Source organism: Megalops cyprinoides, chromosome 1 (assembly GCF_013368585.1).
Source record: "Megalops cyprinoides isolate fMegCyp1 chromosome 1, fMegCyp1.pri, whole genome shotgun sequence".
Lineage (NCBI taxonomy): Eukaryota > Metazoa > Chordata > Actinopteri > Elopiformes > Megalopidae > Megalops > Megalops cyprinoides.
Window position 1 is genome coordinate 48,735,308 of NC_050583.1, and position 70,493 is coordinate 48,805,800.

At 46.8% G+C, this 70,493-nt stretch overlaps 5 protein-coding genes across 5 annotated transcripts in view; 3 read left to right on the forward strand and 2 right to left on the reverse strand.

Moving 5' to 3' along the window:
- Positions 1-2,678: 2,678 nt before the first annotated feature.
- si:ch73-127m5.1 (neurotrypsin) lies at positions 2,679-25,814 on the reverse strand. The gene is made up of 14 exons (XM_036545804.1): positions 25,259-25,814; positions 22,037-22,079; positions 16,134-16,376; positions 15,279-15,417; positions 14,939-15,117; positions 13,775-13,922; positions 12,361-12,539; positions 11,992-12,133; positions 11,094-11,308; positions 10,649-10,790; positions 8,839-9,117; positions 7,917-8,039; positions 7,057-7,337; positions 2,679-5,925 (listed from the first exon to the last, which is right to left on the reverse strand). The coding sequence occupies exons 1-14, from the start codon at positions 25,328-25,330 to the stop codon at positions 5,603-5,605; spliced, it is 2,508 nt and encodes an 835-aa protein (XP_036401697.1). The 5' UTR covers positions 25,331-25,814; the 3' UTR covers positions 2,679-5,602.
- Positions 25,815-42,392: 16,578 nt separating this feature from the next.
- si:ch73-127m5.2 (uncharacterized protein LOC561202 homolog) lies at positions 42,393-46,331 on the forward strand. Its single transcript, XM_036549311.1, has 4 exons — positions 42,393-42,466; positions 43,825-44,523; positions 45,071-45,200; positions 45,826-46,331. Exons 2-4 carry the CDS (start codon positions 44,025-44,027, stop codon positions 46,244-46,246), a joined length of 1,050 nt encoding a protein of 349 aa, XP_036405204.1. The 5' UTR covers positions 42,393-42,466; positions 43,825-44,024; the 3' UTR covers positions 46,247-46,331.
- Positions 46,332-49,126: 2,795 nt separating this feature from the next.
- On the forward strand, positions 49,127-54,836 carry si:dkey-21e13.3 (uncharacterized protein LOC100150043 homolog). The gene is made up of 5 exons (XM_036546353.1): positions 49,127-49,154; positions 50,098-50,202; positions 52,501-52,623; positions 53,722-53,847; positions 54,364-54,836. Exons 1-5 carry the CDS (start codon positions 49,127-49,129, stop codon positions 54,834-54,836), a joined length of 855 nt encoding a protein of 284 aa, XP_036402246.1.
- Positions 54,837-56,081: 1,245 nt separating this feature from the next.
- syt15 (synaptotagmin XV) lies at positions 56,082-61,249 on the reverse strand. Its single transcript, XM_036546485.1, has 7 exons — positions 61,020-61,249; positions 59,904-60,025; positions 59,003-59,295; positions 58,363-58,533; positions 57,886-57,997; positions 56,958-57,140; positions 56,082-56,215 (listed from the first exon to the last, which is right to left on the reverse strand). Exons 1-7 carry the CDS (start codon positions 61,247-61,249, stop codon positions 56,082-56,084), a joined length of 1,245 nt encoding a protein of 414 aa, XP_036402378.1.
- Positions 61,250-68,921: 7,672 nt separating this feature from the next.
- LOC118790241 (GRIN2-like protein) overlaps positions 68,922-70,493 on the forward strand; it is a 5,454-nt gene continuing 3,882 nt past the window's right edge. Inside the window, exon 1 of the mRNA XM_036547148.1 lies at positions 68,922-69,086. The gene's annotated coding sequence lies outside the window, so the exon portion shown is untranslated. The remainder of the gene's footprint in view (positions 69,087-70,493) is intronic.

Below are 70,493 nucleotides of genomic sequence, written 5' to 3' on the forward strand. Positions count from 1 at the left end.
AGTGAATAATAACCAAACAGATCACGTTTTTGTATCGAGAATAGTTGTCAGTCGTAACTAACAGCAAATATCACCATCCTAATTGGTTTCGGAAATGTGGTCAACACCAGCATTGGAATATTCCCTCTGTAGGTGGCAATTACTCGGCTGCAATATACGTTTCATTAAACTTAATCTCTAGCGACCCCTGGTGGCATAGATAAAATTCACGGTTCATTGTCTTAAATCGTTTCTCAACGGAGCCATAGACTACATTTGCTTTATATAGGCGTAATAAACTTTAAGATTCTTTTGGGTGAAGTTAAAGTTAATAATGCCTGTTAGAATTTGAGATTTTGGGGGTAAATGAATCCGGGGGTTTTATTTTGAATCACACTATCGTAATTTAAGGTTCAATTTGGTCCATGGTTAGAACTGCTGGATAGCACTAAGCCAGCCACCCACTCTTCACATCGTGATATTTTCTCATTGACTGGATGTCCTTTTAATGCCTCTTGCAAACGTGCATCTGTTCTGCAGCTCAAACATTGCATGTGAACCGTGATTTTCACAGAATGATTCAAGCGGACTCATTCCAGATAGAAACAGAGGTAAACCCTTCAGGCGTGAGAAGATCGTGAAATATTCACTTTACTTTTTATTTCAATTTACCTTTTCCCACCCCCTTTCCGTTCCGGCTCCACTGTAGTAGTGAGTCGCCGGCACTGATTAGGTCTGAAGTCTCTTGTGTAGACGTAAAACCCACCTCCTCAGACCATCAGCGCTATCACCACATCCAAACCTATAGTCCTAGCACTTTATACTAAATTATTACTGCAGTATGTGTAGTAACCTTCCCTCGTGTTAGCTGAACAGTGAACCTCTATTGTGTTGTGCTGTGTTGTGTGGACTGTTTTGCTGCCCATGGTTATCCGTCGTTATCGACAGTTAGTTAATTTTGTGCTTTAAAACACAATGAATATCAAAACATATTTTGTGCCTTGGTCAATTTTTGTCCGCAACATCACAGTCTGCAGTGAGCTTTCAGAATGGTTGGTAGGGAAGACTAAAGCCACCTGTAAGTGGGCGGTGTGTGTGTGTGTGTGTGTGCGCGCGCGCGCAGTTTTTACATGTTATCGTTATCCATTTATACAGCTGGATACTTAATGAGGCAATTCTGGGTTAATGGTAGGCCTACAGCAGCAGTGCCCCAGTGGAGAATCGAACCAGCATCCTTTCAATTGTGAGCCCTGCTCCTCAGCTAATATTGAATGCACTGCCAGAGGGAGGGACAGAGAGAGTGACTCCACAGAGAGGCAGCGCTCTGTGACAAATACAAGTATGCGCAATACATTCATAAATGTGCTACACCCACGGCAGTGCCAACGAGAACTAATTCTGAATCTGGAATATCATACAAACATTCTTCATAATAATATGGTACAAAATAAAAGAGAGAATTTTCTGTGATATTTTAAAATGAGAAATTAATTCAATTTACCTATTTTGTGTATCGTAGACTCTGGGGTGTAACATGGCATGTACATAATATCTGCACCACACAACACACATTTTGAAATGTGGAATAATATCAGATATGCGTTCAGAATTATTGTTATTCCAGGAACGCTGGGCCTTGCAGCAACTGATAAGTGACTCACTGGCAGTCCAGGCAGATCTGCCTTTGAATAAAAGCCTGGATATCGCATGTGATCAGCTGCTTTCTGTCAGAGCGCGGAGGCACTTACGCGCATACGGCGTGTGTGTGTGCGCGCATCAGCGTGTGAGCCTGGCATCGCACATTGCACACGCTACGCGTGAGTGTCTTGCTCCAGCTCTGATCCCGGATCAGTGAGATGAATTAGAAGCGTATCCAGCTGGGGGATGTGCATTTGTTAGCTTTCTCCACTTGTCCTACTGCAGACTGCGAACTGCCATTGGCTTGAAGGAGCTCCGCCATCACAGACGTTTCTAAACCAGCGACACTGACTATACGCCCTTAAGGACTATACATAACACTCTTATCATGTCTTCATATTTTATATGCTCGTGCGCGCGCGCACACAGACATGCGCACATACATACACACTGAAAGCACAGACGTTGCCTCACCAATCCATATTCTTAAACTTAAGCATTTTTCTGAATCTACAGTCTTATGGGGTGCGAGTTTGTGACTGTTCATTCGCTGATCCCTAAACTGTTGTTCGAGCTTCCTGAACAGCAGAACTCAAGTACATCAGCAGCGACCACACCTCCAAGACCCAGCTGGGAACGAAAGCCAAGTTTATAACGCTCCTGGTGCATGGCCTCTAGCTAGCTGGACATATTTCTAGACTTTAAAAATCCCCCCAACACCAACACCTTGTTTACATCATTTTAAAATGATAAAAAAATCATGCATTCTCCAGACCTTCCTGATCACAAGCAAGGGTAAAGTTGCAAAGGCCACTAAGACAGTGTGTGTGTTGTATGTGTAAGAGAGAGTGAGAGAGTGTGAGTGTGTGTGCGTGTGAGAGAGTGTGTATGTTGTCCTTTAGAAGCGTCTGTTGTACAGTGTTTGCAGGTAAGCTGAATCTGGTAATCGATCCTTGATCCGAAATCTGTGTTTCAGGTAGACTAAGTGCGAGTGACCGCGCGCACGTCGCGGCAGCGCGGTGACGGCGAGCAGCCACAGCCAGGAGACGCGGGGACGAGCAGACTCCCTTTATTAGCGCGCTCGCTCACGTAGAAAGCCCCGTACACAGCGAGCGAAGTCAGAAACACGGTATACGAGTTGCTATGAAAAAACATTTTCACATAACTAGCTAGTAATGTTTCAACACCCGCACCAGCACCCCCCCCCCCCGTAAGCACTGACAGTAGCACTTCACAAAAACACGTTACACATATTCCTATAAAGAGGATGGAAAAGAAACGGTGTGCACAAAACATGTAACTCAACGTACAAAAGTATTCCAGAGAGTGGGTTATCAGAATGACTGGCATTTCGCTCAAAAATTCAGAAACTGCATTGTAAACGTCCTTCTCCGTACGTTTTGGATTACATCATTACATGACATGTTTGCTTAGTATAGTGGTGATATATACAACGGGTTCGAAAATAAAAGCATTATCACATCCCAGAGAAGACGGGAAATTTCCAGCACACGGCAAAGAGTCAATGTAAGTTCAAAAATACGATATTGCCACCTGCTGGACATATGTACACTTAGCACTTCATCTATGTACAATGGGATGAACAACAGGGATCGAAAAAGGATTCATTGGTTCTAGAATCGTTTTGCCTAGTTAACTAGATTACGTATGCACGTTACAAGAAAACTAATAAAAAGAGCTTTCAGATGAAGAAAAATATGTTTTGTCCATTGCCGTCCATTTTTTTTTTCCAGACACTTGATTTTTAATAAATATGTCACATTGTGAAGGCCCAAATGAGCTGCTCCTTCATAGACAGGCCCTGAACATACATTTTTGTACCTACAGTCAATGACAGCACTGCAACCACAACAAAACATGATGGCACTGTAATATTCACCACATCTGAATAGAAACCGGAGGGTAGGTCTATGTGATAAACACACTCACAGACACACACCCAAATGTAAGCGCACATGCATGCACCCACACACGGAAACACACACACACACACACACACACATATGCAAGCGCACATGCTTGCACCCCCGCACACGCACATACACACATGGGGGTGTCATAGTGGTCATATCTATCTATATTGCTCAAGAACAGCCAGATCTGAACCACCAGACTTGGGGTGCTTGTTTTCAAACATCTGCAACTGAAGATCATAGTTATTAGCTGTTATTAATGTTACATATTATTATTATTATAATTATTATTATTATTACTACTACTACAGGAACACACCTGCAATTTGAAAGCTTCCCCCAGTTGTACTTGCTCAGCTCTGTCATTCTTTCTTGTTCTCCTCAAGAATGAACAAGTCCTTGGTGAATGACTTGTACTCTACAGCTGTACTCTACTACTTCCCAGCTGTTGTCTTAAAGAAAAAAAAAAGAAAAAATCTATTATGACTCAACAGTGGGTGGGGCCTCACCCAGCTCATACAGCCCATGATGACACTTTTGATGCAGTTCTTTCACATGGTACCTAGACTAACACCCCCCCCCCCAACACACACACACACACACACACACACACACATACACATACACACACCAGAGGAGATCCTGTGACACCTGCCTGATGCAAAAAAACCCCCATCAATCCACTTCACTGAAACAAATCTGCACCTCCGGAAACTGTCTGAGCCTCATGCTGTAGACATGCAGGAAATGAAGCAGGAGCCTCAGCAGGAAGTACAGGCGAAAGGGACAGAGCAGGAGGGTTAAAGTCATCTCCCCAGTTCTCAGCAAACCAGGCCCAGTAACAGAAGTGGTGTGAGTGACGGGCTTGTGTCCAAAACGGCCATCAATGAGCCAGGACAATTCACCCCAAGGCCAGCAAGAGCTGATGAGGTCTGATGATGTCTCCACTTTCTGTGTCCTCCTTGCAGACACTTAGCTGAGCTCTTGTGGGGCATGTCCAGAGGATATCTGCAACACACTCTTCATAGTGTAACCCAGAAAGGCCCTCTGACTATAGCAGTTTCCATGACGATCTTAGAACGCTGTGCACCAATGCTGCGGGAACCTGCTGAACCCTTTGACAAAGGATTCTCCATGCACGACTATGTGCACCTCCATTTGTGAGTGTTAAAGGAAAGAAAAAAAGAAAAAACCTAGCTGAGCGTGATGTAATCCATGTGAAGTTATTACTGACATGTGCACAAATTTTGCACTGTTTGCCACTGAAGGCGCGGGGGGTGTTAACAGGAACAGATGATGTGGTCAGAGGTCACAGTGCAGACAAACAAATTTCATTTGTTTGCTCCACACTTGAGTCCCGCTGGCCAAGAAAACAGTATAAACTCTGAGTTGGCTGGACCCACGTCTGTGCTGAGGAGAACTCACAGAACCCAGATGCAGAGAGGTGCTGAGTTTTAGGCCTCCCCATCATGACTCCGTCACACCAGACGCCACATTGACAAAACATCCAACCACAAGTCCTTCAGTTCCGAGCTCTCTCAGCGTTAAGAGCCATATGCATTTTGTTAAACAGGAAAGGACAGACTAAAAGAGACTTAGAAAGCATGCACACGAGGAATGCTTGTGAGACGAAACAAACTTGCACAATCTGCTCTGTGCTTGTCCCTTGAGAAACACGGTTTGTCCAAAGAGAGTCAGTTGTCTGGTACTGTCCATTGCCGCAGTGCTAGACGTGGTCTCATGACTGCACCAAAACCATGCTGAGGCATTATAAAAAAATTCCTGAATTCATCTAGAAGCAGAATGATTTTGTAACATGAGAGGAACTGAACTAAATGACAGAGCTGTGCTGAAAAGCCTGCAATTGTTATACAGAAGGCAATAAGAAAATGAGATTTTTTTTAGAAATGTAGTGGGGGCAGAATTTCAAAGATCCAGGCCGTCCTGTGTGGTTTAGGTGCAGTGCATGAGGTCATGCCCAGGACAGCCCTGAAAGCTCCTCCCTCACCACTGGGGAGGTCACATGACAAACGGCCTCGGCCAATGGCGCGTCAGATCTGGGCAGGGCCGTGCGTGACCTGTTGGATCCAGTGCAGGAACCTGCTGACGCGGGTGTACACCCCTGGGAGGGAGGGGTCGCCGCAGCTCTGGCCCTGGGAGGCAACCCCGGCAAGGGCCCAGCGCCCGTCTTCCTCCTGACACAGCAGTGGACCTGCGCTGTTGCCGCGGCAGCTGCCCGGGCGGCGATGGCGCTCGGACAGGCCGCCCGCACACAGCATGTGGGCGCTGAATCGCTCGCCGTAGCGCTTCTTACACGTCACTGAGGGCAGCAGCGGGACCCAGGCCTGCAGCAAAGCGTGGGAGCGCTCCGAGTCTGAGAGACAGCGAGAGAGAGGGACACGGTTGCTGTCAGACAGGAGAGCCAGACACACACATGTACTTCCTCCTACACTGTGGAAAATATTCAAAAACAAGAAACTGTTATTTTAAAAAAGCTCCCAAATTATCAATAATTTAAATCTGATAAGAAATAATGAAAAGCTGAATCCTGCTAGGGGAAGGACTGACCGCCCCAATAGCAGCACAGTAACTCTCTGCCTGCCACAGCCTGAGGGGCAGTGAGTAACCACCACCGACATTAACATTACTGTCATTTAACAGACGCTCTCATCCAGAGTGACTTACACAGGTTACAATTTTTACATGTTACACATTTATACAGCTGGATATTTACTGAGGCAGTTTTGGGTTGGGTACCTTGCACAAGAGTGCAGCAGCAGGGAATCGAGCCAGCAACCTTTCGGTTAATGAGCCCTGCTTCTTAGCAATATGCCCCACTGCCACCTACCACCAGTCATTATTAAATCATTTATAAACAGTTTAATGATTATATGTTCATTGGTCAGATCTGTAGCCTTTATTTGTTTACACTTCTTTCCCTTCCTCTCCTCTTGTTTCATGTATTGTTTGTGTATATATGCATATTATATCCTTTGGCAATATTTACACAATGTTTTTCATGCCATTAAAGCAAATTTGAACTGAACTGAGGGGGAGAAGGAGCAAGAGAGCAGGAGAGAGAAGGAGGAAGAAGGAGAGAGAAAGAAAGAGAGAAGGAGAGAGAGGGGAGGGTGGGAGGACGATCCTGATCCTTTGTTAATGTTTTGATGATGATAATGACAACAATGATAATAATGATAATGATGATGATGATGATGATTACTATTATTATTATGAAACATTTATATTAATGAACTATTAACCATGCATTTTTTTGCAGTCATTTTGCCTTAAGCACTCAAATATTCATAGAAATACATAGAAATGCTTCACTCTTTCTGTAGACTTATTACATTTTTAACACATAGTGGACCTTGCAGGTGGGTTGGAAAACTTTAGATACCAGCTGACCCAACATTCCCACACTGGTCCCGTGACATCACACCTCTCTGAGTGTGGTTTGGTTTGGTTTTGGCTGGGGGGCGTAACGGGAGGGGGAGCTCACCCGTGAAGGCCAGGCCCATTACAAGACAGGTGGCTGGCTTCTTGCCCCACTTGCTGCCCGCATCGGGCAGGCAGGCAGCGTTGGTGTGGGGGTTAAAGGTCACGCAGCTGCCCTCCTCCCCACGGAGCCGCACCAGAGCGATGTCGTGCTCCCAGCTCTGGCTCTCATACTTCCTGTGGACCACGATGCGCTCGGCCGGGAAGCTGTGACCCAAGGTGTCCTGATCCAAGGGGCGGGGCTCACCAAGATGCACAATGTAGTGAGAGGGATCACTGCCAAACCTGAGAGAGAGAGAGAGAGAGAGAGAGGCAGAAAGAGGAAGGGTGAGAGAGAGGCAGAGAAAGGAAGGGTGAGAGAGAGGGGGGAGGGAGAGAGGGAAGGGAGAGAGAGAGGAGGGTGAGAATGGAAAGAGAGGAGGGAGGGAGACAGGAAAGAGAGAAAGGTAGGGAGAGAGGGAAGGGAGGGAGAGAGGGGAAGCGAGGGTGAGGGAGAGAGAGAGGCGAAGAGTGGGAGAGGGAGAGAGGGAAGAGACAGAGAAATATAAACAAGATGAGTTATCAAATTGAGGGACATCTGGGGTGACAACAATGGGGAGAAATAATACCAACATAGAGACCTTCGTCCTTCACGTGCCAGAACATATATTTTAAAATCAGAGGACCCTGAGATACAACAGGGATGACTCTAAGACGAGGAGTCCAAAGGGCAGAGGGGGGAAGGAGCGCAGAATGGGCAGAAAGACCCACATTATGGGGGAGTTATTGCAAATAAAAACTGTGAAAGATACCGTGCCATACGCTCAGGTCTTCTGGCAGAAAAGCTGTGTAATTCCACCCATCACCACCAGATGTCTCCCTCACCTATAGAAGCAGTGAGCGGCAGTCAGGACCCAGCAGGAGTTGATAAGCGTCGCTCCACACAGCGGATGGCTCCCTTTGGAGTGAGAATTGAGCCACAGAGAGGCCTGCCAGGGCCAGTCACCCCTGAGGAAAGGAACACAGATGGAGAAGAATGGCCACATTGTCAGAGAGAGGAAGGTCACCCTGCAAATGTCAGCTGCCAGCAGAATGAATGGAAAATCTGTACATGAGAGAGATGATGACTGAGATAAAGAATGAAACACTCTCATACATGGGCTGTGTGTTTGAGTGAGAAGAAAGAGACTGTATATGTGTGTGTCCCTCTGTAGGTGTGTGTGTATTCGTATTTGTGTGTGTGTGTGGGGGGTCTGTGTGTGTGAGGGAGAAGAGAAAGACTAGATACGTGCATGTGTACGGGTGTGTTTGTGCTCATATTTGTGCGTGTGTATGTGTGTGTATGTGAAAGAGCATGTGTATGTTTCTAAGAATGCAGAGAAACAGTATATGTGTGTACATGTGTGCGTGTACATGCATGAGTGTCTGCATATTTGTGGTGGTTATGTGTATGTGTATGACAGAGAGAGAGATTGTGTATATGCGTTTGTGTCTGTGTGAATATAGAGGGAGTGTGTGCGTGTGTGTGTGTGTGTGTGAGAGAGAGAGAGAGAGAGGGAGAGAGAGCGAAAGAGAGAGAGATTTTGTACATGCATATGGGTCTATGTGAGTATAGAGAGAGAATATATGTGTATGTGAGTGTGTATCATAGAAAGATTGTATGTATATATATACATCTGAGAAAAGAGAGTAACTACATATGTGTGTCTGTGTGCATGTGCATATATGTGTGTTTGTGTCTGTGTGTGGGAGAGTGTGTATGTTATAGAATGCTCATGGTTTAACAGCTATGACCTCAGGGGCTCACCTGAATGCTCTGTCTCCTACAATGTCCTTCTTTTTGTGATAGTGCGCATCTGGCCTCAGGCCGCAGGTGCGTTCGTCCGTGCCGGCACCCCCTGGCTTCTCGGGGGTGTAGTCGCAGGTGACCCCGGCATCCTCACTGTGCCGGCAGTCGTGGGCGTCCTGTCCATCGGCCAGACACGCCCCCAAAGACCCCTCCTTCCCCGTGCACCTCACGTTGTCCAGGTGGACCGGGCCACGACCCTCACCAAAGTAGGCCATGGAGCGGGCCTTAGACACCCCACTTACGCACAGGAAAAAGAGAGAGAGAGAGAGAGAGTGAGAAAGAGGAAAAGAGAGGGAGAAAGAGACAGAGAAAGACAGACAAAAAGTGAAAAGAGAGAGAGAAAGAGACATAGAGAGAGAGTGAGAGAGAGGGAGAGAGAGAGGGAGATGGGGCACAGTCAGCATTTATGTGGTCCAAAAGATTTGGATGCCTCACAACGTTCTCTGTCACACCCATCCTGTGTTTTCGATTGCCCCCATTCCGAAGATGAACACTTGCTATGGGAGATGCCACAGAGACAGCCGAACACCGATCTACTAGGTGGAAGTAATATGGAGTGGTAAGGTGCAGGAGTCTTAGCCTAAGGGTTGCCAGGTTGCATCCCAAGTCGGGGGATGCTGAATAAACATTCAGCTGGATAAGAGGATAGCACGCAGAAATTGTGACCTACATACGTTGCTATGGATAAGAGTATCTGCCAAATGAATTTAATGTAAGTGTAATGATCTACACTCTGTGTCTCTTATTCGTTATCTGTCCGAAGGTCCATAATGCCATCGGAGCCTTATTGGATTAGTGTTTGTGCTGCTTAAAGGACACAGACACACTGCTCTCCTGATACAGAGGGCTGGCGGGTCCACAGGGTCACAGGGAGGTGAGAATGAGTCCTCCTCCCCCCCGACACCTGCTGTTCTCCCTACAGTGGCCACAGCCCTCTTCTCTCAAGTCTCACAGCGACACACAGCAGCCAGCTGATCTCAGGTCAGTCACTAAACAGGGTGCACCGATAAAACGCAACTGATGCAAGGCCAAACTGGCAAATATGTTATTAACATCTTTCCAGCCATAAATCTACAGTCCATTTATGGCTGCTATACATTCCAATGCACATTTGAGATATTTTTGAAAGTGAGTTAATTTTTTATTGTAGCGAAGGGCGAGAGCAGTCGCCCTACCCGGCCTTGAACTCGGGTCTATAGGGTACCAACTATGCAACTTTGACGCGGTCAAAGTCGCATGGTTGGTACCCCATAGACCTGGGTTCAAGGCCGGGTGGGGTGACTGCTCTCGCCCTTCGCTACAAATGGTGTCAGAAGTGGGATGGCTGGCTGCGAGGCCATCGGAAGCGTGCCTGGTGTGTGAGCTGTATGAGGGACCCCCAGGTTAGGTTGACCCCGGTGTGAAGGACCCTAGAGATGGGTGAAGCACGGTGTGAGGGACCCCAGAGACGGGTGAAGCACTGGTGAGTGGGGCACCCTGGGATGGGAGAAATACGGGAAGAGAATGCGTGAGGGACGCCATGGTGCGTGAAGCGCATGGGCGCGCTTCCCGAAGGGGAGGGCAGTGTGACGGAGTGCCGTCACTACGGTTGAGTATGTGCTCTGACTGCCATACCAACGAGCCTGGCTCTTTGGCGTCGCGGTAGACCCGGGTTCAAGGCCGGGCGGGGTGACTGCTCTCGCCCTTCGCTACATTATTGAGCAAAAATGGATGGCTTCACTCACCTGCAGCCCAGGTGTAGGAGGAGACAGAGCGGACAGACTCTCACCTGAATCCCAGCTGCCTGCAGACCACGGCAGCATTGAGGTCGTTCCAGCCATCGTCACAAACGCTGCCCCACTGGCCGTTTAGGAACACCTCCACACGGCCTTCCTTCCTGCTGCTTCCTGCCACCAGCCGCACCGGCGGCCCTGCAACACAGCGCACACAGGAACGCGTATAAACACCCACCACACGTATGAACACACTGTACACACACGAACGTACTGTACATGCACAAACACACATTAAGACACAGCACACACATGAGCACACAGTACATGTATGAACATACAGCACACGCATGGCCACACAGCGTGTACATGAAAACACAGCACGTCCATACAAACACACTGCACTCACATGAACATACCACACACACAGAAACATACCACACACACAGCACATGCATGAACACAGCACACGTACGAACAGACAGCACATGTATAACACACCCGTGGCGGGCGCAGCCGCTGGGACGGCGTTGGTGTCTCCGCGCCTCTCGCAGCGGACGGCCACGTCCTGGCTGTGGGAGCAGTCGTGCCGCCCCCACTCGCTGTGCGCGCAGTCCAGCAGGGAGTGCTCCGTCCCCACACACCGCACATCGTCCAGCAGAATCAGCCCACTGCCCTCACCGTACGCCCCGTCTGCCGCCACCTCCGCCCGCCCCCTGCAGGACAAGCACAGCGTTGCGGGGTGGGAGGAACGCTGGGAGGCCAGCTCAGCCTGCTGCACTTCCTCCCGTGAACAGCAGGAAGTGACTCAGCAACTGACCAACTCAGACTCAGTGACTGACCTAACCAAATCAGTGAATAACCTGACCCACTCAGACTCAGTGACTGACCTAACTAACTCAGTGAGTGACCTGACCAACACAGACTCAATGACTGACCAACTCAGCCTCAGCCACTTAGTGAACCAACTGGTGAGGGACCAATTCCAATCCAGTGACTCACTATACCAACTGACCTACTGATTCCACAGCTTTCAACTGCAGGGAGATATGGAAGGATTCAAACCAGCCGAAAGGCGACTTTTTGGACTGATAATCAGACTATTGATGGTGCTGATTTAGCTTTAGTGGGGTTTGCTGGGTGTGTAGAAGTGGGAGATAATCTGAGGAAAAATGTATTTTACAAGTCATAATTGAAGCCATTTCTCAGTTTGTCATGTGGATCTGTGTAACCATAATCCTGCTCCTGGTCTATGAAAGAATCTGGTCTCAGTATCAATGCTGGTAATAGCAGAATATTTGCAGGAGTCAACAGCAGTTCCACAATAAACCTCCAGCCTGGAGGAGGGAGAGCCCACAGAGTGCCAGGGGTGAAGGGTTAAAGGTGAAAGGTTCCTGACCTGAAGCCCAGCTGCCGACACACGACCCGGGCGTGGAGCTCAGTCCAGTTGTCACTGCATACAGTCCCCCAGTCGCCGTTATGATACACCTCCAGCCGCCCCTCCCAGGGGATATCAGCCCCCACGAGCCGCACTACCCCATCTGAAACACACACACACACACACACACACGCGCACACACACACACACACACGCATACACACACACACACACACACACACACAGACACGCATACACACACACACACACACACACACACACACAATACAGACACACACACACAGGAGAGAAGTGCCTCAGTTGTAACACAGACACACATAAGGCTTGTGACATGGCACACAGAGCAGCAGCAGAGTGGGCGGGGCTCACCGGTGTAGGGGCTGCAGGACACGCCCGCGTCCTCCATGTGGTCGCAGTTGTGCTGCTCCCAGCCCCCGTGGGGGCACTCGTCCAGAGAGAGCTCATTCCCTGTGCACTGCACCGCGTCCAGCAGGATGGGCCCTGTGCCCTGCCCAAAGTGCGCCCACGACCAGGCCTTTGGGACGCCCCTATAGACACACACACACACACACATGGACACACACATACACACAGACACACACAAAGAAACACACACGCACACACACACACACACACACACAATGGTGTTTAGCTCTCTCCTCTCCAATGCCTGCATCACTCCCTGTATGAGCACACCTCACTGCCTGATTAATAAATCATCAGAGGGAAAAACAGACCCAGCTAACGCACAGCACCCCCTCCCTGTGCCATGGGCAGTGGGCATCAGCATGCTGTTACAGCCCTGGCTGTAGGCAGACACTCTCCCCTCTCACAGTGATCAGAATGAGACTTTAACCTCTAAGGTAATCACTCCTCTTGCCCCGCCCCACAGTAGCCCAGATACAATGGCCAGCGGTCAGACGCACACAGCAGGGACAGAAAGCACACTTTCATCCAGTACTCATCCTGAATCGACTGGCATGATTAAAAAGCAGGCCAGCTTAATTAAGGAGCACTCGTTAGCAGCTGATTGGATCTGATATGCCTTTGTGTTTTACTGACGTGAAATGATTTTGGTTTAAGAAAAAAAACCCCCAGCTAATTACCACTCGCTGTATTTAACTAGCATCATATTAACTCAGCCTGATGTGTGTCCTTATTAAAGCAATTCAATATCAAGTGCACAAAGGCAGTGCTGACGCTTTAGACACAGTTCTGTAAGAAGGAATCAGCTGCTGATGGATGAATCCTTACTGAAACTGGCTTCACTTTCAAAGTTAAGCTCTCTGCTTCCCCAGCAGGCTGACTGATAATCACTGTACACATGTGTATAGGTGTATGTGTGTCTGCGTGTATGTATGTGTGTGAATATGTGTGTGTGTATGTGTGTGTGTGTGTGTGTGTGTGTGTGTCTGCACATGAGAGTTTCTGCATATATGTGTGTTTGTATATGCATGTGTGCGTGCTTCTTGTCTGTGTGTGGATGTTTGTATGTATTTGCTTTTAAATGTGCTTGTGGAGTGGAATCTGAAGAGTTCATCTCATCTCTGAAGCTGAAATTTCTGTAGTGTGAAGCTTATTGACCTACAGCTATGACGTCTGAAATCGGCTGCTTCCTGTCCCGACGGAGCCACCAGCACGAAACACCACCGATCGTTAATTAGTCATCACTGCCTTTCATCCCCGACATAAAACACAGAGGCGCAGTGTGTAAATGCCAGCGAGTCCCATCAGAAAGGCGCGCTAAGTCAGAGCCACGCTTGAGTCGGCGCCGCCCTCTTACCCGAACCCCAGCTGCCGGCACACCACCTCCGCATCCACGTCGTCCCACTGGTCATCGCAGATGGAGCCCCACCTGCCGTTGTGGTACACCTCCACACGCCCCTCAAACTCCTCCAGGCCATCCACCAGCCTCAGGGGGGTGCCGTTCCCTGAGGGAGAACGAGCCAAAGAGCGAACCTAGAGTCACTTCACGACTCCACGATGGCTACAGTTACTCCTCCACCCCTGGACCTCAGAAACAGGAGAGTATTAGCCACACTTTTTCCTAGCCTAAAACATTTGGGACACAATCAGAAACCGGAGAGGGTGGATTATTACCAATTTATGATGTACTTGGCAGCTGTTATGATTTTCCGTGCTGGGTGGCAGTGTAGCACAGTGGTTAAGGAGCAGGACTCATAACAGAAAGGTTGCCTGATCAATTCCCCGCTGGGACACTGCTGCTATACCCTTGTTGTACCCTGCTGTACTTAACCCACAATTGCCTCAGTAAATATCCAGCTGTATAAATGGATAACATTGTAAAGAAAAATAAAACTGTAACCTGTGTCAGTCACTCTGGATAAGACAGTAAGGTAATGTAAGGTAATTGGAAAATGAAGAGTGTGCTGAAATCTGAGCCGATTAAGATACCTGATGCAGGTGTAATAGCCTGGGGCTTGTGTAGGGTGTCCCGGCAGAGTCACGTGGGGGGGGTGGATAGCCCAGCGAGACCCTCTCTTGACTGTCTGAGAGCTCCCTCTCTTACTGCTCATGCTACTGAGTGAATTATTCAGGGCCGTGCTAAAAATAAAGGGCTTCCACTGAGAGGAGTCCTTCCCTCACACACACTGTTCCCTACCCCCGAGCTAAAGCTACTTTATCACTGCTTTAGCGGTTGGCGCTGAACGGGATCACGAAGTTCATTGCATCTCCACTAAGGGCTTTCCTCATTGTCTGTGTGTATGTGTGTGTGTGTGTGTGTGTGTGTGTGTGTCAGAGTGTGAAACTGCAGCCACACTGACCCCTGCCCGAGGGTGTGAGACCGCACAGGCTGTGGACGTGCTCGGTGCTGAGGATTTGGCATGGTGAGGATGGTTTGAGGAAGCAGCATGTGGAGAGCAGATTGTCCCCCTGCTGGCCCTGTTGCAGGTGAAACCGGCCCCCGACCTCGCCGCGTTCTCACCTTCAGGCGGTGTGCAGGTCACCCCAGCCTCGTTCCCGTGGTTACAGTCGCTAGTGACGAACCTCCTGCTCTGGCACTGCAGGAGGGAGGCCTCGTTGCCACGGCAGCCCAGCCGCTCATAGTGGAAGAGTCCAGAGCCGGGACCAAAATAGGAGTGCTGGAGAGCCGTGCCCACGTCACTGAGAAGGCAGAGAGAGCATCTGTACTACGGTCTCCGTGGAAATGGACAGCTTACTGCGTCTCCCCACACTCTCACACACACACATACATACATACACATAAAACAAACATACTGTGTCTCTGTCATGAGAGGAGTGGGAAAACAGACACGCCCTCGTACCCGAGTCCTAGCTGTCTGCAGATCACGCTAGCGTCACGGTCTGTCCAGTGAGTGTCACACACTGCCCCCCACTGGCCGTTCAGGTACACCTCCACACGGCCGCTCTTCGAGGAGGAGCCACCCACCAACCTAGCTGCACCTGAGCCAGGTAAAACACAAGCAGGACAGTGGTGTTAAGTATGATGGGGGAGACAGTGGTGTTAGGTATGATGGGGACAGTGGTTTTGCTTAACTCTTGTAGAAAGATACAGGCGTATCCTCTCACAATAAACTTAAATATAAATCACACATCATGCTTGGACAATGGCATAAATGGATTATATAATCACACACTGTACACAGACATGCCATGGTCAGACATGGTCAAGAAAAGGTCTGAAAGCCCAAACAGAACTAGACAGATAATGATAAAGAACAGAAATTGTATCAAAAACGTCAGCCCCTGGATGTCGCCTTTGGCATTAAGCACAAAAACAACAGCAACAGCCTGATGCAAAAATAGCCCGACAAGTTACAGTCTCAGCAGATAGGTAGACAGAGATCCAAAGACTGTAACAGAAACAAATACATGCATTAGAAAATCACTGATGCAAAGAGAAAGGTGGGCAGACAGACAGTCAGATAGACAGACAGACAAAAAGATAGAAAGACGGACAGACAGGCATATGTGTACAAACAGACAGGTGGACAAACATTGGACTGACATAAACAGACAGACACACTGAGACAACCAGATGGATGGAGAAACAGACAGACTTATACAGATAGGCTGGCATAAACAGCCAACTTAAACAGATGGACAGACAGACTGACAGGTGTATGGGCAGACAGACAGGCAGACAGAGAGACACTCACCCTGGTGGCAGTCGCAATAGGCCCAACCGATGGCGCCGGAGCTCTGGCGGAAAAAGCACCAGGGGTTGGACTCGCGGTCCGGGTTGCGGCAGTAGTTGTGGTCGCCCAGCCCGCGACCTGGGTACTGCTGCACATAGTCAGGGAACTCGGTCCACCTCAGGCAGGGGGAACCCGAGTCTGTCTGCGACACGGTGCCGTTGTAGTACCCCAGCTCAGTGAAACCCTCTGAGCAGGACAGGGGGACTGGGGGAGAAACACACACACAGAGAAGTGGTTAGGTGTCAGGACCTCCACCTGAGGTCCTTCTGTTCTGTGTGTTTTTCCCTACCTGTCTGTGTGGGTGTGTCTTTTGTGTTTGTTTACAGGTTCTTGTGTTTTCTTGTCCCGCCTGCCTCCCCACCCTCCTGTTACTCGGCCACGCCCATCACCTGAAGCCTGTTCCACACACCTGTGTCTCGTCCCCTCATCCTCTCCCTGCCTGCTTATGCCCTGCTGCTTTCTTCGCTCTTTGCCAGATCGTCTCAGTATCTTGCTGTTTCGTTCCTGCTGTTTGTTTGTTGGCCTGCTCTGTCTCTGCCTGTTACCGACTCTGCCTGTCCCAGATTTCTCTTTTGCCTGTCGTTTTTGGATTTTGCCTGTTTTCCATTGGATTTTTGGTTATTGACTTGGACTGTGTTTCTGACTTCGATTTTGGTTGACGTTTTTGGATTGTCATTAAAGAACTGCCTTTTCGTACTGCCTGCATTGTCTGCGCCTGGGTCCTTTCCCTGCAAACCCTGACAGTTAGGGTTAGGTACAGGTTCAAGGCCTGGCTGAGACACAGCTGTTAACTTTGAGCAAAGTAGTTCAGTTTTTATCCAGCTGTATGAATGGTCATTCAGCGCAATGAAGTCTTAAATGCAGATTTAAATTTCTGTGCACACTGACATCCTCTAAGCAATGTGTGATGACATGCTGTAATCCATTAATAAAGCATTACTGACTTACAGGCAGTTTAAAATTATGACTTTCTATGATTAAAAAAACTTCTGGCTTATAAATAATGCTACCCCATCTTTTCCTCTGACAAAGACGGAGGGCAGAAAAGAACGGGTGACTGCCTATTTGCACCCTTGAAGGGCAATATGCAGTGTCGAAGGATTGACAGCATATCAGGACCAAATATCCTGCTCCCAGGTCAGTAAGAAACCACGTCTGAGCCAGCTGATGCACATAGTCATAGAGCTTATCCTGATTTCAGTGGCGTGAGGTGGCTTAATTCACAAACCCTGCTTCTGGAAAGTATGCCTGTCTACAGCAGAGCTATTACCCACAATCCACCTCTCTTTTTTATGCCAAGTGCCAAAAAGGGAGTCAGTGGGTCGCAGTTTTAGAGTCTTTGTTCTGACTCAGCCAGAGATTAAACCCCAGACTTGTCAGGTCATGGGGGACGCTCCAAGTCCAGAGCCACTGAAGAAGCTCTGCCCAGGTAAGATTCTGCCCAAATCCTCCCAATGCTCTGGACACGAGCCCACCTCCACTGACCCGACCCACTTTCAGCCCACAGGATCAAAGCTGGATGAACAGAAGGTCAGAGGATTGAAGAATTTGACAAGACACAGAATCCTCCTGTTCTGTCTGCAAGAGCTTGCACGCTACCTTTAGGAATGACAACTTTCCCTTTCCTCTCTCTCCTTCTCTGTCTAAATCCCCCCTTTGTTTCTCCCCCTCTCACATCGCTCTCTCCACCTCTCTCTCCATCTATCACTCTCCCCCTTTCTCTCCCCATCTGTCTTTTTTTCAGTTTTTTTCATCCATCTTCTCTTCTGCAGTTTCCTTGACGCCCACCAGCTTTCATCTCATTCCATTCCATCTGCTTGGCCAATCCTGACAGGGCGTCCGTGCCCGTGAGTTGCGGCGAGTGTTGGGAAATGTGCTTAAACAATGCGATGGCATGCGGAGCGCCTGTCAGGGTGCGTGCTCCACTCGCTTGTCTCGGCTGCACTCCGGTTTAATCATCGCAGCTGCCGATCTGATGCACTGTAATGTGCCCATAAAGGAAAGGCAAGAACCTCCTGCAGACTCGCGAGTCTTTGTGTGGAAAATGGGGCAGAGGAAAGCGTGCCCACACACACACACACACACACGCACACACACACACACACAGACACACACACACACACATGCACGCGCGCACACACACACACACACACACACACACACACACACACACACACACACACACACACACATACACACACACACACAAATTTGGGGCTTTGCCTCTCCAGCGAGCGCAATCAAAGCTCTTCACGCTCTTCGGCAGCAGCTCAGAGCCGTATCTAAAGCTGTGAGCTGTATGTGAGGTATTAAAAAACCCATCTCACTGAGTAATTGTCTGGACTCTGTGGGAACCCAGGGGAGCCATTTTCTGCGTGTGCGCCTAATTGCATTTACGAAACACGCGCAGGAAATGCTGGGGCAGGTCCTCGCTCCGCAAGCAGCAAAACCCCAAAAGGGGCGCAGAGCCTCATTATGTCTGTTCCAAAGGAATGCAGCATCCTGAAGCACTGACCGAAAACGGAGCGAGGTGCGTGATTTTTACAAGATGAGAGAAAGAGAAAAGATGCACAGATTCACGCATTAGGGATAAGGAGAGAGAGAGAGAGAGAGAGAGAGAGACAGAGAAAGAGGGAGAGGGAGAGAGAGACAGAGAGAGAGAGAGAGAGAGAGAGAGAGAGACAGAGAAAGAGGGAGAGGGAGAGAGAGAGAGAGAGAGAGAGAGAGAGAGAGGGAGAGACAGACAGAGATCAAAGGAGAGACAGAAAAATAGAAAAACAAACACAAAGAGACTGACACCAAAGCACTTCACTCAACGCTGAAATATTTCAGTCCTCCTTCAAGTGTCTTTTTTTTAAAAGAGGTATTGCACTTAAATGTTTCTTTCTTCAGTTGTTGCTGTTTATCCTGAATGTATCCTGCTGTTTCACCTGAATCTGAAGAGCTGAAGAGTTAAATCAGAAAGACACTCCCTCAGCACTTACTGCGGGAGGGATGGCGGCGGACACATGAACATCATGTGGACATCATACAGATTCCCACTCAATGGTGTGTTCTTACTCCGCACTCCAACTCCTGAATGTCCTGTACCAGTGTATCATGGGAACTGTAGTCTTTTAGGCTGCCATCAGGAATCCAAGTCTGCCCAGAAACTGGGTCTGACTGGTTTTTGCCTTTGCTTTTTGAGCTCTTGTAACCCAGGTTGTCCCAGTCAAGGGTCGAAACCACAGGATAGCGAGAGGAAGTGCAAGACCCCACCGGGATTGGACGGTTCAGTGACATATCAGTCGCCGGGCCTGATGGGACATCCAGCTGTCAGAGCGGAGGTGCCGGAGGTTCCCGTGGAGATGAGAGACCACCAAAGCCTGCATGTCCGCTGCTGTTCACTTCAACCAGAGCAGAGCTTTCAGGTCTCATCAACATGACGGACATTTACCCAGCCCAAAAAAACATCCCTCCCTCTGATCGCTGCAGCAAAACGTAAGCTCTGACACCACCTTTCTTCTGTAGCAGGGTGTGTCCTCGTGAAAATGAATGCTTTATGTTAAAGTGTTGCATTAATTTTTATATATATACATTTTTATATACAAGTACATGTATATAATTAAGATTACATATCAGAAAGATAATAATTACACTTAAATTAAATTGTACAAAAAAGAGCATAAAAGAGTACAAAGTAAAACACTTTTGAAACACAGAGTACTCTGAACCAGAGCTTTAATTTCAATATGGGTGTTAAATATGAGTGTTGTGGTACTTCGGTCCTCACACAGTGGAGGAAATGAGGAGAGGTTTCTCCGTGTGGTTCGCTCTGAGGCTGTGCATCTACAGCATCCAGAAACAGTCCCTCCCCAGCCACCGGCCACTCCAGTAATTATTTTCCTCTGCAGCAGAAACACAGTGCAGCCTCCCTCTGCTGCCATAATCCATTTCCCTGCCTGCCGTTGTCCTCACAATGAATATTTGATACGGCTCACACACACAAAAGAGCACTGTGCGTGCTGCCCTGTGAGGCTGGCACGGGAAGTGCGCTGTGTGGGGCAGCACTGAGAGGACTACCCCTGTGTGTGTGTGCGTGTGTGTGTGTGTGTGTGTGTGTGTGTGCGTGTGTGTGTGCGTGTGTGTGCGTGTGTGTGTGTGTGTGTGTGTGTGTGTGCGTGTGTGTGTGCGTGTGTGTGCGTGTGTGTGCGTGTGTGTGTGTGTGTGTGTGTGTGTGTGCGTGTGTGTGCGTGTGCGTGTGTGTGTGTGTGTGTGTGCGTGTGTGTGCGTGCGTGCGTGTGCGTGTGTGCGTGCGCGTGTGTGTGTGCGTGTGTGTGTGTGTGTGTGTGTGTGTGCGTGTGTGTGTGTGTGTGTGTGTGTGTGTGCGTGTGTGTGTGTGCGTGTGTGTGTGTGTGTGTGTGTGTGTGCGTGTGTGGATCTTTGCGTTTCCTGTCCAGCAGCAGCAGGCTCGCACAAGCTCCACCTGAGAGACCCCTGGGTGGGACTGTACCGACCCCCCAGTCACAGATAAGCAGATTTACAGCTTCAGAGGCTGAGTCTGCACCCTCCGCCCCCCAAATCCCACCCCACCCCACCCCTGTGCGACCCCCAAATGAGCTTAGCTTGCATGCTGGTACCAAGCGAGCAGAAACAGCCAACAAACAAAGCTACACTGTACACCACAGTGCAGTCATAAGGTACACACACTTCATCAAAGCCACGTGACATAGGCCAGTCCTGCCAGCAGTCAGAGGTGGAGAGGGGGGCGTATGGGAGCGAGGCTGTCAGGAGCATTACATTAGCAGCTATCTCTGAGAGCAGACCTGGCTCATTCACACGCAGCAAAGAACGCTGGGGATGAATCCATTCTGTAACACCGCTGTCCTTTTCCAGAGCGTAGCTGCTAAATGCAGGGAGTGGGGATGGTGAAGGGGTGGATTTCCTGGTGATTGGGGTTGGGTGGGGTGGGGAGGGGGTGGGCTAATATAAATTCGGAGCACCCGTCCAGCCATCACACACTAAACCCGGGTGTTGGCCTCTATTTTACAAATAACTAACGATATTAATATCAATAATAAAATCAGTGGCATGGACCATCACAAGAACACCACAAGACCCCTGATTGGATCAGTGCTGCAGGCAGGTGTTTATAACCTGTGACATCCAAGTTACTGCAGTAATAACCATTAATCTGTAATCAATTCATTGGGTTCATTTGGAATGTGGAATGAAATCTCCTGGTCCAGCTGACGCAACAAAGGAGTCCTGACACCCCCCAACACCAGCGGACCCCACCCCCCATGGCCCTCAATCATTCACACACTGAGTGCTGTGCATGATTTACAGGTGTAATATCATTAAAGACTGCTACTGACAGAGAGAGAGAGAGAGAGAGAGAGAATGCTGGCTGGAGAGAGAGGGAGAGAGGGGGGGGGGAGAGAGAGAGGAAGAGAGAGAGGGGGAGAGAGAGTGGGGGAGCGGGAGAGAGAGAGAGCAAGAGGGGGAGAGAGAGAAGAGGGGAGAGAAGGAGAGAAAGAGAGAGAGAGAGGGTATATCTATGTATATCTTTATTGTTGCTATTATTTTTCTTATTTATGTTGCATTTCTTGTTTTTCTTTTTCCCCTCTAATTACCACACTGCTTCTCTCCCAGAATGCTGAGTATTTTGTTTATCTTATATTTCCCATGTGAGACCCTCCTTTGGCAAAGCTGCAGATTGTGAAGCTGTGCCAATGAAGTACCCTTTTGATCTTGAATCTTAGAAGAGAGATACGTGTGTGTGTATGTGTTTGTGTGAGCGCGCGCATGTATTTGTGTGTGTGTGTGCGTGTGTGTGTGTGTGTGTGTGTGTGTGTGTGTGTGGGGTACATGAACAGGCCTACCTGCATTCTGCACTGTGTTTAGGTAGCTGTCATCATCGATGACCTGTGGAGACAGCAAAGCAGAGAGTATCAGACACCCGTTACTAAAGCCTTCATGACAGAGATACGCTTCAGGACAAAGTATGTCCCACTGGACCACTGTACACCTGTTCCCTTCAATAATGCATCTGCACCTGTTTATACTACAGAGAAGTGATCTGATCCAGTGTTGAACAAATAGATTTCCTCCTAAGCCTTCTCATGCTGAGTGCCCTATTCAGGCACCCCCCCGCCCCCCTCCACCTGTGAGGACTCAGATCACTGGCCTTCACCAAGAACCCTGTGGTGTCACCAGACTGACTGTCTGCTCTAAACCCCATCACCATGGAAACAGTTTACTGAAGGTAAACAGGGGTATTCTAACAGAAACACCCAACAGACTGGCATGTTTAAGCAAAGGATTGTTGCTGTGGGAAATTATTGCACTGCAGTGTTCACACACCGAAATCTAGGTCCAACAAACACGGACCTAAAATCCTGAAGGCTCTTATATGTTAGCAGAAAAGATTTCACAGGCACTGCGGAGGGTTCTCTGACATCGAGAGGAAGCAGGTGTTGGGCCAATAGCCACCCGTTAGCCCAGGCAGCGGGGGAAATGTCACAGAGTCCCTTAATTAATAAGACATGAATTACTCTCAGGAAATCATGATGCTAATTCTATTACACATAAATAACGACCTTAAACAGAGACCCTGTTTACCGGAGCTGAAACCGCCAGCGGCCCCGGCACACGGCGGTCAGCAGATTCTCTAATTGCGGCTGTCAATCTTGCTCCGCGGCACCAGCTGCAGCCAGCGGCCGAGGGGCCCGGAGCCCAGCTGTCTGAAACAGGAACCTGACATCTGGGTGGGCCCAGCCAGAACGCTGCTGTTTCTACCACGCGGAGCAATCTGCATTTCCTTGTAGGAAGCTGGTGGTTTGCATCACAACACCTGAGCCTCTGACCGTCTCCAAACAGTTTGCTGAAGACGCTCTGGAGACACGTCGCCACTGGATTGCCACAAACAATAACTCAGAGTCATGCTTACTGTTCTCTGCTTATAATCTTGCATGGCCCATTACAGAAACATGTATTATTTTTTATCTGCATGGCAGAATTGCATGGAATGCACATTGCTTTTTTCGGACAGGACCTGAATTAACACTCCGCTGTTGCATTTGGTTGCGTCTTTGCATTTTTGCATGAAAGCTGACCATCACTTTTCAAAAGCATCAGACTGATTTTTTTTCCTCCGGAGTGTTTTGTGTTGTAGTGCACACAGGACCGACACCACAAAACGCCTCCTGCTTTTTCCTCAGCTGAATAAAGTTGGCCACTGCACAGCCTGACCCAGCCCGCTCACAGAGGGATCGAGTGCTGAGCATGGGGAAAAATCTGGAGCAAGTTTAGCTCACAGCAGAGCGGAAATGGGTGTCTGTGAAATGGACGGCTAGCTTCTCTTGATGAGAAACATTCTATTCTATCCTCCAAAGCGCTGAAACTGAAAACATTGATTCTCAATAGATTTGAGAAAACACTGCGACAATAAAAAGGTAACAATGTAAAAATAAATAAAACATAACAAATCTGCTATATCATCTTTATAAAAATCATACTTACCGTCCATCTCTATCTGTCTATCTATAATCCGTTATATATAACAACAAATAAATCATACGTAACTCATAGTAACGTGTTAATCTAACAGTCATGAAATTTAAAAAGCAGCTTAAAGGAAGCCGTTAGGTTGTTTTTCCGTAACAATAAAAGGCACATTGATACAGACACGATACGTGGAGCTGTCTGTAGGTCTGGTTGCTGTTGCCATTGTTACCAGGAAATGCAGCTTCCGTGCAATATCTCTGCACGCGCTGGCCGCGAGAGCAGTGCGATAATTTACACGATCGCGAGCGGAGATTCATCGTAAGTGAACGGTGACAGTGGCGCGCGAGCGCCTTATTAATTTCTTCTCGTGGCGTCGCCGCCTCGCCAGATGTTCACGCGCAGAGGATGTGTTTGATGGGAGTGAGGCATGGGGAGCAATTAAGAAATATGAACACCTTACTGCCTAATGTCAGGATCGTGTTTTAAATTCTGTCACACTGCTCTGTCACTCCACTGATCGATGGAAATCGTTGAATTTCTTAGTTGATTTATAATGGTATAACATGTCGAATTTTAAAGGAGCGCAACGAAATGCTGATTTTTTCCATAATATGAAAGACAATTAAGCTCCCTGTGAACAAGGGGTTAGGTTCACAACACAATGTAAGAAAAAGAACCCTTACGTTAAAATCAATAATTCTTTCAAGTGCATGTATTATACTGATGTAATATACACAGTGTCCAGTGTGATAGTAAACTAATAAAAAATATCTGAAATATTTATCATGCTTGCGTTTAAGAAGTCAAAACAAATTACAGCAAGCACGTTTCATAATATTTATAGTCTACTGAATCCCGAAATATCACTCAAGCTTTTTGAAACAATTCGCAATTGGGTGTTCAAAAATTACAGCTCCAGAGATAAGCGGAATGAAAGGAAAATGCTTAGTATTGTCCTCTTCATCACCTTCATCACCCCCTCCATCAAAGCCATGAGCTCCGAAGAAAGGAAATTTGGGGTGGGCTTCTCTTATCCACCCAATTTTCCCGTTCTCCGTTTTCGCTGCAGGCCTTTAAAAACGCTTATCGTCGTTACACGATTAAAATACACCTAACATAGTTACACATGAGTTCAGCTGCATAATAAACTTCATATTATCGCGGTGGTGGTATCTGCACCGGCTACTGGCTGACATGTTCCTGCATTTATTGCTTTACTGCAAGGTGTCACGCGAGCCGATTATTCCCTTGTGAAAGGTGTGTGCTCGAATCCATTTCACCCTTCGGGTCTCTGCCTGTGTTTTTCCGCGTGTGCGCTCAATCAAACAATGCCGCCCAGCTAATAAAATAATGCGGCAGAACGAATTAGGTTTGATGGAATAACGCTCACACTAATTTATCGGGTATAATGCAAGCAAGTAAAAAAAAAAAAAAACACGCAGATCAAAAGCATTGGTCCAAATCATTTGCGAGGGTTGACATCTTTAGCGTATGTCTGAAAGGATGATCTATAAATAACATGCACCGATTTATAGAATATGTGGAAATTCCACACACCTTTCCAGCGCTGTATCAACAAATGAAGCATCATGACATACCTCTGCAAGAGCATGTAGCCAGCAGCAACATGCAATAATGAAAGTCAGTATTTCTTTCACTGATAAATCCATCCTGTTGTACAGTATCTGTCATTGCCCGGGTTTCCAGCAGTGGAGCAAGCAGACTTCACCCATCGCTCTGCAAACTCCGCGTGAGGATCTGCCCGGGAGCGTTGGAGTGCAGATGATCGGAGAAACGCAAACGGCTGGTACCAAGGACAGCGCCCGCTCCCCCCCTCCGGCTTTCCGCGTCCAGGGCGGATGCGAACAATACCGAGACGCGTCTGTGTTCCGTTCTTTAAATCGGGTGATATGCAAGACTCCAATATGTCATTTAAAGAAACGGTCCACCCTTCAGCTCTGCCGCACGTCTAAATGCGATCCGCTTATTTGTGGGGAAGTGTCACAGAAGCAGCACGCCCCTTTTTAACGGCCGACGCGTCGCAGTTTGTTTGCCTTGACACCGCACATGCGAGGAACACTCCCGGAGCAAACGTCAATCCAACGGCACTGCACCAGGCGACAGTACCACCGTATCCACGGTACAAAGAGCCGTGAGAACCCGGGGAACGGGATGGTGTTAAATCACAACTCAATTATTTATTAAATGCGCGAGAGTAATTAGTCCAACCGCGTATTGCAGGCAATGAAAAAGATTGGGTTATATTTTTTCTTACACATTCGTACCCGTCAGTAGGCACAGAGAGCATAGTAATGAACCATTTTAGGGTTATGCGCTCGTTGTCCCACCCCTGCTATTGGAACATGAATCACAGACGAGCGCGCGTATGAATGGTGTAGGCATGTGGTTCACCTGCGCATCTCATCGAGAAGAGAGATTTGACCTGTTTTTACGCTATATGTGACATCTGCTGTCAACAATGAATGTGGGACACATTTAAACTTAAATAGGTCTACCACTTCCCCCCATAAGTGAGGCACACCACGTTAATGTTTCTTCAAAAAAAAAAATTGATTTTGGGAGGTTTTTGAAGTCTGTGTTTCTGATTAGAGTGTGAGCATCTTCTTTGTTGTAATCTTTTCTTGGCATCACAATTCAGGCAAGGTGCAGATTCATGTCTTGTTTTTTATTTCAGGGAAGTTGTGAACTGTGATTTCTGCTCATGCAGGTTGATGATAAGATTCAGGACTGCCTTGCCCATCCTGCTAAGGAGAACATTGTGATGTTGTTTTTAAACTCGGACGGGTCGGCGTGGAAAAACTCTGGATTTTGTCTGTAAAGACAGCAAGACACACTGTCAGTAAACAGAACCTTTCAAACCCACACCCTCATGTACGTAGAGGAGAGGAGTCATCAGTGTTTTCTGGTCTTTGTGTATAGCCGTTAGCCTTACCAATGAGGCCATGTATGCGGTACTACTAAAAATACTTACCTTAATCAGCTTGGGAGGTCAGGGATATGCTGGACTCCTTTCCTGTTTGGAATTACGGCTGATGATTTGTCTATCTTTCTAATAGGTAATTAGGTAATCATTGGTGAGTTTTTTGGGGTGGGGGAGGGGGTATTTTTAATGTTGTATGAAAGTAGAGTACAGTCAAAGTATATTGGGCTGAGTAATTCTCATGGACCCAGTAATAAGGAAATTGCATGCCACAGAAGCTTGCAGATATTTTTCAAAACTCAGATATTTAAAAATCAAAGTAAGGAATGCAATTTGTGACATTCCTTTTTGAACCACATCTTTGCTCAGTAAATGAAAACTGGAAATGCAACATAACATTTTCATGTCGAGCTGTCAGCTGTTGAGCATCTTGGAGTGTTTGCAGTTGTTATGTGTGTAGAAAGTGTCCTTGTTTAAAAATCAATTTTAGAATTAAGCTAAACCTTGGGAAGACTGATGAGGACAAATGCTTTTATACTTTCACGGTTATTCTAGATTTTCTGGTAGACCTGTTGACCTTTAAGATTCAACACAATACAATACAAATCAGATTTATGTAGCACCTTTAGACCCTGTTGTATTGCAGGTGACTTTACAAATAGAGTACACATGTACACAGAATCTGCATCTCTGACTGACTTTGGCAAGGAGTTCCACCTGAATGAGATCCACAAAATGATAGATCCATTACCCATGGTCTCCTGGTGGATTCTGGGGAGGCTAAACAGACCAGTGTCCTGTGTCCTCTGGTTATGAGCTGAGGTGTGATGCATGACTACAGACAGATAGGATGGGACTAGGCCATGAATGGCTTCAAATAATGCAAAAAGAGTCTTTAAATCAATTCAGCTGGTGTTACATGGGGAAGAAAAACTATAGCTTGCTTAAAGAAGGTTTAGACAGACCTCCAAGCATCGAGTTACAAAGATCAAGAATTGAGAAAAGAAAAGCTTGGATGAGAGAGGTGAGGGAGCTCTTATTAAGCCAGGTTCTTATTTTTAAAAGGTTTTCTGAGAGGGCACAAAGTGTATTTTCAGTACATTCAGAGCTGCAACACTGTAAGATCCAGCACTACAAAAGCCAGGCACACAAGAGCATCAGGTCATGTCTGCATGTGAAGATGCCAGCTGTACATGTGGGCGACCTGAGAAAAATCAAACAGCAGGAGAAAACGCAGGGTGCCTTGGAAACGACCTTTTACACCGCTGAAGGGCAGACATAACACAAATATCGCCCCCACGCAGGAAAACTTACTGTCGGTTTGTTTCATGAGTTGCACCTCGCCAGACTGAATATCAACTAGTTTCTGCAGAGTATAAATCTTATTCTATCCGAAGAGATCCTCAAAACATACACCATTGTTCCAAAGACAGGGGTTTATTACTTAAATTAACTGGGGAACTGCGGAAACCTTAAAGATTCCTGTTCTAGCACCACTTCACTGGTTATCAGTGAAATATCAGTTTGATTTGAACTTGTAAGGCTTTCAATGTGCTTGTACCTGCGTACTTGCAAGATCTACAAATCCCTTACAGCCTTGCCTAGATTACTTTTCTCACAAGAGACTGGCTTTGTGGTGTTTCTCAAGGTAGTAAAGAAAATAAATAAATCTGTTGGTAGGACTTTCTCTCACAGGTCACCTCTTCTATGGAGTTGCTGTCAAAATATTGTTGAGGACCCACATTTTCAAACTGAATACGTCATTTAAAATGTAGATTAAAACCCTTTTATGTCTTCGTAGCAGATAGTAACTCCTGGCTATAGAAAATTTCTGGTGCTCAGATCTGTCCTTCCTGTTGCCTCATTGCTACTGGGACTGTCCTGTGTTTTTAGTTTTAGTTCCTGCTCCTTCTCGACTATGGGCTCTAACCTTACTGCACACCTCCTTTTTTATGCTGTCAGAGTTTATCTTTCGCTAAAGATAAAGCCGACAGGCTGCATAGTGTATTGTTACTGACTGTGGTATCAAACAACCAAAATAATGTGTTTGGATTGAGTCCATTGCTTGACGTGTGTTAAAATGTGTTGGTAGACTGATGAATGCATTATTTGGTTTTACTTTCTGTTCCAATTACACTGTCTGTCTAATGAGCAGACACCCATATCTATGCTGAGTTGCGTACACTTCTTAAAAAAAAAGTACATTATGCTTTCATACATGGATATTATGCATAGCAACTGAGGCTGAATATCTAGCTAGTACCCCACATGGATTCAAACTGGCAACCCCCTGGTCACAAGCCCAATCCCCTAATCTCTGAATCACATTTGCACTGAATAGAATCTGCTAGACCACTGCGTCTTCATGTGGTAAATCTTTCTCTGCTGTGTTGCACTGTGCTGCCAGTAGCAATGTAGGCCGAACTCCTCTGGGTCTAACTGTAATACACAGGGGGAGACCAGGCAGCAAGCAGCAGGAGGTTGTTCAGAACTTCAGTGGATTGGGAGGAAAGCTGGATGTATCCTTAGTGGTGAAGCCTGAAAAGACTCAACCAAACAAGCAGACAATAATACAAGCAGATGACCACTGTACTGTGTGAATTCTCATCACAAAAGTTCATTTTGTGATGACCCCCTCTATATTGTTGCTGCTAACCTTCTCTCCATCCAGTCCTTTTGTTTAAAAATAGTAAAGAGGTGCTCGTTGTGTGTGTGTTTGTGTTTTGGTATATTTTCAATTCTTTCAGGGTGTCAGAGGTCATGCTGCACTTGAAAAAAAAAATGGCTGCCATCTACCACCCAGGTAGCTGTTATATGCAGGTGTTGGTTCAGGTGAATCTATAGACCAGCTGCAGCATCTGTTCCGCTAATTAGTCAGCTGAGTGCATAGTTATCCCCACTGCTGTGCAAGCAGATTTGGGGATTGTGATGCTAATGATTTTAGCTGAAAATGGAAACCGAGCGCATGAGTGTTCGTGGGTGTACTTCTTCCGCAGTTTTGCAAAGCACTCGTGTTCATAGCTAAGCTGTTTAATTATCTCTCTTCCAAATATTTGATCTCCCTTTAAGGTACCGCTGGAGCGGATGCTAATTTAACCAGCGAGTCACCGCTGCGGGCGGGCATGCCGGGGAACGGTGTAGCCGGCGGGGGGGAAACAAACAGCGGCAGGCAACTGCTGCAAACTCAGGCGAGGATGTGGGACAAAGGGAGGCGAAGAGGGGCGGAAGATTCTGGAAGGGAGCAGGGCCGTCTGGAAGGTGTGCTCCTTGGGGTCGTTGCCCCCCTGTTCCCTCCCACCACATGCAGGTAAGTTAGGTGATTCGAGATCTGGTTAATTACTGTTTCCCATTTCCTCAGTGAACGCGCTTAATCGGGAGAAGAGCGCTGCTGACCCAGTTACTCCACCGTTTTGGGAAACAGCACTGCGGGTCCAGGGTGTTCCTCTGAATCTGCAGAGGGATGCTTGCAGAGGGACTCCGCCCCCCCCAGGACACTCAGGGAAGGCACCGAGGGTGCTCTGTCACCAGCACGCCAACGGCAACAACATCCCCAGCATCCCCATCATCTATCGCCCTCAGATAAGACTGTGTATGCTTGCAAAGAGAGGCGTACAGGCACTGCTTCACCAGCCTAACTTTATTCACATTTGTGCCAGATACAGATGCCTACTCTAAAACACAACAGCGTGTTTTGCCCCATGAGAAACTGCAGATGTGAGGAACAGCTCTGGGCTCCTTTGGGTTATGAGTGGGACTTCAGTCCTTAACTTTTGATCTCCCCTGTATCACAGTTGATGACGACCCACTCTCAAACACAGGACAACCCAAAGGTATGCAGCGATGCAATTGTCAAAAGGCTGATACTGCTGATGCTGCCTGCATCTCTCAGTTTCAGCAAGACTATGTAAAGGGAAAACAGGATATTGATTATTGGGCAGGTGGATATTGATTACCGATGCACATGTAGAAGTTATAATTCCAACGCAATAATGAGAGTTTTACTTTCCCCCCAGTCTCCACTCTACCAACTGCATTGGAGAAACACTTTTCTCTCCCCCTTCTCTAGTCATGTGAAGCTTGGGTAGTGACAGATAGTGTGGAGAGACCCTGACCCCCACCAAACACACAGCACGTCTGTGTGTCTGTGTGTCTGTGTGTGCATGTATATGTGTGTATGTGTGAGCACTTATGCCTGTGTATTTGTGCATGTGCTTGCTTATGTGTTGTGAGTGCGCTTGTGTGTATGTGAGTGTATATGTATATATGTATGGGTATGCTTGTGAATGTGTGTGTGTGTGTGTGTGTGTGTGTGTGTGTGTGTGTGCGCACACGCATGTGGTGCTTCTGTTGCCTGGGAAACAGATGAGGTAAAAACACATTCAAACACAGCACACTTCACCCTGCGTTGCAACCACCCACTTCTGAGAGATGGGACGAGGAAAGTAATCGGGGGGAGGGTCGTTAGCACAGGCCGTCTCAATAATCCCCCAACTCCCCAAAGCAACACCACCCCCCCACCCCCCCCACCCCCCCGGGCTGTGTCTGAAGCGTCGGTGGCCTCCTGGTGGCAAACCTACTTCCTGAAGCAGCTGGGGAGAGGCACCAGCCCCATTCAATCTGCCTTCTACCCCCAAGGGAGCCCCCCCCACCCATTCACCACACCACCCCACCCACTCACCACCAAACCCAGCCGGCCAATCCTCCAGCAGATGGTTGGTATGGAAACGGCTGAGCCAAACACAGGAAAATATCACTGTTTTTTTTTTCTTTTCTTCCTCCCTCTCCTCTCTCCTCTCTCCAGCTCATTACATCCTATAAACTGCAGCCCCTGGCGGGCTGGTGCTTCGCCTCCTCAATTGCGGCGATACTAGCAGTAGTAGTGGTCGCCATGGAAACGGCAGCATTGATTATGGCGACTATTGTTATTATGTTTTCCGTGGTGCGCGTGCGGCTGAAGGGTCACAGGCATGGGCCGCTGACAGTGTTTAAGCACATTCAGAGCAACCTGTCCCAGAAGGACAATCCAAAGAAAAAAAAAAAAAAAAACCCAAACCACTTTCCTGCCATTCGTAAAACCCACTAGCCCTAAAAGCTAGCCCCTCCCATTTTTCCTTTGTCCGTTTTTGAGGTGTTGATTAAAGAGGTGCAGCCGTGGTTTGACCTATTTTGTGCCTCTCTTTTCGGTGACGAGACGCAGGAGCGTAACACTCTGGAGGAGAGGTGTGCTGCGTCTACAGTGAGGTGCAGACGCGCTACGGAAACACACAATCCATGGATAGACAGATGGCCGGGACCTCAGTCAAGCGCAGCTGATCTCAGGCACAATTCTGATGTGAGGTTTGTTACTGATAACCCTGTGAAGAAGATATGAGTGTTCCTTTAAGGACAATCCTTTCCCATCAGCCTCAGCTTAGAGCACCTGCAAAGCCCCTTTGATTTTAAGCCTGCTGTCTGATGTGATGATGTGGATGGTTTGTCTGGAAGCAGAGCAGGCTAAAGCCAACCAGTGGAGAAACCGACAGACTGAACTATACAGACAGCATGAAAAAGGTCACCTCACTGAGGAGTAGTGATTTACAGTAGAAACGTACACTGACTGTATGTGTCTATACAGCCATAAAAAGGAAAGACAACCCAAGATGCAACCAATTGATGAACTGGTTATTTAGACTAACAAAATATTATTTCAACCAAGCATGACAGGGACAGGTATGACCTAGTGTAACTGTTTGGGAGTTACCCAATCACAGATGCAGTGTTCCACAGGTATTTTTTGATAAATGACATAGATACCAGGGGTGTTGCCTCAAATTGAGATTTCTGGAGGATTTGAGACATGTGGATCCAGCTATCACACAGCAAATTAAGGTGTAGGAATCTACCTGTGTGGTTTTACATTGGTCAAGTCTCTCACAGGATCTTTGAGATTCTGCATGACATGTTGGGAAATGGAGTCCAATGCCAAAACCACACCCTGTTGCATACCTCCTGTACTTTCTGAGCAATGAGTAGGCAGAGGGCTAGAAAGTAAACACCACAGGCAACAGGCAAACTAGCTCTCCCCATAAAGGCATTGCTCTCAGATTTCCCATCAGCCCCTGCTTCTCTCCTGTCCAACCCAAGCAGGCCCTGCTGGACTCTTTATTGTGCAACAATGCAGACTCCACACTCTGCCCTGAACAAGCAAAGGTCAGAGGGCATATCTGTGGATCTTACATTACATTACATTACATGACATTATTGTCATTTAGCAGACGCTCTTATCCAGACCAGCTTACATAGGTTAAAAGCTTATATGTCACTTATTTATACAGCTGGATATTTACTGAGGCAATTGTGGGTTAAGTACCTTGCCTAAGTATACAGCAGCAGTGCTCCAGTAGGGAATCAGTCCTGCAACCTTTCACTTATGGGCCCTGCTCCTTACCACCACTCCACCCTGCGTCTCTCCAGTCGGGTATTGATGCCACCTGGAGGAGGACGGAGTGCACAAGGTGAACCCCTTGATAACAGGCAGGGTGCTGTGTTTGCAGCTGCCATCAGTGAGGCTGCAAGGTGTCTCCACAAAGCCAGTCCCGCTGTCTCACCAACACCTACCGTGTGTCAGATGGTAATTACCTCCTTCCCCACAACAAAAAAAAAAACAGACCAAGGCCACATGGAAGAACATAGTTGTTGAGGTTTGTCTTTTTCTGACTCCTGTAGGCAAATGGAGTAAGCAGAAGAAGCGAATATAAAGTGTGCTCAACGTGATTAAAAGAAAAAAATGAAACCCTAAATCGAATCTAATCCTGTGCTTTCCTCAAATCACAATTTATCTTTTCTTCCACATCCTTTTCATGAGAGATGAGAGAAATCTGTAAAAAAAAAAAAATTACTTGCTGTGCATTGCTTCTGCACAGCCTGAGACGAGCCATAATGAGAAGCAGCGAAGAATCCCTTATCGTCTGCTCAAGCCCCCCCCACAACCCCGCACCCCCGGAGCCACTCTGACGATGCTGAGATAATGTTTGAAGCGTGTCGTGCTGCTGATGAGGCAGACAGTCCAATCAAGGCGAGGAAGGCCTCGTGTGTCACCACCAATAGGAACACTTCCCTCCAGAGCTTGTTCCTTCACAGGATGCTTGATTAGTCTGATTTGGGGGATGGTGGAGGAGGGGTGGGGGGGCACACTCACAGATGTGATACTGACTGTAAAGGAAGTGAGAGTTATGAGAAATAAATGAATTATCAAAGCAGATAGCGCACCCGAGAGAGGAGAGAGAGAGGGGGGGGGGAGAGAGAGAAAGACAGAGAGAGAGAGAGAGATGACTGAGTGATAGCTTCCTCCAGGGTGCAAATGGGAATTCTGGGAGTTTGGCGCAGGCCTGGAGATGGAGGGATAACCCACAGCTCATTAGCACTCAGCCTTTCCCTGGAGCAGAATCGTTTCCCTGGTAAACGGGACGACGCCTTCTCACCCCGCTGCATTTTAACTGCTGCTGCTGCCTCGTTCGTCTCCTTTTAACTCCTCGAGCTTCGCGGGGGTAGCGCCCTGAAACTGCAGGCTGGCTGCCACAGGGGGGGCGCCCGATTGCCTGACAGTGAGGTGGTCTAGACGGGTTGCATAAACAGACATTTTGAGGACGAACCGAATGGCTTGGATGCCTGTCAAAGGACCTCTAAAACCCCTTTGTTTTTGGGAAGCCCAGGCATTGTGTTGAGGCTCTTGATGAGGGACGCAGCGAGGGGTTCTTAAGCTAATTACTGAGGGACTTCCGGTGCTGGATCACATGGCTTGCCAACAGACCCACTGTCAGACTCTGTTGAGGGTCACTCTTGGCTAATAATGACATATGCACATGAAGTGCATTTATAATTAAATCTTTAAAGATACTGATTAAAAGCAAAAAAAATAATGGGAAAGTGCGTATCTGCTTCTAGAGGGTTATCTTCCCAGTATGCATAATAATTACACACTAGTGTATAACGTACTAGTGTAACGATACATCATTAAAAACAGTACATTACATTACTGTCCTTTAGCAGATGCTCTTATCCAGATTGACTTAGATAGGTTAAAGTTAACACCTAGTTAAAGCCTTTATTAGAAGGCTGTCAATGATGTGGTTAACCCTTTTTCGTCCCATAGACAATGACATTTCCACAGAGAGCAGATCGTAGACAGATTTTAGTCGGTCCACCCTCTCAACAGAATTTCCTCTGTGAGCATCTCTTGCAAGCGGCTGTGCCCAAACTCAACCCTAACCCTAACCTTGACCCTAATCCTAACCCTATCAACGCGGTCAGCTCTCTGGAGTCCACCCTCAATGAACAGATTTCCAAGATTTCACTCTAATTTAAATTAACAAGCAATTAGACAGCAGGAGTCCCACAGGGGCATATGCCTCCCTGTGGCGAGGGAGAGCTATCTGGCTGAGTAACTAAGAAATGCATGAGATTTAACTTTAATCCTTTCACACTTTAATAACCCAGATCCTTAAAGAACCAAAAGCTACTCTTTTACATGCATCAGAACTCCAGCATACTGTTATGGGCCCAGGGCTCCTTGAGTTTAGGCAATCACCTGTTCTCTTCCTATCCGCTGTCATTATTGTGTATTATTATAAATCTTCTATAATTTAATTGTAAAGAATTGTTGTGAATTAGACTTGATTAATAAATTGATTGATTGATCTGAAATCTGTTTTCCAGTATTGTTTAATGAGCTCTGTATATATCTATTCCGAGGTGCTGATGTCCCACACCACAAAGGGAAGGTAACAACATGTTATTGCAAACGTGATAAATCATAACCAAGCATATTTCATACATGCACATGCCACTTTTTCATGCATTGTGTTACCAATAGGAAGTGGAAAATGATAGGCCCACCCTCACCTTATTTTTCTTAAAATTTGGCCCCCACAGAAATGCACCCGGGTAGACCTGATGAACCGTAACATCACACATATGGTGCACACTGAGTTCTGGAGCCCGTGTGGTGCAGACACCCTGCTGCAATCCAATGAGATCAGACTGTCACAACAGGACGCAAACATTTTTAATTAGCCCTGGAGTCTGCTAAGGAAACATCTCAGACAAAGCCAGACAAAGACAAAGACAAAGACACACACACACACACACACACACATACACACAGGACTAAAGCTAAGACCATCTTTCTCTGGTGCAGAGGAGCTGATTCATGCATTTGTAACTACCTGATTAGAGTACTGTAAAGTCCCATGGTTTTTGCTCAGGAACTCTAAATAAACATCAAACGGTTTGAAACTCTGCAGTCTGAATCCTCACCCAATCAAAATGCTGGAACCCCATTGTAACTGGTTTAGAAGACCATGCCTACAAAGTGCTGCTCGACACCTACGGAGCAAGGCTCTCGAAGGCTCCCAGCTACAGGTCCAACCTGCTGCACCGCTTACACAGGTACACTCACAGCAGCTAAACTCCTGGTGTGCCAGTTAGCTTATGGGCTGCAAAGCTCAGGATTCTGGGAAAACAGAGCTTTCAGCAGCACTGCCTGCAAACCTCTGCAGTTCCCTTCCTGAGCAGGTCTGTGACTCTGGCTCCACCCACATTTGTAAAACAAAAAAACTAGAGTCATTTATTATCCCTGCTTTTACCTGACTCTCTACTCTTCTGATAACTTCAGTCCTTTTGGTCTTTGTGCTTTTATCCAGAGCAACTCCTATGTTTCATCCTATGTTATATATAGCAATTCCTGTTTTCTCTCTCTGTCCTGTCTTTTTTAACTCATATTTCTAGGATTTATATTGTGGTTTATATAAATAAATAAATGAGTATTACTATAACTATTATGATGATGATGATTATTATTATTATTATTGTTTATTTTTGTCACAGTATGCATACTAAGCAGGAAGCTGAGCAGTTCAGGTGGGGTCCAGCTTGTGTCTCTGCCTGTGAGAAAAGCTTCCACATGAGTGTTGTCAGCTGGGACCTCTCATGGCTTCTGCCCAGCTAGTGACCAGTGCAGCGTCAGACCGGCCTCTCGTGTCCTTTCCATTACCAGCTCCTGCACAGCGATCGATCGCCACGGCGCCCAGCAGGGGGGCGGCCGACTCAGCCTGTTACATCACAGCAGGTGCCCCCCCTCTGTCTGGAACACTGCCTCCGCCAGATGGGTGCGTCTCGCAAGGTGAGAGAAGGAGACGGGGGGGGGGGGTTCTGATGTTCGTCCGTATTTATGCTGTCTTGAGTAAAGGCGGCCAGGAGTGTGAGGAGGTTTGATCCTATGTGTTCCTACCTGAGGCTACTTTGACAGTGCTGCATAACTCCTGCTCATGCTAACAAAGCCAATCTGAATCCTTTCACAGAGAGATGAGGAGGGGAGGATGGGAGAAAGACAAAAATAAGGAGATGGAAAGACAAAGAAGAAAAAAGAAAAAGAAAAGGTGGAAGTGTGGCATTATGGGTAGGAGCTGGGCTTCAAATCCAATCTGGGGCAATGTCATTGTACCCTTCTGCAAGGTGGTTAACCTGAATTACTCCAGTGAATAGCAAATACCAAGCTATATAAAATAAGAGCTGTCTGTGTTACCCTACCAAGGACGCCTGCCAGGCAAATAGACAGATTAGAGATTTAGGATTCAAATTGTGGCTCACTGGCATAACTTTACAGTGAACGGTGCAGCCAAAGCAGGGATATAAATGGAAAATGTACGTGTATACGTGATGAACAGAATTATTTATAATAATAAAGCAGCCATTGGTAGAGGAGTGCTGGCTGTGAGGCTGGATTGATTAGCCCAAGACAAAGCTATCAGCTAATGGAGCCTGCAGCACTGACAGCACGCCCACACAGGCATCCCTCCCGCCCCCCTCGCAGCCACCCTGAGCCTGCGCCCGTGACCCCTTCCCACAGAGTCACGGCACTCTTGCCCCCCTGTGATAGTCATGCCTGGCAAAACCGTCAAGAGGCAAATTTTTTTTGGGGGTATTACATTTTGCTTAGCAGATGCTTTTTTTCCGGAGCAACTTGCACAGCTTACAATTTTTACATGTTATCCATTTATACAGCTGGAGATTTACAGAGGCAGCTCAGGTTAAGTGCCTTGCCGAGGCGTGAAAGACCAAAGCACCCCCCCCCCCCCCCCACACTCCCTCCAACCAGCAGCTTTTGGGTTATAAGCCCTGCTCCTTAGCGCTGTGCCACACTGCTGCCATACACATTCTGAGACACATTATAAAGTGAGTCAGTCCTACAACTGGATCATTTGCAAAAGACTTTTGCCACAACCAATCATCATGTCAATCCATTGATGACGTCACACCAGGTCTGGGTCTCATTAATCGCAGTCTTACAGTCTTACCCAATAGGAATGATTTCTGTGCTGTGGAGAGGGACGAGGGCAAACAATTCAGCGCTTGTAGGTCGAGACTGCGTGCTGCGTGTTCCGGACAACTAGGGCTTCAGAAACATGAAAATCAGTTTAGAAATGTTGAAGATCCCAGCATGGTCATTTCAGTAGGATTCAGGCCTGCCCTTTGTCAATGAGACAAAAGCAACATGCTAGTTCATGAAGACAGTTGGTGACAGACATGTTTCAGCTACAGCTGTCCTCAAAGATCAGACACCCATAATTCCACATGAGACTGTGGAAAACGAGGGGGGTTGACCTGCACGTGTGACTAAATTAGTCTGGTTGATCTCAGGCTGACTAATGTTGCAGCCGGACAGACGTAGCAGTCAGTCCCTCTGTGCGGAGGTGGAGGACTCGCGCACCCAGCCTCTCGGTGCAGCAGAAATCAGCGCTCGCTCCGACCTTGCCGACTCTGCTGCCTCTGCTCAGGGAGCAGTAACGCCGTGCGGAAATAAGCGTGTCATGCCATCTGATACCGGCAGGCAGGCCAGCGCCGGCGAACATGATGCAGATGGGCCACGCGGCGATCGATTTCACGCCGGAGTTCAGGACTGGCTGTGCCCGGGAGGGTAAGGGGAGCTCATTTCCTCTCTCCCGCTGATCCCAGAACAGGCGAATTTGACGTTGCGGACAATTACAATGAAAGACACCCCCCAGTACCTGAATCCAGGCACTGCTTACTATTTGGTCTAATTGGATTGTGAAAAAGGTTTGTGCAGTACTTCAAAGCGTACTCATGAGTAAGACTCTCCTCAGGTGGTGTGTCTGGAATACATACACATGCATATAAGTACAGGATTTATAGGGGAAATCTCATACTTTTATGCTAACTGGGACAGTGGTGCTCATAAGGAGTACCAAAGGCAGTTCTAATGAGACAGATGCCCCCCTGCAGAGAGGCAATATACCCTCACCTGTGTCCCACAGACTGACGGGCATGTGAGCACAGCCCTCCTGGCCCCCCACCTGAGACGGGCACCAACCGGATATGACCGGTCCAAAGCTGCTGCTGCCAGGTTTCACCTCTGGATCTCCACAGCACAGAGCACCTCTCCCTAGGCTCAGTGACCCTCCCCTGGAAAGCAAGTGGAAGTCACACCAGGCTGTAGTGGGCACAGGGTGAGTGAACCACCACCATCTCCCCATGCCCTGGTCACCATGATTACTCATGCCATAAGGCTCATCCTATCAGACAAAGGCTGGAGAACATGGTACCTGCCAATCAGACGGGAAGCTAGCCTCCTGGTAAGGTGTAACACAGAAACTAAACCCTGTGGGCCTTCTCATCTAACGAGGCATCACTTTACCGAGTTTAACGTGCTTCTCATCAGGTTAGTTCACACACCTCTGTACAGCCTGCATTAAACAACTGCAATAATAACAAACAGACCAAGAAATTTACAGTTACCATCTGAATGTGAGGAGCTCAGGGGTCAGAAAGGCAAGGCCACACCACATACTATCAAGTTAAAAAGAAATCAGCACCCAGTGGGGGAGCCTTTTTTCAACCAGTGCTCTTGTTAAACACAAAATAACAATTAAAGACAGATTCATGATAGCTACTTTGAGAGCTGCCTTTCAGTGCCCCCGCTTGTAAGCTGATGGTGCTTCAGTGCTGTATATATTAAAGTGTCTGTGATATACGTGAGGTGACCATTTTCCTTTCCCTCTCTGGCACGAGGGGACTTGCAGCTGGCAGGAGTGCTGACATGAATTTTATTCCTGCTTTTATACCAAAAAAAAACACGAGGACTCTCCTCATTCGCGGGCTGCTGACACTCCGATTTGAGCCAGAGAAATGATGCGCAAGAAGAATAAACACACGATGACAAAGAGCAGCAACGCTCTGCGGATCTGGCGGGACTGCATGTTCCACCATCCCAGCTGAAGCACTGTGCCACACTCCCTGAGACACAGTTACATGCAGCGTTCACTGTAGTGACCAAGTTACACACTATTTAGGATCTTCTCCCCTCTCTGCTCAATTCAGGTGTCTGGACAGAGACAGAATCCGTTTCCTCAATTTCAGATGGCAAATGTATAATATATTTCATATATGGCAAGGTAGTTCTGATGTATGTCGAGCTAAAGACTGACATAAACTCTAAAGAGGATATCTCATGGTAATGTGACTTGTTCCCAATCAGAAGCACAAAGCTGACACACTGCATGACCAAGCAACCACTTATGCCATCTTTAATCATTCCAATGCTAATTCTAATTCCATCAAAGCAAAACCCACCTTGTAGTGGCGATACTTGTATTTGCAACTGCAGCAGAGAGCATGTTCTCACATTATACACAGTTTGCATAAAATGGCTTTCGATCAATCAATCAATAAGTGATTGAATCAAAGTGTTTTTGTTTAAGCAGCTTTCAAAGTGTGATTGGGTGGAAAAAAATGTAAAAGAAAGTTGTTTAGTTATATCTACAAATGATGCGTCCTAAGCCATGCCTTAAATTAATCTGTTTAATGATGTCACAAAATATAAAGCTCAGGAAAAACACAAGGAGAACAGTTTCTGATGTTGATTTCCCACACAAAAATATCTGGCTGGTGCTTCACCTGCAACATACACTAAAGAAACACAGGTATGACTATTTAAAAAGACAAAAAAGGCCATGCCACTTGGTCAGTGACAATTCAACATTTGAAAACAAAACTGGCAGCTCTGTTTACGATACCTTTGTGACCCCAATGAGACAGAGCCGTGTCAAAGCCTAAATGGTGATTCAAATGACCTTCAATTACCATTTAGATACCTTGGACACTGAAGATAGCAATATTTTTCGAATTCCGAACAGCTAACCTCTGATTCTAATATGTTCACAGCTCACTGCCATGAATGGCATAAATCACTACCCAGCTCGTTGCCTAATCGTTTTTTAAACCATGTACTGCCACCTGTTGGCCAGTAAGGGTAAGTCACTGAGAAGATGTACTTTGAAACTGGGGAGCTCACAAACTAGGTTAGTAGGCCAAGCACACTTGTAGTTGCAGCAGTGCTCTCTGGAACAACGCCAATTCTGTATCGGTACAAAACGTTCTGCATAGCGACAGATAGGTCCCTGAAATAATTGGCCTTTTGAAATGCTGATTAAGTATCGGTGCACTGCGGAGGTTCGGTCGCCAGGGGGAGCTAAATACAGTGGAACGGCTGTACAGGTACTTTTGACAGGTGCTGGTACAGTCCAGAACTACAGGTTTTAACAGTACACCAACTTGGTTTAAATAAGCTTTTCTTTCTTTCAAACATATTCTTTTCGTTAACAACATATTTAACCAATCCATTATAATACTCTTTTAAACTAAATAAATAAATAAAGAAGACACAAAGAATTCATATTTCTGCACACTGAATTTCTCGTTCATCTCTGCGCGTCAGTCAGCATTGGAGAGGTTCTGGGCCACAGTGGTAATTTCCACGTTTCTGATTAGCTAACTGTATTATTATATTACATTATAATATATCAAAGATAAACCAATTCCTTCCATAGGAATGGGCATAGATGGAGGAAAATTTCAGGATTATGAGTGTTGAGATTCCCGTCCGTGTGGTGTATGACGTAGACGGACCATGCTCCCATGCACTGACCACAGATGTATTTCATCTTTGGTCCTAGATCAGTTGTTACAGTCAGAGAGTACGTGCAGCGAGGGAAAGAGGAGGGGATCACCGGACCTCGAATATTTCAAAACAGAAAATGTACATTGTCGTTCGCATCAGACTTCAAGAAACTGAAATGTGTTCAAATCACCGTGAAAGTAGTTCCTCTTCAAAGAGCAGAAAATTTATCCAATGACAACCGCGACACTTCATCACAAAGTCAGGGTTTTGCATGACAATGGGGCTCATCTTCTGCGCATGCACTTCGGTTCAATCTCGCTCTCCAACAGGAAGAGAGACATGAGGCGGGAGTAGCGTATATAGTGCCATCAAACATGCACAAAACGCTCCACCTTTTTCTGCCTGTTAGCTACTTAATCCTCCACTGGCCCCCTGTTACGTATAACATAATCCGAACAATACTGTGCGGGTCCGGTCGCGTTTACAGTTTTGACTGTTCCCAGTTAAGAGCACATTGATTTTTGACGTACAGTCAATCTGTCTGCCGTCGGTAGCTGATCCTGAATCAGAATAAATATTGTACACCAAACGATCGGGGTAAGGATTAGGAGTGGGCAAACTGATCTTAGGTCTGCTATCAAGGGCAAAAAGAAGCCAGAAGACGGAGTCTCCTCACCGGAAATCCCAGTCCCATGTTATCTGAGACGGAACTGCTTTGAGTGGCACCCTAATGGTCCAATAAATATGTACAAATCAGATGATTGGCGTCGCAAGAACCAATAGAAAAGTAGATAATAATACTTGGTCTGCGACCCGCCAATACACCACTGAAGAAGAAGGAAACCGTAGCTTGTTTTTCCACGTACTGTTCTAGGATCAGCGAAAAAGGAGGAAAAAGTGAACGGTAGAGAGGTAAGTAAGAAAACGTTCAGCTAGCTACTGACCTGAATTTGGATCGGCGTTTGCAGAATTATTTCGCAGACCGAGGACTGCTCGGTCAGTATCTTGCGTTAGTTATCATCAGAAAATTGCGCCAGCTTATCACGAAGCTTCCTGCCAAAACGCCATTTAAAATGAAGATTGTGGATTATTCCGCACGTACTGTTCTAGGATCAGTGCGAGGACGAAAAGGCAAAAAAAAGAGAAAGGGGGCATTAAGAAGACTGTCTTCTTGTAACTTCTTTTTGCATGACGGGATAGGCACATGGCTTCATGTACTTAAGATTTTTTCGTCTTTACCTACATAAAGACAACAGCACATGTCACGCGCATGATCAATTTACCCGTCATGGCAATCGCACCCCCACGCGCTCTTAGACCGCGACCGAGTTCAGAGAAAAGTCACGTAAACTATCTGAACTCCTCCTCCTCGGTGTGATTAGCAGCGATGGCAATCAAGCACGTGCAATGTAAGCAAATAATTACCATCAATGCAAATACTGCAGTCAAATACTCTGAAGCATGCATTACATTTGGTAAAACATATTTGTGGATATCATATTGGCTCATGTCAATATTGGAGTTGCTGAAATACAAAGAGCTGATGTGTTTTGCGTATTTATTGAATACGAAATCCCCCCTTTTCAAATATTTGGTAAAAAGGTAAAATCACGTAGAGGAACATAGCAAAAACACGACAAATCCCTCTGAACGAAGTGTGCACCAGTTCACTGCGGCTTTGACATATATATGTATATATTTTTGTTAAATTACTTATAAATATATAAATTATATTTCAAATAAACATTTCTAGTTTGAAAATGTAAGCATCTAAGATCGATGTAAAGCTGAAATTGTAACAAGAGACAATAACAATTACAAAAAAAGTCAGCTGGTGATCAGTCTCAGGGCAGCTGGGCTTTAGAGAGGAAAGTGAGTAATCTATTCCATAGCTCTGCTACAGTTATCTCCCAGGTCCTGCACTGCCCGGGTTAAACTCCTGGGCTATAGAGGTGTGTGTGTGTGTGTGTGTGTGTGTGTTTATGCGGATCAAAGTAGTCTGCTGTTAGCCAGCCCCACTGCCTGTATATGTCTCAACACCTCCCCCAAAAGGGTTCTGCTGGTTCTTTTCACACTCCGAATTTGTGTTTAAGGCAAGGTGTCTGATTAATTATTGGCTAGTTTTCTGCTGGTCTGGGATCAGGTCAATCTGTTCGAGTGCTCTTTATGCATAAGAAGGTGTTTTTCAGACAAAACCAGGCTGTTGAAGGTCACCATACAAGGAGATGCTTCATTTGTCCTCTATTTTTTCTTTTTCTGTCTTTCAAAAGCAACACCAACAAGAAGACAGAGATTGACGGGAGGCAGGAAAATAGAGAAGCCCTGGGGAAATTCCCATTAAATGTGGAAAAAAAAAGTGACAAGGAGAACCAATCAAATTTAGTAAAGAAGGGGGAGGGGCGAAGAAACCTGCCAAAGGAGGCGTGGCCAGGTGGGCAGAGAAAGGAGAGCATTTGGAGGAGGGAAAAGGATGGAACCCAATACCTGCAAAGTGGCCGAGGGAGCAGGTGAGAACACGCCCAGAGCGCAGCACGAGCAGGTGATGGGCCTGCCGCTGGGGGAGCCCCTGGCGCAGATGGTGGAGGTGACGACGCACAAGGTGGTGGGTGAGGCCCCTGGGGACAGGCCAAATGGGGAGCCCCACGAAGGCCCGAGCCAGGGGGCAGGGCAGGGGGTGGGGCAGGCCGCCTCTGGAGACCCCATCCCCCGGATTCCTTTCGCCGAGGTGGTCTCCCTCCTCGACCCCAACATGAAAAGCACCAAGGCGCGCAAGTACCAGATCCACTACGAGGAGGTCAAGCGGAGGCTGGACCCGCCCGAAAAGATGTCACTGCGCTCGCTGGCAGCCTACACCCGGGTCAGCCGCGGCCCCGCCAGCAAGCGCGTCCTGCTGGAGTCGCTGCAGTCCTTCGGCCTCACGCCCAGCGCCAACACTGCCGTGTCCAGCTCCTTCTCCAAGCTGACAGAAGGTGCGTTTGGGGGTCCCAGCTATGCTTTCACTCGTAGGTGATATTTTACCCAGCCGGATACCACCCGATGCAGGGCAGCTAGCAGAGCATCTGAATAAATGCACGTGCAGAAGAGTGTGTGTTTCTCAGTGGAGTACAACACAGAAATTTAACCATGTCTGATTACAATCAGTTACCATTATTCATGGGGCTAAAACTATTACCTGCAACACCCTAAAGAAACACGGACACTGAGTCTAAGTGTAGAGTACAAAATACATTTTAAAATACAAGTAACAATAATAGTAATATTATATTAACAATAATAATAATAATTAATAAGTTTCCAGGTGTAAGTAATGCTAATTTAATTATATTTTGCAATCAGAAGGTGGCTACCCTGAAGGTAAATAATACTTCCAAATGGGTCACTGAAAGAGTAAATGTCACGGTATGTTTTTGGCATTGTGAATGTTACACAATGGTGCTATTTTTTTTTCCTCGTGATTTTTCATGTTTTGTGAAGTTGAAAGATGATGTCATAATCAGAGTTGTCCGTTGTTGCCAGGAGACACTGCTGCCCTGTGCAGAGACATGAGGGACTTTGCCTCTCAGTACATGAATTACGACTCCATGGTCAAAACGCTGCTCCCGGACACCAACCAGGTTCAACACTGGTCAAAAATAATCGAGACAAGGTACTTGAAAATCTTATTGTAATTCTTTAATTCTTGAAAGTCCTAAATGTTAATTAAATGATGGTTTGGTGTATTGTTTTAATATGTTTAAATAGTTTCGTTTTGTGTGTGTATTTATCAGCAGAGTTTGAAATTCATTTGAAGTTGTCTTTGGGGGAGGCGTGGAGAGTGGGGGTGATCATGACAAAAGTTTAATTGCATGTACAAAGCACACATTTAGGTCTTTGCCAGACTCAACTTTGTAAGGTGTTCACAGATCCAATCACTGAAACTGAATCCACTCAAGCATCTTGCAACAGGTTGCAAACAGGTTAGGTTGGCTAATCCTGGAAAAGTGTGTGGGGACTTTGTTAACACATAAAAAAAAAACTTCCTAAAAAGGAATGTTCAGAAAGTTTGTGTGATGTCATAATTTTAATAGTTTAGTGCACATGTGTCTCTACCACCTAGCTTGCACCTTGTCTGGCCCGCTATTGAATCTTGGTCATTCACCACTTCTGTTGTTGTGACTCCATGTATGGCTTTTGCTTGTGTTGTACTCTGCCTCACTTGTAAGTCGCTTTGGATAAAAGCGTCTGCCAGAAGAATAAATGAAAATGTAAATGTGTGTTTTTGTATGTTTCAGAAACCATCTGGAGGAAATGAGGAAGTGCTTTCACGACCCTGCGAACAGCAGGACATTTGACAATGCCACTCACGGCTTCGGGACGGGCATGCTAGACGTGGCCTTCGACATGATCGAGAAGGTCATAGACAAGCAAATCAGGGTGCTCTCAGGGAACCCGGAGCCTGAGGAGTCCCAACAGGAGAAGCGGGTCCGGAAGCGCAAGGCCAGAACCAAGCCCGACGGGGAGGCTGCGGAAAAGACCAAGCCCCGCGCCCCCAAGACCCCCAAGGCGAAGGGTGAGAACAAAGCAAAAGCCGCCAACAAGAAACAGGCGCTCGTAGCCACGGAAACCCTGCCTCAGGACACGCCCACAGACATCCAGAGCAGCGTGCTGACCCTCGTCTCGGTCGGTTATGAGACCATCTCCAGCGGGCTGTGACCAGACGATAAGGTCGCATGAACTCGATGTGACTCGCAGGGACGTGGATACTGAGCTGTACTGCATACAGACATTCAGTGGCATTTGGGGGAAAAATATTTTAGCTAGTTTGCTAGCCAGTTTTACTGTTCAGTTTCACTACGCAAGAGAGTGCCACCGCACTGTGCTGCAATGGGTGGCATTCGGATGGTTTATTTTTGCTTTTTTTCCCAAAATTTTGTTTGTTCTCTTATTTTAGCCAGTTTGTTAGCATTTTTTTCCTCAATAACACAAACCGTGACTAGCAAGCAAGTTGGCTTGTCGTTTCCTGGTTGGGTGTTCTTGGTTTGGGCAAACATTTGTTTGGGGTCATGGAAGCACAGACAGGCCTGTTTTTTTTTCTTTTTTTGTTTGACACATACTGTGAATCATTTCATCATCCTACTTTGAAAAGCCACTAATGCCGTGGGTGTATCTGCAGACCTGTCTTTGCGTTGTGTACCTGGACATGAATTTTGAATACATTTTTACTTGGAGCTCATGGCTCCATCTTGCCCCCCACAGAGTGTCTTATTGATTTATTCAGAGTTCGTAGCCACACTGTTTTCGCATGTGTGTGTGTGTGTGTGTGTGTGTTGAATGGTAACCTTCCAGGGGCATTACTGCTGGATAGAGCAGAAAGGAGCTAAAGGAAATGGTATATGTTTGATGACAATCATAGTGAACCAGAAGTGGCGGACTAACCCAGACTCATTGTCCACAACATTGCACCAGCCCTGTTTGATGGTGCACGTTGCAGTTTGGCAGCAACAATGGTGAACTATAATGGTGAGAGACATCGCAAATCCTAACATTTTAGTGGGTAGACTCTGCGTTTTGGTTTCCACAGCCTCCACCACATACAGCCAAAGTAAATTATAGACCCAGTGCAGTGTCTGTATTTGAAAGTGGAGTAAAAACTGGAATATGATTATGCGAATACTCTCCCCCTCCTTCACCCTGAAGGAAAACTATAATAAGAAATGAAGTGTTGCCATGGTGTCTTTAAGCTCACATGGTGCATGCTTCAAGAACGTAAGACACATTAATAAATGTAGGTAGACTTATTTGCTCATTCATGCATGTAGTTCCAACACTGGCTTTTTTTTCAAGGCTGAAGCAATATGCGCTGTTGTCCTCAATCGATACACGTCCTGGTACACATGTGTAGTGAACTATCTGACTACGAATGTGTTGAATGTTGATGAATGTTGCAGATGAATGTTTTAATCATTGATCATTTCATATCAATATTTAATATCACAAACAAGTTTTGTAACTGATCCTTTCTACATCAGCAAGAGCTAAGCTAAATCACATTTACTATCTCTTTTGTGAGAAGTACTAGTTATTGTAGTGGGCCAGTGAATAATTCTACCATGTATTGTTCATAGTCTATGAAATAAACACAAATGTCTCAAAACCCAGCTAGTTAGCTGTCGTTCAGTGGCTAGTTAGCGGATACAGCCACCCAGATAATATTAGGAAAGTTACTTTGCATACTAGTATATTTCATTGACGGCTTCACGTAATAAACACAATTTGTTGTTTTCTTTCTACTTACTTGAAAATCAGCGTAGACTCCATGTGGACTGAATGGCATCTCATGAAGCATGTACATACGGGGATATACACTGCCATCTGCTGGTTGTTTTTATACCCATCGCTGTCACAAGTTGGGTGTCACACGTACATTGCCTTTATTTATCTCACACTCGCATCACAGGGCTCATACAGCAGACATGATTGTTTCAAGACTCAAACCTTGATTTGTGTTAGGAGGAGCTAAGTAATTAGCCAGGAGCACAGCTGTTCATAAGGGCACGGTGTAAGCTGTGCCAGTGTATTGGGTGCATGCGAACAATATCCTATCGGGAACATGCCAGGTGTAGGATGGAGAGACCACTTATTCTCTGTGAATGCATTTTGTGCTTCCACCGTCACCATGACCACACACACACAGTTAAACAGGCATGATAATGGTTCTGTGATGACAAACACAGGGAAAGTGTTGGGTTGGACACAGGTAGTCTATAAATTAGCCCTGAGAAAGCTGTTGGTTGGTGTGTGTCTTGTGAATCCAGATAGTTACTTTGCCAAATGACGTTTGTTTACAAAATCTTTTTTTCCCAAAAAAAAAAAAAAATCATCAACTTATTTTGGAGAATTAATTTCAAGTCACTCTGTATATACATGCGAATATATTGTGAGGTAAATCACTCGATATTGTCCAGAACACTGCTCTAGCTGGGTCCCTTATGTAGATATGCGTTATAACAGGTTCACGTATGCACAGTAGTGAGTGCCATTTTTGTATTCACTGCACAAACAGCTCTAATGTGTTTTCCTGCACAAAAGGCAGACAGTCACCTAGCAAGTGAAATGTGAAGGGTTCTTGCTCTTCAGTCCTGGCTTCATTGCTGAGGTACACAAGGTCTGGGGTCAGTGCAGCACGTCCAAGTGGTGCTGTTATCTGACGGCTCACTCTGTCACCCAGATTCTGGCTGCCGACCGAGGAGCTTTGGAGAGATTTAGGATTTGCGCGGCATTAGAGAAGATCGACGGAGAGGGAGAAGGAGTCTGTGCAGGGAACAGAATGCTGGCGGTGCGGCTGTTACAGAGAGAAGCGTGCGTGGGAGTAGGGGATCGGGAGGAGGAGAGAGGGAAGAGTGAGAGGAAGAGAAGAAGGGAGAGCTAGAGAGGTGGACAAGAGAAAGGAGGTCGGGGAGAGACAGGGAGTTAGCGGAGAGCGAGGGAAGAGGGAACCCAGGTGTGGTGTGGAGGGACAGGCTGGGGCACCAGCGGACAGGTGGGGCTCTGAACCCTGATCTCGCTTCCCCTCGCCGAGACACGCCTGCAGAGATGGAGAGTCCGGCGGTGACGGCCATGGGTAAGTGGTGACCCTGTACACACGCCCTCTCCCTGCCTGTGGGGCCTGCCTCTGGGGGCGCCTGGGAACTGTCTACACTGAGACGAGAAGCGTCGGTTTGGCTTTGCCTCATGCAAAGGTCACTGTGTCATTTCTGTCAGGAGAGGGGTGGGGTGGCTGAGTAGTTAAGGGTAGTTAAGACTAAGCAGTGCGGACCAGTCGATCAAACCCCTCCACCCACCACCCCCCGGGAGCGATTGCGAAGCAAAGCGTGTGGAAAGGTTTGCATTATCCAGCCCATCCGTGCGGCCTCAGGGCGGTGAGCACGGAGTAGCCCCTCACAGGCCTGATTCCTGCTGCTTATGAGGATTTAGCGCTTACTGAGGTAGCCTGCACCTGCCAGGAGGGCCCATTTCTGTAAGAATCTGCAAGCTCACGCTGCAGTGTGTTCTCCTGCAGAGGTCTTTCCCGCAGTTGTATCTTTTCTGCAGTGGATTCTCCTGCAGTGGTCTCTCCTGCAGTGGTCTCTCTCCTGCAGCGGTCTCTCCTGCAGTGGTCTCTCCTGCAGTGGTCTCTCTCCTGCAGTGGATTCTCCTGCAGTGGTCTCTCTCCTGCAGCGGTCTCTCCTGCAGTGGATTCTCCTGCAGTAGTCTCTCTCCTGCAGCGGTCTCTTTCCTGCTGTGGACTCTCCTGCAGTGGTCTCTCCTGCAGCGGTCTCTCCTGCAGCGGATTCTCCTGCAGTGGTCTCTCCTGCAGCGGATTCTCCCGCAGTGGTCTCTCTCCTGCAGCGGTCTCTCCTGCAGTTATATATATACTGTATATATAGGTATATTTGGGTATACATAGGCAAGTATCAGCAAGGTCACAGTTAGGGTTAATACACACACACACACACACACACACACACACCTATATACCTAAGTTTACCGTCTGTGTGTACTGTCTGTCTGCCTGTCTGTCCAAGAGTCTTTCAGCGAGGCTTTGGACGCCATCAGCGTGAGCACAGAGCTCATTGAGGAGGAGCTGCGACCCCATCTGGACACAGTGCTGGCCGTCCTGCAGGAGACGAGTGAGTGCCGCATCCAACACCCACATAAGTCCAAGGGCAAGCACATTATGTCCAACCATGTTTTTCCACACGTGCTAACATTTCAAGTCATCATTCAGTTTATTTTTGACAACTGTTCTGTATCAGACATAGACTGTTGCTCCTTATCTTACAGTTGAGTGGGTAGCTAAATGAAGCACAGAAATGCACCTCTGGGCCAGAGTAATTCATTCTCCCTTTCATTTCTTTTGATTTCACTCCATCTGTGATCCCCATCCCTCATTGCTGCTCTTCTCTGCCACGTTTCCCAGCATGCAGTGGGGTTGTTTAATCCTGAAAGAGAAATTGAGACAGACTTTCCTCTGTCAGGCATTGGTTGGTGATGAAATGTTTATGAATCCACCTATGGAAGAAAAAGGGAACTCCCTTTGGGGATTCCTACTTCAGAGATGGTGCATGCTTTTAGAAAGCTGCAGAGGTATTCTAGGCCTGCTGTTGCGGGATTGGGGGCGGAGAGGGCAGGGCAGGAGGTAGGGGCGGTGGAGGTCACCGTGTGCCACACTGCGGATTGGAGAAGCTGAGTCGCGTTAATCCTGAGTTTGAGCGCGCTCCTGACAGGGCCGATTAGCGGCTGTCCTGTAAACACTCACGGGCGCGCTCTCACACGAACGCTAGTTAGTGTGTGTGTGTACTGTTCCCCGTCCGTGTCTCTCTCACCTATCCAATGATCCTGTATGCAGAAATCTTCTTTCGGTGTCGTGCACGTTAGATACCGAGTACTACCACACGCATCGCATGCATTGTCAGGAGTTTTTCGCATTTTCTTTGATGACATCCCTCCAGTTCCCATGTGAAGTAACTGCACCGGTTGTGAACTACGGAATGTTCTACAGTATCATGTTTATTTACTTATTACTCTCAATACAGATTTCAAGATAAAGGCAGTTATTTTCTATACGGTAAGTGTTCCTTCAATGTTGTCTTGTTGATCCTGACATGTACTGAAATATAAGTTTTATACATGGTGTTGGTTTCCAGGCTATTAATCTGAAGAATTGCTGAGGCTGTCGAGCCGTATCAGGACGTACCGGTAGAAATTCTCTCTGTAAAATTCGAGTCCGTGGATTGCACTTTCGATAAAAAAAACCATACTTTAAATTGTGAACAGACGTTAACTCCTAACTCTTTTGACTTAATACTGCTACGCCAGTTGCCGGTGGATTTCCCTCCCTCTCACATTGCACAGGCAGCTAAAATTGCCTTTTACTGGCGGGGAGGTCGTTACCATAGCAGCGTGCCATACGCTGACAGCTCAACCGGATTCCGCTGTTGTGACATTTCAGGGAGGAAAAACATGCAGTTTAAAATAGCTTCTTCACATTTTGTCAGATATGCGCTTTGCTCCTTTCGACTTGCTGTGGTCTTGAAAAGTGCAAGGGCGGTTTATGCCTGTGTTTCATTTGATCGTAAAAAGGCTGGCGTGTTGCCCGGGGTTTGGGTTCCTCGCTGCTGACGCTGACAAACTGAATGTGGTGTACTCTGGTTGGGGTAGAGGGGTACAGGAACAGGGCGGGGCCACAGCAATGGGGAGAAACAGAGATCACCTGTTTTTCCTTTCATATAAATGATAAAAAGAAACATCTGAATAATGAATGTGTGTGTGTGTGTGTGTCTGTCTGTCTTTTGCATTTGTGTGCATGCCTGTGTTTGTGTGTATGTATGTGTATGTGTGTGTTTGTGTGTGTATATGTATGCATGCTAATATGTGTCTCTGTGTTTTGGGGTTTTGTATATATGTGTATACATGAATGCTTATGTGTAGTCTTTGTGTGCGTATAAATGTATGCTTATGTTCGTGTGTATCTTTGTGTGCATGCGTGTACACTTATGTATGTATATGTGTGTGTGTGTATATATTTGGATTTGTATACATGTATACATATAAATTGTCTTCTTCGTGTACATGTGTGTATACCTGCCCACACGCTTATATATGTATATGTGTGTGTGTGTGTTTGAGTTTGTATATATGTATACATATAAATTGTCTTCTTTGTGTACATGTGTGTATACCTACCCACATGCTTATGTATGTATATGTGTGTGTGTGTGTGTGTGTGTGTGTGTGTGTGTGTGTGTGTGTGTGTGTGTGTGTGTGTGTGTGTGTGTTTGGGCTTGTATATATGTGTACATGTAAATTGTTTTCTGTGTGTCTGTGTGTATGTATGGATGTTTGCTTATGTATGTGTGTATCTTCGTGTGCACGTGTGCATACCTGCCCACATGCTTATGCATGTGTGTGTGTGTTTTTTTCAGCAGAGAGAGGCGTAGCCCAGCAGGTGGCAGACAGTGGGATTCTGCCCACACTGGCTCAGATTCTGGAGAGGAGGAGCGCCCTGAACATGCAGACCACCCTGCTGGTGGCTGAGCTGGCCAGAGACGGTGAGAGCAGAGCCTCCGGGAGGCTAAGGGCTCCGGTGTGTGTGTGTGTGTGTGTGTATTTATATTGTTAGCATTTATTAGGGATGTGCATCTCCATCACTGAGGCCGATGCCATACACATCTCGATGCATTGCCAACGATCCGATACATTAAAGATACATATGAAGCAACTACTAATGCGATACGATATGATTAACCCCTATTGCGATGCAGTGCGATTCGACATAATTTGATTCGACACAATACGATTCAACACAATACGATCCAATGCTAAAGAATATGAATCAATGCAATTCAATACGGTACAGATAGTTTGATTTTATTTCTTTGGTCCTTCTTAAGCAGATAGCAAATCATAAATTAACTAAAAAAGTGCCATTTTTACTTCACCTATTTTGTCCGTCTCTCTTGAAAAATCCGAAGTGTCGCCAAAAATTTGATTTATAGCAATCCGGTGGGACGTGTAGCTCTTCATCCTCCATGATAATCTGTGACTCGCCCGGACACACCTCCAACTCACGTGAGACTTGGCCGAGAGACTCGACGAGAATTGGCCACTGACAGCAGTGGAGATGAGAGAGCGCGCTTGAGAAACAGTTTAGAGAGGAGGAATCAGTCTAAATATAAAATTGTCACATTTCTAAATAATAAAGGCACAGGGCCTCTACTAATAATTATATATAAATAAATCGGATTTTACAGATGCAAAGATGTTAGAAACGATGCATCCCGAGTTCATCCCAAACTGTATCTGGTGCACGCTTTTTTAATCGGGGCAATCACATTGTGAACTTTTATGCCGCCGCACCGATGCGAATCGGTGAGTCTTACCATCTCTAGTATTTACACTGTTAGTATTTACACATTCCCATTCAATTAATGGAAGGACTGAGTATAACTGCTGTGTTAAGTCAGTGGTGATCGGTGGTAGTGTTACATGGTGTCAGTGGTGCTGGGTGCCAGTGTTAGCTCGTGTCAGTGGTGCTGGGTGGCAGTGTTACATTGTATCAGTGGTGCTGGGTGTTAGTGTTACATAGTGTCAGTGGTGCTGGGTGTCAGTGTTGCACTTTGTCAGTGCTGACCATGCTGTGTCTTCAGCCTCAGTGAGGGAGCGCTGTATGGAGGCTGGCCTGGGATTCGCTCTGATGTCCCTGCTCAGCAGCACCGACCAGGACCTGCTCCTCTACACAGGCCGAGCCATCAGCCGGATTTGCTACGACAACAGTGAGTCAGTCAGCCTGAGCAGAGACACCTGCATAACCCTACACCACAAGATATGGAGGTTTAAAGCAGTCATTCACTAATATCTCTCACACAGGACGGACAGTCATTTGACATTCTCAACAAAAACACACTAGAAGATGTTTAGGGAAAATGTAACATCACATTACACATAACAAAGATGACATTCAGCCAAATACTGTCTCATCATTTTTTATCTGGCTGGGTTCATTTTTCTGTCTCTTCATCTGCATAGAAAAAGTGTAGTAATGGAATTTTACCATTAGAGGTCAGTACAGGACAAAGTGAGAATGGTGTGCAGTCTGTGATGGCAATTTTTTGTTCTGAGGTATCAGATGTATGTACATTTATTTATTTCTTTACACTCTGTGAACTAGGACTCAGATTGTGTATGGAGTGTGTCTTCAGTGTCTGTTGGCCTCTCTCCTCTCTGTCTCACACTACCCCTCTCTCTGTCTCATTCTCACTCCCTCACTCTTGTTCCCCTCCTTTTCTTAGACCTCCTGCAAGACCAGCTGGTTCAGAGTGGAATCATACCGCACCTGGTGGCCATCATAGAGAAGTACCCCGCAAATGCCCCCCTGGTCAGCGTGTGCCTGCTGGCCCTTTGCAACCTGGCTGACATGGGCGAGGAGGACAGCTCGGCTGTGGCGTGGGAGCGGGTGGGCCCGTGCGGCGAGGGGGAGAAGGTGTACCGGGGCACCCGAAAGCACTCTTTCGGGTTGTCCTCCACAGCGACCATGGTGAGGCTGCAGCGGTGGTCGGACGGCCAGCACTCGGTCACCGTGGAGGTTCTGCACCGCTGCTCCAGGGCTCTGTGGGTCACCCACGTCGGACTGAGAGCCGCCAGGCGCTTCCCTCCCGCCCCCCTCAGCGTCTGCCCCAAATTCTACCGGGCTGTCAAGTACGGAGTCCGAAACCTCCCCAAAGCCAAAAGCCTGAAGTCCACGGTCTTTCACACCTTCTTGTGAGGCCAGGGAGAGCCTTTGGGAAGCCGGGGTCCTGATGGACAATGGGCACTCTGATGACATTTTGTCCCCCCCCCCCCGTGTGTGTGGCTGGGGGGGGGGGGTGTGTTCAAGAGGGTGGACAGAGATCCTTCTCTTTTTCAGATGAAAAAAACCAGAATCCTCTTATGATGAGGCCATCCCGAGGTCTGTCAGAAGGTCTGTCAAATGCAGTCTGTATTGACTGTGGCTTAGAAAAAGAAGAAAAGGACTTTTAAGTGAATTTGGCGGGTCACGCCTGTGGTTTACTTTCCTCATCTGTATGCGAATGAGCAGGGTCATCCTCAACCATCAACCCTGTTGACGCTCATGATTAAGCCTTGCAGAGCTGCAGGCTGGCTGCCTCTATTCCTCTGGGGAAAGATCAGTGTCTGCTTCCACCTTCGCCTTCATTGGCCACAGCCAGTGGCCATTCTTCAGCTTCCCGAGACCCTGTCAACAGATTTCACCAGCTCTTTTTTTCACATTTTTCAGAGTGAGGTTTTCCCTCTCTGTCTCACAGATTTGTGCCAGCTGTCTGTGGAAGTTTGCTTCAAAGAACTGGATTGCTTTGACTACCTTACAAGAGATGGTCGATAAAAGAGCCGTGACTGGAATGTTTTTGTTAATGGGGTTCGGTGCATCTGACAGTCCTGAACATTTAAAAGGCTTCAGCTGCTCTCCTGCTGTGCTGTCAGAGCATTATATTCACAAAGGCTTTGCACTGGTAACATATTCATGTGTTTGCAGCCCACAGCATAACAGGACATCTTGGATACATCGGTTTAATAACCTCAAAAGCTGTATTCATACAATTACAGTTTCTTGAAAATAAGAACAAAATGGTTCAAGGAAGACTTTTTTCATAGCAATAAATATGAAACCTTCATGAGGGGGTGGTTTGTTTGTTGTTTTGTTTTTTCTATTTTTTGCTGATCTGTAATGTGTAACTTTTTTTTCTCGGATTTCTGATTAACCACACATGCACACACAAACACACACACACACACACATACACAAACAGCCCTCTCTCATCCTGAGAGTCGTGTTAGTAGGTTTATTTCTGTGGGTTTTAGCCATTGCAGGACTCCCAGCTCTCAGCCTCCAACAGATTCTCACAGTCTTAAGAGGACATATTGTAGCAGTGTCAGCTTGGCCACTGTCTACACAGCGGTCCTCAGAGTCCAAACTACCTCAGTGTCCAGGTGTGTGTGTGTGGGTAGGGGGGGTTCAGGGGGTTTGGCCCAGCCCGTGCCACTGTTTGACCAGCTCCTGTGGTTTGCTGACCATGTCATTCCAGTGGTCCAGTTCACGCCCGCGGGCATACATGAAGGGTCCGATCAGCACCAGGCCCAGGGATCCTGCTGGGGGAACAGACACTGCATGGGTCAAATATGTAACACACAGGAGTAAAGGTCAAAGGGTAAAGGTCAATGCTACTCAGATGACTACAGCATGATCACTCCGCATTACTTTGTGGGAAAGAGACAGGAGGTAAATAAATTATTGTTAATCCCATGAGTGTCCTAAAGCTACTTGTATTGTTTGTGATTGACAAACTCACCAAGTATTACCTGCGAGCAGCCAAATCCTGATTGGTTCATGGCATTGAATATTGTAGGATTACATAGTCTACCACTGTGCACTTCACATTGAATTTTGATTATAATGGCAACGTTGGGTTACATTGTGTATCCTAGTGTACTTGGCTTCCGTTGTCTAGACAGGTTGCACAAGTTAACTTGTGGTAGGGCTCGAATGGTGTTATGCTCATACTCACTGGTCTGGGAGTGTTGTTAGCCTGGTCTGACACTGTTGATTGTTTAAATTGAATGGATACACTTATGTTCTACTGTACTAGAAGTCACTCTGGATAAGAATGTCTGCTAAATGTATGTCATGTAATGTAATCGTGATGTTATAGGCTGATATGTGGAAGCTATATGACAGTTTGGCTATATGACTGTTTGCTGTAGAGATATTATGGATATTATGTAGGTGTTAGGTGGTGTTGTGATGTTGTAAGCTGATATGTGTAGGCTGTATGTCACAGTGCTGTGGTTGCTTAGTGACAGTGTGAGTGACAGTCGGCTGAGTGACACTCACGTGACTCTCCCGGTGTCGTCTGCAGCAGCTCCAGCCGAAGGCAGGCCTCGTCCAGCTGCGGGGGCCGGAGCCTAAAGTACAGGCGATCGTTAAAGGTGGGGTCAGTGCCCCCCCTCACCACTGCTGTCCTCTTGCTCTTCACCACCTGGGTGTGGATCTGAAGGGACACCTGGACACACACACCTGCCCCAGCACAGACAGTGGGATCAGAACAATAACAAGGACAGGTGCCTGCACTGAGAGGAGTGTGTGTGTGTGTGTGTGTGTGTGTGTGTGTGTGACAGAGACAGAGAGAGAGACTATGTTTGTGTGTGTATGTTTATGATCAGCGCATTTTATCAGAAGACAATGCAAACTACCAAATTCTTATTCCTATACGGCTGTTATTACTGATAGGGACAATCTTAAACAGATTTTCATATAAAAAGAAAGTCAAAAAAAGAAAATGAATATATTAAATCCCTTTTAGTCTTGAAAGGGGTTTTAATTAAGGTTTTTAAATTTTTAATAGGGATTAATAAAAGGAAATACAGAAGCTATTTCAAGCTGAGTTCTGTCTAAATCTGAGTTATGAGGGCACAGGTGGAAACTATTTAAATGACTTCACATAGAGTTATTCATGCATGAATTATTGTAATAGGCTGTGTAGAGGAAGCAGGGACCCTTCTGGAGTGCTAAAGACCAGGCTTTACACAGTGCTACACACAGCAGACCACAAGCAGAGTCATGAGCACAGCTGGGTTGAATGCTCTGTTTTCATTGCTCTCATTGCTCTTCGTGTTGCTGAAAAGATGACATTGGGACTTCTCTCAACACTTACTGTAAAAAGTGTTTTATAAGTCTGTGGCCTGATTATTGTTGGGTTATGATTATTGTTGCTATTGTGTCCTGCTGAGCAGCCCGCACCTGCAGCTCACCTGCAGCTCACCTGAGTCACGGAGCAGTCGCAGGCCTCTTGCCCTCAGCACCACCACTGTGAGGCGCTGCAGAGGCACGCTATAGTTCAGAGACACCTGGAGGTCACCATGCTCTGAGCAGAACTGAGGGAAGGAGAGAAGGGGGGGGGGGCACAGAGAGAAAGAGGTAGAGAAGGAGTGGGAGAAAGAAGGAGAGAGAGAGTGGGTTCCTGGTTACTAGTTAGTATCAAGTCTGAAGTCACCTCTAACAGGATTCCTGACTATTCTTGGTTATGTTTTCAGCACAATACCTTGACATTCTTTGTCTCCTCTCTGGCCTGATGCTTTAACATTTTTGATCAATTCTCTTATATGGATCCTGAGGATTCTTGGTCACATCTCAAGTGAGTTCCCTGACCACTCGCCTCTGAAGTAAGTTATCTGACCACTCTTGGTTGCCCCTGGAGTAAGTTACCTGATCGTTCAGGATCGCCTCTGGAGTAAGTTACCTGATCACTCTCTGTCTCCAGGTCCCTCCATACCACACCCCCCTCTGCCCCCCTCAGCTCCAGCTCTCTCAGGGGAAACAGCACTCGGCCCTCCAGCTGGTGCTTCTTCAGCCGATCCACACTGAAGACAGACATGCTCAGAGTGCTCTGAGACAGACATGCACTGGAGACCTGGGGGAAGAAGGGAAGAGGGAGATAGAGAGAGAGAGGGAGGGAAAGAGAGAGAGGGTTGTTGTTATGGTTATTTTATTAATAAATATTTTATTTATTTATTTTTTGCTTTTTGTGTTGATGTACTATTATATAACATGATTTGGCAACAATGTATTTCACCCCAATGGAGCAATTTTGAATTACAGTGAAAGAGAGACAGAGAGAGAGTGAGAGGGAGAGAGGAAGAGGGAGAAAGCAGAAGCGAGACAGAGGGATTGAGCAGGAGAGACAGAAAAGGAGAGAGGAAGACAGAAAGAGGTAGGGAGAGAGAGAAAAGCGGGAGGGAGAGAGAGGGAGGGGAGGGATGGTGACAGATGAAGACAGAGGACGTGAACAGAGAGGAAATGGCAGTGTCCTGTACACTCCGTATAGCTACAAGTTTTCCTATCCCTCCCCGTGACCGTTCCCGGCCGGCCCTGCCGTGCACCTGAAAGACGAAGCTGTCGTTGAACTGAGGGTTGCGGCCTCGCCTCCTGGCTTTGGCCTGCCGTCGGCGCAGGTCTCCCGGCAGCAGCTGCAGCTTCACCAGGGCGGAGGCGGAGCGGCAGCGCGCGGGCAGGTTAGCGGCACGGAGCACGGACACCACGAGCTCCTCCCTCTCCCGGCGGCACTGCACGCTGAAGCACAGCCTCGCCGAATCGCCGCAAGGGGACGCCCACTCTCCCAGCCCCTCTGGGATGCGGTACAGGTCAGGCCTGAGGCTGCCCAGCGGGAAAGAAGCTCCAGCACCACAGAGCAAGAGGGGGAGAGGAAATCAACATTATTATTCATATTGTTGCAACTATTTCTAAATACTATTTCTACTTTATTTATTGTTTTTATTATTTGCTTGTATTTCATGCCCTGTGTGAGTTGTGAGTGTAGAACTGAAGAGAAAGAGAGGGAGAGACAGGGGGTGAGATGGGTTCTGCAAACAGAGAGCAAGAAATGAGAGCAAGAAACAGAGAGAGAAAGAGACACTAAAAATTAGACCTGGATGGCATATATTTACCCCTGCACTACCTGCACTGCTGATGGGAGATAATAAATTGGCAAAGCTTGGAAAAGCAATACAGAGCAGTCTTAGCACAGGTTATTATTATACTATTATTATAGGTTATGGGGGGGGGGTATCTACGCCCGTGTTTCCCAACCCTGCTCCTGGAGGCACACTGTCCTGCATATCTTCTATGTATCCTTGCTGCTTGACAAAATCAGGTGTGCTCAGCTAATCAAAAGTGCCACTGATGAGTTCAGTCAGGTAGGTAGAGCAGGGATAGATAGAAGATATGCAGGACGGTGTGCCTTCAGGAGCAGGGTTGGGAAACGCTGATCTACGCGATAGATACCTCTGATGACAAGGGACCCACGGTGACTCGTCTGGCCTGCAGGGCCTTCCTCCTCTTCCTCCAGACTGGGGCGGGACCTGCCCTTAAGGCAGGGAGGTAGGAAGAAGGGGACCTCTCCCGGCCTGTGCCATGTCCCAGCACAGACAGACCGCATCAGTGACAGACACATCAACCCCTCACCACATGCAAAAACTGAGGTTAGGAACAGGAACCTCTGTAAACTGTTATATACAAGTGGCAATAGTCTTTGACGTGATAAACCTGTGGAGGTACAAAGCACATTTCAATTTGAATAGAAAGGTCATTTTTCACTTTCAGTACCAGTACAGCAGGTAAAAAACAAAATCTTTCTCAAACCTGATGTGATATAGTACCTGCAAAGATCAGCAGAGGTTTTAAAGAGTCTCAAAGACAGAGATAAAGTCGGATTATTTTCAGAAACCTTCACAATATTTCCAAAACAGGGTGGAATTACAGCATAGTAGTAAAAACTTTAGGGAATTTAATAACCTCATTTAGGCTCTCACAGAGGTTTGTCTCCGGCTGAGGAGTGGCATTTAGGGAAGGGGCTTGAATATTCAAGGGCTCCTTAGATTTGTATTCAAAAACTTGTCATACTAAAAAAATATCTTTGTGGAGTAGTGGTAAAGAATATGATGTTGAATGTGAAATGAGATAACAGATGATTCATTAAATGTTTGATTGATTGCAGATTCCCTATTAGTGAGTGATTATTTACACAGGAAAAAATGTTTTTTTTTTACATTGCCTGGGGGCAAGAAGTGAGTTTTCACTAGTTGGGTTTTCAATCTTGGGAGACATATAGCATTCTTATATTGAACTCCTCATAATACATTTCTATAGGAATAGTTATTACTGTGCCACTGTCTTTGATCTGCTTTGGAAGTACTGCTGCAGAAAAGCATGCCTGCAAGAATATCCTGAATTTACCAGACCCAAAGCAAGTCACCAATCCGCTTCTCTACTGTGTGAGGACAGTGAAGCAGAGGTTCTTCTCAGAACTGCAAAGCTAATCTTCCCAGAGAAATCTTCAAACTCTGTCAAAAGAGGTGGAGGAGCTGAGTCAGGTGGGTGCCAGGGAAATCTAACACTCACCTGACACTGGGGGACTGCGTGGCCAAGAGGACCGGAGAGGTGCATGCTGGGACGGGGGGCATGCAGGAGAACAGCTCTTGGTACCGTCCCTGGACACGCCTCCTCCTCTTCCACAGGAAGTAGACGGCGACTCCAGCCAGCAGTAAGAAAAACACCCCTAATGCTAGACCCACAGCCACAGCCCACACTAGCACTGAGGGAACAGACAGCAGAAAGGGGTACCCAATCATCAGCATAATCAATCAATCAATCAATCAATCAAATATGATGTGCTGTTGAACTGTTATCAACAAACTGCCACAGAGTATAACATTCAATGACTGCTTATAAGATACAGACATACAGATAGATGATAGACAGATAGATAGAAAGATACCAGATAAATAGATAAGGCTAAACTGAAAATAATACAACCATGCTTTACAGAATAAACATGTGAACACACATACACATTAAGCAAGGCTGTGCAATTGACCTGTGTGACCACACCTTTTTTCCAGAGGTATCATCTTTCCCTGTCAGAGGCAAATGCAGGTGTACAGTAATAACAGAAGACACAGGGGAGACCTGGGACCAGGTGTTTCCTCACCTTGAGAAACTGGACAGTCTAGTTATTCTATTTACGTACCTCTCACAGAACAGGGAAACTGCTCTTGCGCTGTCTGCCATATTTTAGCTTTGGAGCTGACAGTTTACCGATTTGTGTAGTTTTTTACTTTTTAGCTTTTTCCCTGTGATGTTAGTGAATGAGGGCATATTTGTTTCTCGGTTGTGGTACATATTCAATTTGGCAAGTAAAATTGTATTGTAATATTACAATATGTAATACAAATAAAACAAGGAAGAAATGTAGTAACAGGTTTCTCTTTGGATTTCTTTCTTTATATAAATAGTGTTTCATTGTTTTCTTTAGTTTTGACTGGCTATGAAGCATTTGTAATTATGTTGATTGTTAAATTAGCTTTCATTTTTCCTCTTCCTCTCTCTCTTTCTCTCTCTCTCTCTCTCTCTCTCTCTCTCTCTATGTCACTGTGCATGTGGCTGAGCATGTGTATGTGTGCGTGTCTCAGGTTTGCTCAAGTGGGTGTGCAAAGACAGTGGAAAAAAAAGCCTTTGCCGCACCGTGTGACCGCTCACCTGAGAATACCTGTAAACAAACGTGCACCTTGGAACTGCTACTACACAGAAAACAGCAGCGACGGCTCGCTGGGGGACAGGTGTGCTTGGGTTCCGGGAAGGACCTTCCCCTCATGGGGGTGTAGAGATTTCAGCGACTGAAGCCCTGAGTAACCTGGAGTAAGACCCTGTCAGCACGGCCGAGGGGGACCAGACGGCCAGCCTCTCCCGCAGGTACAGTAAGTCACTCTCTCACAGATTAATCATTTACACCATAGGTCTGCTCTCAATGACAGCATGGACAGGAGTAGGACTGTTCCCTGTTCTTACGCCTGTGATGGAGCAGTAAAAACTGTAGTACCAGTATTCCTGGTATTACTATTACTATGACTACTACAACAAATACTGGTACTACTACTACTAATAATAATAATAATTGCAATGACATATGATCCATTAATGCTGGGCAATAAAAGAAAAATCTCTGCATGGAGTCTGGGAGTGATAGTTATGGCATAGGTATACAGTAAATTGAATTGCATTTATGGTTAACATGAGCTTGAATGTGCTTATGTTTGCAAGATTACGTTATAATAATAATGTCAGTCCATATGTCACATGCAGCTTTGAGCTCATATCCACAAAACGTATCTTTGAGGTGCCTTTTGCATTTGTTGGTGTGAATATGAACCGCAAGATTGGATGTTTTTCATTTACGGGGTCAAACAGAACTGCTTTGTGTTTCTGAAACTCAGGCTTCGCAGAATTGGTTTCACATGGCATGAATGTGATTGGTTAGGAGGATACTCAATATGTTCAGTTGATCAGTGGTATATTTACAACCATGCCAATGTGGAAGTATGTGCCATGTTATGGAAAGAAAAAAAATAGATAAATTCCTCTAGATTGGTATAAGCACTGTGTCATGAGTGTGTAGGGAGCTTGGCCTGCTGGATGGAAGATGTCTGTAGCACCCTAAAGCAAGGCTCATAGCTGGACCTGCTTCATTAGTCTGTACCCAGAGAGCATAAATCTAGCTGTTTTATTTTTCTACAATGCCACAGCAATGCTGTGGGTAACTTTCATTGTAAGCAGAAGGCGTTATACTGGAGGCTGGCAACAGTGGCCATTTTGACCAAGGCTTTCCAGTTGTCTTAAAGAGCCATGGCTGAAAATGACAGATGTGATTCAGGTGTTCTTTATGTTCTGGTGTGTCACATTTCACCAGTCTCAGGATATTTTCCAACCTGGGGGAACCCAAACACTGAGACCTTTAATATGTATACTGTCTGTATGATTTTGCACCACAGATTAACAGTGTATAAATCATCAGACATTTCCAGCATTTTTCATTCATCATTGATGCACCATGAACAATCCACCGCCTCTTCAGGGATGCTGGGAAGAAGATGTCCTTAGTCACTTCAATACAAAGGCACCCACATAAATCACTGTATGTTGACAGTAAATGGCAGACACACTGTCAAAGCTGTAAAAGGCAGAATGGACACCAAACATAACAACATGCTGACTAGCAGACAGAGGTTAAGATGAAAACAGTCTGCATGCGGATGGCTCTGAAAATCCACTTATACACAACAGTACCAGCATTTACACACGCTGTGTGTCCACCAGTGCAGCACGTACCACTGCTCTACAGGCACTGCACTGGCTGAACAGGAGTTCATGGAAGGGGTAAAGATTTGAGGTTGTGGTTCTATACAGACCTGCCATGGAGGGCCCGGGGCTGCACCCCCCCTGGGGTACAGCCACTCTCCTGTTCTCCCACCTGTCTCTGCCCCCTGGTCCGGTTCCCTCTCCTCTGGTGTGTTTGGTAGTTTGCACCTTGGTGCGTGGAGGAAGCCCAGGGCCAGCAGCCTGCTTCTGGGAAGCTGATGGCTACACCTGGTTCTCAGGGAATTGCACTGCCAATCTGTGTAAAACTTGTGGCAAGCAAGGGTCTCTGTGTTTGATTATTGTCTGCCCGGGATTCCACACTTCTGTTCTAGGCTCAGGCTGCTGTCTGTCCTCGTACTTCAGAGACTCGCCACATGGAGAACATTTTCACATGTCCAAATCTGCCTCGGGAACAGATGTCTTCCTCTGCCCCAGGCTCACGAGCAGGACAACAACCTCAGCAGACCACAGGGTGGCACTGTGCTTGTATCTCCCTCCAGGAAAGTGGTCACTGAAGGTGGATTCTCGTGTCACCGCCTCACCGCTTCCCCTGGGCTGTGTGGCGAAGCATGGCCTTTCCTCTCTTCTTCTTCAGGGCCTGCTGTCCTCTCTCACGCTGGTGATTTCAGCGCTCACCCTGTCTGTTTCAGCTCTTTCAGATGTCTCCTCAGGACTGCAACACCACGCTGGCCTGAAACTCCTGCAGCTGTGTTTTCACGTGTTTGTTCACTCCCCGCCCCACCCCCCCAAACCCCCGCCCCCTTACCCTGACCCCGTCCGCTGTCAATCCCACCTGTCACTCTCCCACCAGCCTCTGGCTCGCAATGCCCTTATGGTTATATAGCTCAGCCAATCAGCAGCAAGCTCAACAAGCCTGGGTCTCCAGGAGGCAGTGTGCTACTCCAAGCACAGACCAATGGGGGACTTCAGTGTAAACATGCTACCCCTAGCAGGATTCCAGGATCCCCCCTCCTGGAACAGAGCTCTAATGTGGGTTTGCACAGAACCTACGGGCCTGCCTGTGGAGCACAACCCAGCCATCCCAGGTGTGAAAACTGGGGTCCATTCTCTCAGCTGTCCTCAGTCAGTCAATGGTTCGTGTCCAGTGTTTCTTTCTGTGAGAGGATTAGCCTTCTGGGTGCACACAGGAGATGGTGCACACCAGCAGAGCTCTTTCACTCTGAAGTTCAATGGTTTGCCTTTCCCTTTAAATGAGTGAACACGTAACAGTTTGTACTTAAGGGAGGGGTGTGCAAGAGCAGAAGCAAGAATAGAAGAGATATATACATATTTTATGAAAGCTTTATTCGTTTTAGTTTTGTGGTTGTTAAAAGTTCGGGCACAACATTCTGGACTCTGTTGCTGTGTCTTTTAGAAAGACACTTTTTATTACCATCTTTACCCATGTCCACCTTCCTCTGCACAACATTTTATTTATTTATTAACTTCAGAGGAGGGGGATATATATCTCTGACCTCATTTGAATGAAAAGAGTTTACAGTGAGGTGGCGTAAAAGTAGACATCATGCATTTAGACCATGGTCAAACTTTGATTGTCAGCTTTGAAAAGGTATGGGGCATGGTGCTCTGATAAGGTTGGGGGAGTCCTTGGGAGAGGTCTGGGCATGGCCCTGATGCTGGCGAAACACCTGCTGCTAGAGAGATGAATCCGATATGCCCCAGTACAATACCCAGCTGTATGCATGCGTTCCGTGTTAAATGTAAACTATGCAAGCTGCTCTGGATAGGGGCACCGCAGTAAACTACCCAGAGCTGTCAGCGGCCTGTGTTACCTTGGGGAGGGGAAGAAGAGAAAGAGCGAAATGGGTGAGCTGTGTACATAAGGGAGTGACAGGGTGGAGGAGAGGCAGACACAGAGCGCTAGGCTGTGGGACAGGAGTGAGGCGAAGTGGGGGGTGCAGGAGAGGAGAGGGAGTGGGGAGGGAGTGGAGAGGGAGTGGAGAGGGAGTGGAGACGTTTAGGAGAGGGAGTGGAGATGTTTAGGAGAGGGAATGGAGATGTTTAGGAGAGGGAGTGGAGACGTTCAGGAGAGGGAGTGGAGATGTTTAGGAGAGGGAGTGGAGATGTTTAGGAGAGGGAGTGGAGATGTTTAGGAGAGGGAGTGGAACAGTTCAGGAAGGCAAACACTTGCAAATGAGAAAGCAGGGAGAACTCTGTGTAGGTAGTGAGAACTCACAGTTTTGCAGCTGCCCAGAGGGAGAGAGGTGACAAAGAAAGCACTCAAAGCGAGAGGATGAGTGTTTACAGGAAGGCAGAGCTTTACCCGCCGGTTACTGCTGCCAGCTGCAATCTTTAGGAGGCTCTTACACCTCTCACCAGTCGGAGGAAGGTTTCTGAAGGCCAGGAGTGTTGACAGGAACAACAGGAATGACACTGCCAGACTGTGCCCTTGATTTTCGATGGAATTCATTCCTTTCCCTTTATGGCTTTGGCCCGGTCTTTGATTAATAATAATAATAATAATAATCATCATCATCATCATCATCAGCATCATCAGCATCATTATCTAGGGAGGTGCTGTGTTTCTTCTCTACAAATTCAAAGGTGCGCAAAGGCACTCAGGGACAGGGAAGAAGCAGCCGTTATTTGTAAAGTGATGTCAAATCCAGATTAGTATTCAATTAACAGCTCAATGCAATCTAATTAAGGGAATTCCGTCCGGAGATCAACAGGAAGGAAGACGGAGCAGTACAGTGGGTCCCCTGGAGCAGGTCTGAGACACTCCATTCCTACTCAAAGCCACGCTGTACACTGTGCTAAAATAAAGAAAACAGGCACCAGCTGCAGGCTTCTGTCCATTTCTGAACCACAATAAAGACAGTCTGAAGCCGCCTTCCAACCAGAATCTACAATTACACCTTTCAGACAGCATCTATAATGTAGAATAGTATTCAGGGAATTTGAATTTATATCAGAAGGTCTCAGCTTTGTGTCACAGACGGTGACACTGTTGTTATTTCCCAACCAGAAAATAATATATTTAAGATATATTTGAGAAAATAAAAACTTTAGCTCAATCAATATATTTTTATTTTTTGGCATTTTGGTTTGCATGAACATATTTTAAATGTATTTTGTGATATTCTCTTGGGCTGAACAACTTATTGCTCATTATATTACAATATATTTTATTTCTGTGTGGGCTGGCAAAGGTACTTAACCTGAATGTCTCAAATATGAATGGATATCACATGCGAGCTGTGCAACTCGATCTGGACAAGGGCGCACGCCAAGTGAACACAAACGATGCGACGTGACTTTGCCATTCTGGTGAACAATCCAAACGGACAACAGGTGTCGCCTTATCTGTGACCCCGGCACCTATGGGCTCGCAGGGGGCCGCTGTGATTAGCCAATCAGGGTACTCGGTGATCCCACTGCTCCTTCCTCCCTTGAGGGCTGAGCCAATAGGAGAGCAGCATCCTGTCTCTGAAACTGAGGCAGAATATGCTCCCTGCAGACCTGGGTGAGCTGAGGGGCAGGTGAGTGTGCAGTGAGCCAGTCTATATATACTTATATTAGCATGGGTGTGTTTGCACTGTGTCATCATTTAAAGAAGCAGGGAGTCTGGCTCTACCTCTCAGAATGACCAGTGATGTGGGTGTTCAGAGGATGATTGTATGCCTGGATGCATATTCATGCACACACCAACAAGGAGCGAGGACAAACAAAGCAAATTCATTTCCTGAATCCCTGATGGCAGAATGCTGGATGTGTGTTATGAATACACAAACACACACACACACACACACACATAGAGCTCTGTCCACACACACACAAAGACACACAAACTCACACACACAAACTCACCTAGCTCTACCCCCCATCCCCACACATACATACACACTCAAAGCTCTACCAAGACACATACACACACACTCACACTCAGATGACGCATATGTTGGCATAGACACAGCCAGGATTGATTTCTGCTGTGACATAGATGACATTTCAGCCTTGAACGGCTGTCAGTCAATTGACTGTTACCATCCTATATCAGTTATGATACAAAAATCCACCCCAGCCAGCCATGCTCTGTGCATTCTGATCTCTCTCGTCATACCCTGACAGCCACTTTCACAGTCACGTTCCGGTCTTGGTGGTATTCACTGCCTCTCCACAGCAGGGTGAAAAAAATGGTGAAAATTCATCAGGTCGCCATTGAGCTTTGCTGTTTCCATAGCAACCGGGATGGAAAATGATTGAGAGAGGAGAGAGAGAGAGAGAGAGAGAGAGAGAGAGAAAGAGAAAGAGAGAGAGAGAGAGAGATAGAAGGAAGGGAAGAGAGAGTAAGAGAAAGAGAATGTGGGGGAGGAGGTTTTAGACCGGAACAGGCACTTTTTTTCAGCTCATCCATTCATGTTTTTTTTTCTCTCTGGGCAGTGTATGTATGTGAGTGTGTGTGTGTGTGCGCGCACATGAGTGGTGAGGGATTCGCCGTGATGACAAGGATGACGAGGATGACAGTCTCCCTCTGACATCTCCTCGTTATCCCCCCCCACGCTCGCCGCCTACCAGAGCCACACACAGACACACCCTGAATCCCCCCCTCCCCAATCACCCACCCACCCAACACACACACACTCCCTCCCTCCCTTCCTCTTGCAGGGATTTGAAGATCTGCGACAGAGCCTCTTTCCTGTAATCAGATGAGAAAGGAAGATAATCCGGAGACCGACTTCCTCTCACTCACCGCCTGCGGAACGCTCGGGGGAGGAGGAGGCTGAGGTGGGGAGAGATGGGTGGGGCTCTGTGTGTGTGTGTGTGTGGGGTGGGGTGGGTGGATGGGACTGGGGGGCATTGTCACCTGTGGATGTGAAAGGAGAGGCGGCCGTCCCCAGTCCCTCCCCGGGGAGATCTCCGGAGACGAGTGAAGCCTGATACTGAGAGAGTGAGAAATGGAGAGAGAAGGCGGGAGAGAGAGAGACAGGGAAGAAAGATAGAAAGACAAATGGAGGGAGGAAAGAGAGAGGGTGGGACAGAGAGAGACTGACAAAGCATTGAGCGTGACAGGGAGAGAAAGAAAGAGAGAGGAGCAGAAAGCGAGGAAGGTGGAAGAGGGAGAGAGTAGGAGACACAGCAACGCAGAGAGAGGGAGAGAAAGAGACAGGCGAAGCGCAGCACTGAGTCCGTCCCTGACTCACACTAAAGGTTAGGAGTGCTGAGATGAGGGCCGCTGTAATTTAATCTCTCTTTTCATGCCTTAAAACACAGAGACCGGTCTGCCAGCGCTTCACCCCAGGGCTGGCGGAGGTGAGTGCTTGGGGAAGGGGGGCTGGGGGGGGGGGGGGGGGGGGGTTACCTGGGGAAGGGGACAGCGCAGAGCACCTCGTGGAGTATTTTCCGTTTAGGTTCCTGTGGTATATCAAAGCCGGGATGCTTTCACAAGCGGTCCTTGAGTTGTGATTCCTGTATCCAGAGTTCGAATTACGGGGGGGGATCGAGGGGGTCTGACCCCCCTAAGACTTGGAATCCCCCGAACTGTTGTTTTTACCTCTTTCGGGGGGGTCCAAGTCTTAATTAGGGGGGTCAGACCCCGCCCCGATCCCCCCCCGTAATTCGAACCTTGCCTGTATCTGAGTTTTGGCTGAATCCATCATGAACTGAACATGAACCGAGCAGTCAGGAGCCACCGTAGAGGTAGTTACTCTTCATAGGTTTCTTCACTGGGTTTCCTTCTGTTTCTGTGCACATCATGAAGAAGCACGGTGAGTTTTCTCTGCTTTAGATAAATACGATCACAATTCATTTTAGTAATTTATGCATGACATAACAAAGAATGATGCCACGTTTGTCATTTTCTTCATTGTTATGGCTCTGCGTTTTTCAGTGTTGAATTTGCAGCTGCCAGGGTTAGGCTACCTGAAAGCCCTGTTGAATGTTCCTGAGGACAAACTGTAGTATATCTGCTTTTCTATGAGTTCCAGGTCTGAAAAAAATCTCTTTCACTCAGTTTATGTACAAATTCAAGTCTTGAGGAAACCTGCTCATTGTACAATGAAGACCAGAGTCTTGGTTGTCTCATAGACTTTTATAAGCAAATGATACTTCTCAGAGAACTGGAATTTTGTGGGCTTGATTTTAATACTCACAATGTCTGTTTTTCACGTGCATCGTGCACCAGAGGAATTATATCCCAGATACAAACAGGAGGCTTTTCTCAGATTTATCTGGCTGACAGGTAACAGTCTAACACTGTTGCAGTGACATTGTGCCCATATGTGTCATTCTGATTAAGAGCATCTGCTAAATGCTAATAATGTACTGTAATATGGTAACATTGCAATGATGTCACAGAAGTGACAGAGAGAGAATGTTCTGTCTGACCTGTAATAGCATTCCGTGTTATTGAATTTAGGATACAAAACTGATAACATTTTTGATTTGTGTAGATGATTTTTATGACTCAGTAGTGTTGCTCTTTTAGCAATCAGATATTTCTTATTTAAAGCACATTTAAATCCAGTCCTCTCCTGTTTTCATAAAATACACAGATATGCATTTTAAACTAGTTAGGCAGGACAACCTGTTGCTCTTTGGTGTCCTGTCTGAACTTTTAAGTTCTGCTTTCCGTCTTCAGTACTTAATGAATTTAAATTACTTGAATAACATTAGGTAGGCATTTGTGAAAAATGCTGTACAGCACATGCTGTTCTATGT

Bases quoted from the DNA above. Each gene is read 5' to 3' on its own strand.
- si:ch73-127m5.1 (XM_036545804.1), bottom strand. From the start codon at position 25,330: ATGGATTTATCAGTGAAAGAAATACTGACTTTCATTATTGCATGTTGC. The intron at 13,923-14,938 runs GTGAGAACGCGG...GTTCTCCCTCAG, and splicing joins GACCTGCACACCGCCTGAAG to GGAACGGCACCCCCCTGAGG. The intron at 11,309-11,991 runs GTCAGGAACCTT...CTTGTCCTGCAG, and splicing joins TGTCGGCAGCTGGGCTTCAG to GGGGCGGGCGGAGGTGGCGG.
- si:ch73-127m5.2 (XM_036549311.1), top strand. From the start codon at position 44,025: ATGGAACCCAATACCTGCAAAGTGGCCGAGGGAGCAGGTGAGAACACG. The intron at 44,524-45,070 runs GTGCGTTTGGGG...CGTTGTTGCCAG, and splicing joins CTTCTCCAAGCTGACAGAAG to GAGACACTGCTGCCCTGTGC. The intron at 45,201-45,825 runs GTACTTGAAAAT...TGTATGTTTCAG, and splicing joins TCAAAAATAATCGAGACAAG to AAACCATCTGGAGGAAATGA.
- si:dkey-21e13.3 (XM_036546353.1), top strand. From the start codon at position 49,127: ATGGAGAGTCCGGCGGTGACGGCCATGG. The intron at 49,155-50,097 runs GTAAGTGGTGAC...TGTCTGTCCAAG, and splicing joins TCCGGCGGTGACGGCCATGG to AGTCTTTCAGCGAGGCTTTG. The intron at 53,848-54,363 runs GTGAGTCAGTCA...TCCTTTTCTTAG, and splicing joins CCGGATTTGCTACGACAACA to ACCTCCTGCAAGACCAGCTG.
- syt15 (XM_036546485.1), bottom strand. From the start codon at position 61,249: ATGATTGGGTACCCCTTTCTGCTGTCTGTTCCCTCAGTGCTAGTGTGG. The intron at 60,026-61,019 runs GTGAGTGTTAGA...GACATGGCACAG, and splicing joins ACGCAGTCCCCCAGTGTCAG to GCCGGGAGAGGTCCCCTTCT. The intron at 56,216-56,957 runs GTGAGTGTCACT...CTGTTCCCCCAG, and splicing joins GACGACACCGGGAGAGTCAC to CAGGATCCCTGGGCCTGGTG.